This window comes from Dermacentor albipictus, chromosome 8 (assembly GCF_038994185.2).
Source record: "Dermacentor albipictus isolate Rhodes 1998 colony chromosome 8, USDA_Dalb.pri_finalv2, whole genome shotgun sequence".
NCBI lineage: Eukaryota > Metazoa > Arthropoda > Arachnida > Ixodida > Ixodidae > Dermacentor > Dermacentor albipictus.
Window position 1 is genome coordinate 79,939,410 of NC_091828.1, and position 68,939 is coordinate 80,008,348.

General features: G+C 46.8%; 1 protein-coding gene across 3 annotated transcripts; it reads left to right on the forward strand.

Moving 5' to 3' along the window:
- The first annotated feature begins 21,862 nt into the window (after positions 1-21,862).
- Positions 21,863-46,137, forward strand: LOC135898608 (uncharacterized). 3 transcript variants are annotated; one of them, XM_070522876.1, is made up of 3 exons: positions 21,924-21,989; positions 39,731-39,830; positions 43,714-46,137. In XM_070522876.1, the coding sequence occupies exon 3, from the start codon at positions 43,721-43,723 to the stop codon at positions 44,972-44,974; it is 1,254 nt and encodes a 417-aa protein (XP_070378977.1). In that variant the 5' UTR covers positions 21,924-21,989; positions 39,731-39,830; positions 43,714-43,720; the 3' UTR covers positions 44,975-46,137. The 3 variants fall into 3 exon arrangements, with proteins under 3 accessions (XP_065283729.1, XP_070378977.1, XP_070378978.1); XM_065427657.1 differs by lacking the exon at positions 39,731-39,830 and having other exon boundaries at positions 21,863-21,989; XM_070522877.1 differs by lacking the exons at positions 21,924-21,989; positions 39,731-39,830 and adding an exon at positions 32,680-32,877.
- Positions 46,138-68,939: the final 22,802 nt, after the last annotated feature.

Sequence of the window (68,939 nt, forward strand, 5' to 3'; positions counted from 1 at the left end):
CTCAGATGTTCATGGAGGCATTGTCTCGAGTATGATTTATTGACCATGCACGAAAAGTGTGGCGCCCCAAGGTCTCTATACTACTGTCCACACATCCGGCTTTGACAAAGAGTAGTATTCAGGAACAGTATCCCTCTGTACAATGCAAAAACTGCAAATCCCTGTTGCGGATTCGCAACACTGCAGAAGCACCTGAGTAGTGCTGCTCGAGGGAGAAGATAGCAAATGCGACTGCAATCTGTATGGCCCGCACACAGAAACGCTATACCAAGGTCGTTTGAGATGAAAAGAGATGCCGGGTCAGTGATCTCGCCGATGAAAAGAGCGCCAGACCCTCGAAAATTTATTTTCATGCCTTCATCCATGGTACGATTGCTGGGAAATATAACTCTTTTGCGATGGCGAATGTTTTTGTGATTATAAGCGCCAAAAGAAAAAAATTTTGAAACACACATGTGTTCAGAATTTTTCTTTTCAATGGAAAAAAAGCAGTTGAGTTGTGTTTTATCATCCCCATTCTGTTGCTTAAGTTGGGTTACATGAAGGTGTATACATTTTCTACACATAAAGCAGGATGTGGGCTGAAGTAAATACAAATGTATAAAATTACCTTTTGCACTATTGAATCTAAAGCAGGAGCTGGGATAGGTTATTATAGCCTTCCTCTCGGAACGTATGTGCATAGATGAGACCGCTTGAAAGTAACATGTTTAAAGATAGCCATCCTCAAAATGGGCCGCGTGACGAAATTCGTGATTTGTCTTGCGCTGTGCGCGGGGATCTTGTTTAAAGGAGTGCTACTCGAAACACCAATATATTCTGTGGCAGAAAGTGTTTGGGAAACGAATATCTCACAAGCTTTCTGCTGGTATTCGCTTTAGCTAATAATCTTCAACAGTATTCTACTGCCAATCTTCAAGGAAGCACCTGCAACATGCGCCCAAAAATGACCACTCAATAAATCGTCTTGTAGAAATATTATTGATGACCTACAATTTCTCATAACGCTCGTATCTAAAGTTAGCGCGTGAGAAGCGAGAAGTCCGTGAAATTGGTGCCACAAAAGTAAAAAGCGCCGTGAACCCGTACATGTCACCGCATAGATTTCTCTCAAGGACAAAATCATGAATGCCCCAATTTTTAAAAAAAATTAAGAAATAGTTTCTTTGTCTCTCCTCCCCTCACCCACTCCTCCTTCCATTGGTAGAAGGGCTTGGAGTGTCGGTTGTTTCGCTTAGTGAAGTGAGTCGATCCCGGAGACAGTGTAACAGTGAACTTGGCCGATCACCATGGTTGTGTGATGATATATGTGTCAATCGCAGAAGCTGTTTAGTCAAGGCGGTATCCTGATGAGGCTCATCCTTATACCAGCGCATGATATGTTTTCGTTATTGTGGTTTCTTTTAAGTGGTCGTAACGCGGGTCAGTCTTGGAGGCCGTGACATCAAAAGCGCGGGAGGTCAGATCGTGACAACGCTATCGCATCGGAGTCGTTAAGGGGTAGCATGTGGACCAAACTTATTGGCAACTTCTTACAGGTTTGGCGTCTAGTTTCTCTGTGTCTATGTTCTGGCGCGCTTCAAGGTCTGCTCCACTTTAATTTTAACCAACTAGCCAGAATCACCACCTTGTTACTCTCATTTTAGCCGCTTATCAACAACTAAATGTCCGAATAAATCGGGCCTGAAACGACAGGGGCCAATCGTTTAATTGAACTACGAGGACCAAGAAAATTCTAGCGTATCGCTACATTAGGTTGAAAACAAAGACATGAGTAGAGGCAAACCTTTCATTAATGTCACTGGAACAAAAGGCATGACGTGCTATCCGAAGCTATCAGCAGTAGCGGACTTTATATAGCTTACGAAAACGGCATGATGCGTCCGAAGACTTCCGCTTCTCTGTGAGCCGTTGATTTCTAATTATTTTACCCAATTAAAAAAATTTTATCTAACCTTCTGAAAAAATGCATCTGTTGACCAGACTGAGAACGCTAAGACAACAATCGCGAACACACTGAAAAGGGTCAAGAAGGTGTCTATCATCCAACGTATCTATAGTTCTCCGGTCAAACCTGGCTTGAACATTGCCTATGGTACACTTTGAGCGTGCCTGATGGCATTGTTCACATGTTCTCAAGTAACGACTACACAGAGTCATTTTCGAGTGCGCTCAAAGAGAGTCTCTCGGTTGGACATCGTTGCATCTGCGCGCCATAGGAAGATTTTCCCAAGGTACGAAAAGGAAATATTCTCACCTAAAGTAGCTGCCTAGTACGGACGTAAAAATATGTGCAAAACATGTGAAGATGTCTTGTTTCATTGTGTTCGACTGGCAGCCATCAAAACGCAGGCGAACAACTTACTGTGTGCACGCGATGTGTCCATGAAGCTCTCATGGAAACAGTTCCTCCACTCGAGTGTAGGTGGCCGCGCACGGGTGCAGGGTACTCAAAGCTGTACCCCCAACCCGAAACAATGTGCGAAAGCATCCCGAATGTTCCTGGTATCTGTTTTTACAGCTGCTTTTCCCCCCTATGTTGCACGTCCTTAAGGATGTGCACAAAAGCGTTCACAAACAGTTCAGTTTATTTTGGCAAAGACTACCTTCACGCTACCGCACCGTCACAGCATCGGTACTTTTATTTTCTTTTTTTGCGTGTGTGGTGAGTGCAGGAAGCAAGAAAGACAAAAATAGACGCCAAGTCCATTTCATTCTCGCACAGCCTCTTCGATGGCCAGCCGCGATAACCCGGCTTGTCTATCTCTGCTCACGGCTTGTTACTCTCGGCCCAACGAAGCAAGCCCAGCACTGACCCCGACCCCAGCTGTCCTCCCTTGGCAGGTCATCCCACCCAGCGCTTTCTATCCACCCCGCTCCATTTCCGGCTGCACGCCACCCCAGAGAGGCCTTGGGAAACGGCGTCGACGAGTACTCGGCGTGCCTTTGATTGACGCTGGTTACTGACTCCGGCCACGTGCGCCCGTGGGGAGGGTGGGTGACGGCCGCGCGGCCATTTTGGCTCCCGAACATGGATCCCACTTAAGCCAATCAGGGCCTCCGGTTCTCATCGCGCTTGTTCCGTTTGCCGTTCCGGATGCCCGGGCCTGTGTGCCGCGTTTTCCTTTCCCCTGTACAATCCTGTTGACTTGGTTCCGATGATATCCATGGGGAGAGGCTTCGGTTTTTCGTTCCGATGTTGCACTCGTTCGCATTGTGGTATAGTATTTGTACTACCTGTCAAGTGCTATTCGCACTTTCTTTTCGGTGGTCAGGCTCCGAGTTTGCGCTTACATGGTCAGCGCGTTCGCTTTAGGCTACAGTCTTGGTTGCTGTCTCGTCACGTTTTATGTGCTGAGAGTCGTTCACTGTCAACTTCAGTAATGTTTAGTGCACTTGAGAAAGTGATTCTAGAAATGAGATTTTTGTAAGCTCGTGGTCTTCATAAGTTCTGGGGTGGTGACGACAGCCTGCGATTTGCGAACGTGTTGTATCGGACGGTGGAGCTGTTCGATTACGTTGCGATAATTTAGATAAATAAACGATGGAAGTTTTGAAAAATGGTTACAACTTACCAAACTATCTTTTTGCTAGCATTAGATTTCTGCTACATGTAAATTAATACTTTCATTGAAGTTTTTAAGCAGCTCACCGAGACCGTGTGTAGTGAAAATGAATGTGGCAGTTTTCGATAACAACGAATCTTTAACAAGCTTTAAGATTAGAAAGCATACACTCAGCTTTGTTGCAATTACTTGCCTCAAGCGGAACGGAAAGCCTTGATAACGATCTTACGGATGTGTGGCATATCCCTCAGTCTTCGCGTAGATCTGTTGACCGGAGTGTGGGGCGAATAGAAGTGAAGTTCAGCCTGCTATTGCGCCATTGCCAAGAAGAAAGCCTCAAATTGCTCTAGTGCTTAATTTTTTTGCAGTATTCATGCATGTAACATGTGAAGTGGAATGTATTATATATAAGATTTGCAGTACCTGCTTCTAGTTTCGTACTGGGCAAACTTTGCCTTAAGCTTTGCGTACAGGAACAGCTCTAGAGCTAAGCACATTTTTATTTATTTATTTATTTATTTATTTATTTATTTTGGAAAGGGGGTGGCGCATGGAGATGCCACTTTCTGAGACCAAAAATTAAGAGGAACCACAGCTCTCGCTTAAAGTCACAAGACTGAAAGCAATAGACTAGATTTCTGCACTAGTTACGGGGCTCTGCTGTAGACCACAAGCCTGACGGCCCGATGCTCGTCAGATGTCGTTACTTTCGAGTGTAAGTGAAATTAATAAATAAATATGTGATAGCTACCAAGGCACTTCAGTGCTACGTAATAACATACATTGCTATTTGGTACTATATACAAGGGCGTTTACGAAAATATTTTCTTGAGTTAAACATACACCCCAGTTTGTGATGATGAACGTTTGCTTGGCATTGCATTGCAAAAGATGAGAATTGTTAGCCTATGTGCAATTACGCATATTTACATCAATTTATATATTTACTATGTGTCTATCGCCTGACTAATTGAGATTTCGACCACGTTTTCACCTAGTACATATCTGGTTGTTTCAAGATGTGTCACTGCTTGCGTGAATGGACACTTGTGGAAGAACCCAGGCGTGCTATGGCCAAAATGCGAGAGCGGATATGTCAATCGATAAGTGATTGTCCATTGTTTCATAGGCGTTCTATCAGGTCTGTAGGTTAGATGGATCTAGCGTTCGATAAGCGATGTGTGCTCCAAATTCTGTCCTATGTCCATGTTTGAGACGCTGTGTTAGATTGCACAGCCTTGGCGTTCGGGTGGACGAAAACTGTCAGACGCTTGGCAGGAAAATGCGGTCTGCATTCGATAAAAACGCTTTGCATAAAAAAAAGGTATCGTGCACTGAAGTTTGCGTGGAGGTCAACGAACCTGGCATTGTTTAAAACTCTTGCAGAGTCCAACAGGATGTCCTCGCGCCCAGCATTGCGGCGCGTTTCAAAGCCTCGAAAAGCACCCCCGCAACTGCAAACCCCAAGAGACCACATGACAACTTAATACCTTCACCCAGGGTTCAGAAAACAAGCCTTTTTTAAGTAAAGTTGATCTTTCTCTGCGTACCTTTGCTTCCCTATGGATCAAGCAGATGCAGCCACTCAATATGCACATCCCGCAGTGTCTATTGCTTTGAAATATCAATGTGTAGAGTCAATAAAGCGGGAAAGCTCCGCGCGCTTCCACGTGAGTTCGCATTGGCTTACTGAGATAACAAACCAGCTCATTTGTTCCTTCAATCTCTTAAATCTCCGCCTTCCGCACGGCTTACCAACACGTGACGTCACTTCTACTTGTCAGCTATCTACCGAATCTGAACTTTGTGGGTGCAACGAAACTACTGCGTACCCTCTGCGTGACTTTCTTCATTTTTGCACGAGTTCTGTATTGCTGATTACTACTGACGTAAGTCCGCTTTGCTCTAAATGAAATATACTCCATGCCACAAGTCGTTTGTAGCCTACTAGAAGCTGCATGGCTCCTTAGCCAATAAGAGGGCCGAATGTCCCTCGAGATGTATTCATCCACGCCAAGTTGCCTGCTACTACCGCGGTAATTCAGGGTATATTAGGTACATGCGCAACGGTCCTAGCATGTCGCGTATTGCTGTAGCGTATCATGTACGAAGCGAAAATCGCACTTTATAAATCCACCAATGATCAGATAGTTATGGTCGGAACTATATTCTACTGCGCAAGGACGTTACCTGTGTACGCCACGTACCTTCGGCAGTGCTGCAAACGAGTCGTGAGAGGGAGTGTAAGGTACTTTTTTTTAATGATTAAGAGTGGATTAAAAAATTGTTCTTTTGTCAGTGGTTTTCCTCTTGTGTTTTCCTGAGATGCTCCTTGTGCCTTCTTTTCTCCTTATCTTTGCTGCCCATCACTGCCGGCCGGTGAAATGTAGCCAGCTGCACAGGTACTCTGCTAACCGCACCACCTTTCATCCTTCATTTCTCTCTCTCTCTCTCTCCAAGATAGGATACACAGAGTATATGAATGAAACATGGTTTACCGACTTGGTTAAATGTTGTTGTTGAAAGGTAGGGAGCACCCCAAATAAAAGTTAGATGAAGGTGAGAAACGGTGATTTCAGCCGAAGTACAAGTTCAGCGCAGATGTTTGTAATAGCTCGAGTTACTTAACATCAGCGTTGAGGACATCGGAAAAAGAAATGTTTTTGCGAGGGGTTCGATTGAGTAGTACCGTTCTTCTATACTTCGAAGTAATGACTGTTTTGTTTGGTATTCAAAAAAGAAAAGGGAGAGGGTGAAAGATAGCAAGACGCGCAGCCCATATGTGCGAATCATGTTGCGTTGACTGACAAGCGCAGAAGTCTTGAAGCCCGTAATTTCCGAAGTCTTATGCCAGAAAGATAGGCTCGGCAGCCATGATTTCGTGCACTTCGAATAATTACATTACTACCGCTCATATTGCTCACTGAAGTCGCCAAGCGCCAAAGTAAACGCTCTCCATGTCCCTCGCCTCCGCCGCCGGGTCTGACAGGAATGCAACAGCGGTGACGTAATACGTAAAGGAAATCGCAAAGAGAAAACAAACGCGAATTCGCCGAGTCACTCTCCGTCACAACGCAGCTGCCGCCTCCGGTCCGGTACACGAAAGGAACCGACGGCGCATGTCACGAACTCGAAGCTATAAATAAAAGGGAAAAAAAAGGTCGTTCTGTGCCTCTCCCATAGCCGTACCTGATCAATGGGTCTCTCCCCCCCCCCCGCCACCACACGCCCCCTCCCCCTGTACACAATAAGATCGATGAGTCGCGGGCCACCGAATCACAATGGCCGACTACCCTACCCTCTCCCCTCCTCCCGTTCCCTCATTTCCTTCGGGCACGACGGCGCACTACTCGGCCCGTATCTCGGCTGTCGAGACGGGGAGCTCGGACAGGGGAGGGGGTGGGGAAATGGAGAGGGGGGGTTGTGGGGAGGTGGGGGAGGAGGTTATCCCACCGCGGTTCTCGGCGCGGCCATTCAAAAACGAGCCCCGGGAGCTCCGCGATGCCCTCTACGTTGAGTGGGCTAACTCGCAACTCCGGATGTGACAGTTCACTGGATCTATTATACCTCGAGACGCTCTAATTCCACTCAACACTGGCGAACTCCGTGGGCGCGCGCTGGCAAGGCTGCCTATGCAGCGTGCTTTCGGAAAGAGTTAAAGGGATAATAAAGAGAAATAGTAAACTAGTTTACACTGCTAAGGCATCGTTCCCAAACTATTTTCGCATTTATTTGACGGGGTAAGTTCGATTACTTGCGCAGCAACGTATCGGAGACTGCAAAGACAAACAAACGAACGAACGAGAAAGGAACCACGGAACGCCGATCAATTGCACATGTGTCGTGAAAGGTTGTCGAGGTTTGGCTTTCACGCGGAAGCTGTTATGACTGTATGAACACCACTTTGGTCAGCGTTCCATTTACTTTCTTTCTTCTGTTTCCCAATATGAATCTATTCGCCGACAAACGCGGCGTCGAACAACTATTTATTTCGCTTGTGGAAAAACGTAAGAAGAAACTTCTCTTTCTTGTATCTCACGCTGCAACTACAGCGCCGGTACGTCGTCGTGAAGGCACTAATTTTAAAAGTATTTTCGCTTGCTCTCTCTCTCTCGTTCCTCTTATTTTTCCGTTTACGTTCTGTGATGCCTTTTCTAAGGCATGGTATAGCAAACAGGGTGCACGCATCCCTGTGCTTGCCTTTTCTTGCTTCTCTCTCCCCCTCGAGTGTTCGGCAGGTTTTGGCGCACGAGTTCAACCCCAAACTTGCCAGGTCGTGTGCTTGGGTCCGTAAGAATGCAGTCTTCTATGCAAACAAACGATTAACGATAACCGAAAGGGCGCGGTCAAAATTCATGACCTCACGACTAGCTGGTTGCGGGAAATTCGGGACTGCCTCATCACCTTTCTTTTTTGTTCCCGCGTTTTTATTTTCAGTTGAATCAAGTGACCTTTTGCGATTAGAACGGCCACTTCGCTATTGCAGAACTGTAGTTTACTAATACAACCTATCGTAATTGTAACTTTGCTTTACCTCGAACTCTGTGAAGCAAAAGCAGAGTTTCACGACAAAGGAAATCAGGAAAAATTGGCCACCTTTATTTCTGACACCCCGGAGAGTGCCTTGTAAAAAAAAAAGGAATTGTGATTGAGTAAGAACCTAATTAAAAGTGTCATAACTAGTTGAATTTCTGAACTATATACAATTGAAAGAAAAAAAAAGGTTGACATTGGGCATGCCCTACACTTATTTATTTATCTGATTGACAATACATGATTCTCGGAATGCTGGCGAGGAAAGGCGAAGCCAACGATAACCCGACTAAATCACGATGATAGTTCCCAATGCGTGACTGCAAGTTAAGCGCATGGTCTTTTTATACTTATAGTTAAGTGCATGAGTTTTTGTGGTTTTCAGAAGTGCTTTGTCACAAATAGAGCAATATAGGTACGCCCACTGCTTATTAGCATAAAAAACAACTGTCCAGTCACGCATAAAACGCTTTTATGCTTGAGCGATGGGTATTTAATAATGAAAACGATGACGATAATGAGGTCAAGTTTTTAACTAGTTATGGGAATGTAGTTTAGGTGACACCTTATTTAGTGAATTGACTAATGCGAGTATGCTTATATATGAGCCATGCAGCATGGACAGCAGGAAGAAGACGTTGAACGCATTGATGACTTGTAAACTGTGAATATATTGATTCATCACTGAAGTATTTTTTAAAATTTTCTTGGAAGTAAAAGTTATGGATGGTTATTTTCGGCCACAAGTTACATGTAACTTGACAGAGCACGAAAGTTGTTATACCACGGGGAATATAGAAAAACATCTAACAAACAGTCTGGGGCAAAAACTATTACTCAACGGGTATTGGACAGCAATAGCACAACAAGGCAGTGTACCGAATTGGGCCGTATATACGCGAAAAGTCAAGCCATACGTGCTAGAAATATATGCCCAGAATACCCAACACATAAGAAAAAAGATAACGTGAAAAATTGTTACATTGCAATACACAATAAGTATGACACATCATAGAGCAGTAGTGAAAAAGAAACTCCGAAATACTGCAGATTGTTTTCAGCACTATAATGCGTGTACAGCATAATGGGGTACACATTCAATTGAAAGAGGTCAAATGAAGACGGAGAGAAAGAAACAAAGACGGAGAAACGTTTATTGAACGCATCGAATGATTAGAAAGCGAAGACGAGCTCATGCGCTAGATTTTATAGGCACTAGCGAGGGCTGATACTAAAGAAATTGTCTCGATACGTCACCAGTCATACTAACAAGGAAATGATTCCTCAAGGAGGAAGGATTGTCCAAACAACGACATCTCAGTTATTGACTTTACAAGAAGGCGCAACCGGTAATATTGTGTGCAGCTCACGTATATTTCGGTCAATGAATGTCAACACGCTCAATAAAATTGTGCTTTCTGGCAGCAGTGTGTTTTCTAAGCTCTTTACGTTGTGCCTGCTTCTGTTGTTTACCAATTCATCGCGCCATGAGCCACGAATTGTGTACCGTTGTGATCGGAGCAGTAGCGAACTTTATCGTTTGCCGATTGAGGATCGAAGTCTGTACTGCCCAACGGTCTTCGTTCGAAAGAGCACGTAGAATTATTGTGGTTGACTGAGTGCCACCGTTACGAGGCCTAATAACGAAAGAAGCGTAGATTTGACGACAGGCTGCGTTCTTTGTATTACAGTTAGGCGGACTCCGTAAACGTCAGATTTCACTGCAGCCAAGGATAAAATTGTATAAGGCCACAAAAGAGAGAGAGGGAGAGAGTCCGATGAGTGCAACGATGTTTGAACGACTGATGCAAGACCAGTTCAGTTTCCTACTACAAACAAAAGAATTTTTTTTAATATATTTATGGTATATGTTGTTATCTGACCGGAATTTCATCATCCAATCGTTGATGCTGCAGCAACGACCATGCGATTGAACTCGTATTACTACTCACACTAGCTACGTGCACTCGGCATTATGTGTCATTGTGCATAACGTGAAAATATATTTGCCCAGGCTTCCCCCGGTCCCATATTTATAGAGACAACGAAATGCTCGCTGCTCTTATTCCAAACATAGCACTCCTGTCCGCAGCACTGTCTCGCCAAGGGCGCTGTAACGGTGACCCCATTATCATCCCATCGCAGGTGGCATTCCGTCATGGCGTTCCAGCCCGTGGATCATGACGCTGGGTACGCTGGAATTGCCTTGACACTCCACGGAGCTTCGGCAGCGGTCGCGCTCCGTTAGCTTGTCGGCGACACAGCTTAAACCCCGGGCGCGGGGTTGGCGGAAGTCGAGGACGGGGACACGGGTGGGAAAAGTGACGCAGGGTCCGGAGAAAAGACACGTGCGGCCCCAGCGCAACTACACAGATGACCAGCGGTGGTGGAGATTGAACGGAACCGAGAAACAGCTACTACGGGTGGGCGGAGGGGGGGGGAGGCAAGGGGGAATAAGTGACTGCGGCTGTAACGCCGGACCGGCAGGCAGGCAGGCATGCTCCCTCGAAAGCGATAACCTCAGTCGCCGCCTGCTAGTTTTGTTCTTTTACTTCTCCTCGATCCGCGCAGTACGACGAGCGTCGGCTGTGGCGCCCATTGTGTGACCTGCCACTTGCGATTACAAGACGGGCATTCATCTCATCGCCGGATGGCGCGTGGCTTGGCGCTGTTGTCGCCGGTCCCTATGGCTATGCCATTGTGCGCGCACTCCCACGCCCCTGTGTATCCCCCCCTTCCCCCCTTAACGTTCTCCCTCGCATTCGCGTAGAAGGTGATAGGGGCAGACGACAGGTTTTCGCGAGCAGACGACCAGGGCTTTGCGCAACCAGACGATGCCGACAACAGCCTGCGCGAGGGGGTCCATACACGTTGCCGGCGGGTGGACCTGAACTATTGCTCCGGCGAGCAACGTTTACGAAATGTGATATACAGCTAGTAAGGAACGTATATGAAGCGCTTGAGCACTGAGCATGTCAGCTTTGCCAGAGGAATGAACTACTTGCTTGCCAGTTATGCGTCACAATGCCGAACAGTTATTGCAGCAGAAGTGGCTTGGACAAAAGGCGTGCTTGCGCAAAGCAATCGACAGCTAAACGCCGTCTTGCGAAACGAGGCAGCAGGCGACGCTGGGTGCAGCAGCGTCTGATTATACTTCACGCAACGACTACTAGAGGGCCGCAGCGAATAACGATATTGAGCAGTAAGCTGTAGCTGTACATGACCTGCCTCGGGCCTTTATTCGCAAGTGAGCCCTTGCGTCTGGGGAGAATAACGGTTCGTGACAAGTTTTGTTTGTATTGCACAGCGGCCATATGCCGCGTTATTAGTCGGCCACCTCCGACCGTCGCGTTAAACGTTTAACCTCAGTTATGGTGTCGATGTGCACTTGTGGCAGCAATAAAAACAATAACTTTCAATATTTTAGGATCGTCACAATGCATCACCTGTGGAAGTGGCCATTAAGAACACTTATACGTTTCGGTGAATAACCACACAGAGAGGCACACTCTTTTCTGGAATCGATAAATGACGTCGTGCTATAGTCTTGCAAAAACGAAATCAAGATGAATAAATTGTTGAACAAACAAATAAGTAAAGTAGCAGATCCAATCAGCTTGTCAGAATCAAGGTACAGCAAAGCTTTCTCAAAGCATTTTAATTAAATGCAATGCAATGAGAGACACATGACGCCTGCCACCTTTGCCAACGCAACGCACATGTTGGAAGCCACACTTTACATGAACTAAAACGCTCGTGAAGCTGTTATCCAAACACTATATAACTTTATTCGATGCGTACGACTGCGTTTGACTGCAATGTATAATCTTATACACTGTCCACCGCAGGGGTCCTGACTTTCATGTCGTGTAATGTGTATGTTTATCCGCTACATTGTTCGTAAGCTATCACGAAGTGTAGGCACCAGTTCATACGAGTGCACAAGGACATACGACGCAGAAGTGTCACAAGGACGAAGGCTTCGAGAGAAGAATGGTGAGAAGATGAATAAGAGGAGAGAAGTGGCGAAACGTGTGAAAAACGCATTGGCTGCGTGCTTCACAGTGGCCTTCGAATGGGGGAAGCTAAATACAAGAAATGTGATAAAAAAACAAGGAATTCGTTGCAAATGTTGCACTATTACTAAAGAAACATGACGTTAAAGATACCGACCGGACATTGCATATAATTGCATGTTTTTAATAGTACGCACCGTGAAAATGCAGAACTTAGGTGTGTTCACGGACGCCAATTTGTTAATTAAAAGAAAAGTAGGCGCTGTAATATAGGCCGTAACATTTGATGTCACACACGCAGTTTTAATGCGATTAACGTTCTTAGCCTATTCGCGCACTTTGCGTGCCAGTGTTATCGGCTATCAAATCCACGACATGTACTTTTTACTTGCTAAACAAAAAATGACGTAAGCGATAACGCGTGCCCTCTTACATAGTTGACAACGAAAGCTAAAATTCTACACCCGTAAAAGGACGCCCATGTAGTCTTGCTGTGGTTCATTCGAAATCAGATACGCTGAACCCTATAATTATACTGTAGTGTGGCCCAACTGACTGCGGTTGCGAAGCCGCGTTTGGTGAAGCTTTATCTGCACTGTCAGATACAGTGCATACGCTGTGGGTACGCTGTGGCGCCTGGGTTTGTTCATGCGATTGGCATTCGTGGCCTTCTTGTAGGTGTAGCTCTTCCAGATGTAACCCATGACCTTTGCGCTACCTAAATTGGACTGCGCATAGACTACGTCTATATAGACACCATTACAAAGATTATATACAGATTAACGTGACCTCCTGCACTCGACGGTCTAGGCAAAGCATGGGCTTGAAACCCAAACGAGCATGTTGCGCTTATATATATGCAACATATTCATGTTGCATATAAATACATACTCATACTCAGTATGTAGACATACTCATGTTGCGTACATATATACGCACATACTCATGTGGCGTATATGTATATATAGGCAACATACTCGAGTTGCGTTGATATATACGCAACATACTCATTCGGCTTTCATCTCTGCGAAGGGGAGTAATCTGTATAGCGTCACATGCTCATCGCTTATCACCACCAGCCATCATCGCACCGCACATCTCGCAGAGCTTTAGTAACGAGTAGAACGGGCTCTTGATTTGGACTAGGGCGTGGTCGTCGCAGTCGCCGCTTCGCTCTACGCCATTACGAGTGCACAGCTCAAGCCCCATGTGAGCGATCTTGTGCGCGACTGCGACGAGTGAATGCCTCCGCGGGAAAGGTCGCTCGCTCTTTTCGTCGAGCGAGCGACCTTTTAAATTCGTCGCCCAGAAGTGCTCTGAGCGACTAGCTAATAGCGCGAAGCCGGAACAGGATGCATATCAGTTACATACTACCCACTGTCGCACGAAAGCAGCAAACCGCATTTCGATACGTGTAAAGGTAACAAAAATATTAAGAAAAGAAAAACTACCGAGAGACCTTCAGAAATATTCTGCGATGCTCCGTACTGCAAAACAAATCAACTTAAGTTATTAAAGCACTCGTCGTGCCAGTTGCGGTGCGAATTTTCTACCTCCATACCAGAAACACCGGGTAGACGTCGTTTGAAGTCGTCGCTCACGTGGGCAACGTGTTACAGCGGGCGCAATCGCCATCTCCGTCGCGTCGCTTGTTCCCGTCGCGCGACAGATCGCTTTCATGCGGTTCATACTTCGATGTAGGTACGACGGCACACCTCGTAGGCTGCCTTCGCGTCGTCTTCCTACACGCTGCGTCGCTAAAGTGTTCACCATATATATATATATATATATATATATATATATATATATATATATATATATATATATATATATATATATATATATATATATATATATATATATATATATATATATATATATATCCTCCGAGAAACGACAGCCTGTGAGATACAGACCAACCAATGAACGCGGAAGATTGGTCAGCTAGGCAGAGAACTCTTTGCCTTAACAAAGCATGCAGACGAAGCAGGACGAAACAGACATGCACCGTATTAACAATTGTACATCCAGGTGTCTTAATCCGACTAGCACCGATACATAATTGAATCGACTGATGGGTTACCTTAAGTTACATTCGTGCACGAGATCGACACACGCAAATTTGCGGCATGATTTGTGCTCACCAGTTGTAACCACGCCGTCGGAAGGACTACCATAACTTGTCGAAGATGTCCACATTGCCCGCACGGAGTCGTGAAACATCGGTTGACGCAAGGCACATGGTGCAAAGAATGCGAAGAACGTAAATTTTTATTGCCATGGCAATTATGCGGTCAGTCGAGGTGAATTGGGCCGTCGTAATCGCCGGTGAAGCCGCCGCAATGCAGTCCCAGCCCGTGCTTTGTACAGCCCGCCGAGCGTAGGTGGTCACGTGATCTGTATCAGGCGCCAGGGCGAGCGTACGAGGGCCTGGACTCGCGTTGTTGTTGTTTTTTTTTTTGCTCCGCACATCCACTGTTGGGGCTCACGTGATGTGCCGTGTTTCGGAGGTGCTACACACTGGAAACGGGCAAGGGAGCGGCAGCAGGGAACGTTCGCATTGGGACGAGCTCGTCTTTGCGGGTGCTCCGTCACTGCGACAGCGTTCCTAGCGCGAGTGTTCGATGTCATCGAGTTAACTATGCTCGTGAGTAGACGCGTGACACGATGCGTGTTCGGAGTCCGCAAGCGAATGCTTACGGCCATTTATGCCCCCCGTAAAACTGCGACCCTCACTTCCTGTATGTTCTAATGCCTTTCCATCGCTGCGAAAATTTACACCTTACAACGAAAACTGCCAATTCTTTTCGCGCTTCACTATTGTACCAAGAAAGGCTAGACCTGCTTGGGTAAAAAGAAGAAGACTCACTAAACATCAAAAGGGCCACTAAACACTTTCAAATAGCCTGTCTACGGGCACGACTTCGATTCCGCGAGTCGCTGTAACGGCCACAGCTATATGGCAATGCAGTGACAAAGCTCTTCCGTATACAGAGGGCCTTCGCAAAAAAAAAAAAGAAGAAGAAGAAGAAAGAACAGAAGCGTGCCGAGGCGACAGTTATCCGCCTCAATTCACGCCTCGCGCTGGTACATACGGGGGCAGCGGGAAAATAAGTGGCCACCCACGTAGGTTCCTTCTGTCTCGCCATTATTGCTACCGGACTTCTCGCGAGAATTGGATTTCGCTTTTCTCCTCCTTGAGGCTGGAGGAGAACAGCTCAGCCGACCGAACCCTCCCCCCGACCCAAGATTGAGGGGGCTATACACTATATATACACTGCTCGAGATTGCGAGGAAATGGGTAATTGAGGAACGCCCGAGTTATTTTCTCCTTTTTAACGACCGCCTAAGTGCCTTCGCGAGCTTTACTTCTGCTCGGCGCTTTCATCGATTCTACTCGACAACCGCTCGCGTCGTTTCTAGCGCTTTTCCCACCGCGATTGTTCCGTAAGCTTTTTCAGTCCTTTGTTCATTGTCACCTTCATTCCTCGTTTGTTTCCTTCTTTCTTTTGGTTGTTGCCTTCCTGACGGGTCAGAAATTCACAGCGCTTAGTCCGGAGAACTGTCGCGACGTAAAGGTTCGAGAAACCTAAACAAAAGATCGACAAGGACGAGCTCGCAAAGCTGCGCTGACACAACCGACGTTATCTGTGGCTGTTCGGCGAAAATGTGTGCGTTATTTCGTTCAGGAAAAAAACGTGCGATGTTTTTTAAGTCTGCGGGGGCCGTCGGAAATCGTTCTTAAGTCCGGAAGCCCCTTTAATACTCCGTAAGAGATTCGTGGAACGTGGGTCCATCCAAAGTCCGTTAACGCGGTGATTCAGCCAATTCGGGAAAGCGGCCTCAGGAGGACACGTTCGACAGTATTGCTACATTAGTGAACTAGAGGGCTGCTGCATTAGCATTAAAGAGGAGAAACGAAAGTGCGAAAACTCAGATGTGGAAATTTATTGAAACTGAAGCCAGGTTTCGTGCGTCGAACGTTGTCTACTGTGTGATATGAACGCGGCTAACTACTAGGCTCGCCGTGTTGGCTCTCAGCGTATGGCTTTCATGACTGCGATCGGTTTGGTGTAAAACGAACCTGGCACCGCAGCGGCTGTTTGGTGGCACTGCTGAACTCGAAGTCGTCCGTTCGATCCCCGCCGCGGCAGTCGCATTTTAATTGGATGTGAACTGCAGGAAAGCTCGTGTGCTTAGATTTAGGTTCACTTTAAGGAACCCCAGGTGACGTAAGTTATTTCTGAGGCCCCGACTAGGACGTGCCTCATACTCATGACGTGGATATGCCACGTCTTCGTGTGAATTTCCGCGCCATGTAAGGCAGTGTTATCTTGAAATTATTTTTGCTTGTTTCTGTCTTTGTCTCGTGACTATGAACCAAATATGGCTTGTAACTACGCGTCGCGATGTTCATTTTTTATTTTAGCATGAGCTTTCTACAAGAATGTGAAGAAAGAATAACGCTTAGACCCTCTGTAAATACGCAAGTTGAGACAGACTTATAACATTATTAATTCATTTATTCTTACTGATTCTATATTTGATTGTCGGCTTTCGATTTCCAGAATTCACTTATACTTTGGGAATTTTCGCTAAATTTAATTGCTTATTCAGTGTTCTGTCATTTCTATAGTCACTTATAACATCACAAAATGCCGGTGGAAATACACCGTATTTCAATTCGAACAGAATTTGCACAGGATCGCTAGCTAATTTTTTTTTTGCGCTCATTTTCGTAACGTCGCAGCGCAGGTGTGAACTTCTTTCAATGCCGGCGAAATCAGGAACACCTTTTTTTGGAACGCAGTGGCGCCGATTACTAACGCACTGCGGTATTGTGGGCAGCGCTTGTAACGAAGTCGTTGATTGCTACCTTTTATAGGAGCCGAGGTATTTGCCCTCTGTGGTGTGAACTCCCCCAACGCCTGCTGCTTAGATCAGCTGGTTGAGTTACAGTTCCCACATTATGTGGTGGGGGTGCCGGTTTCGGTTCCCCAGCCAGGGAAAATATTCCTTGAACGCCGAAGCGTTTTCTTTTTCTTCTAGGAACATGTATGGGCTACCTACACTGTAAAAAAAATTGGAAATTTATGAACGATTTGTTCATAAAGAAGTACAATAATTCTGCGTAAAAAGATAGAGAAAAATGTTCTGTTAAAATATGAGAGGTGCCCAGTCGTTTTAAGTCTCAAATAAATTTCACACGTAATGAAACGGTGCCTGCTGTGTTCAGGACGTATTAGACAGAACAACATACTTCTTTTCTGAGGCCATCCCTATAATTATTTCCAGTGAGATAGATACGTGCGGGCGTCATAATCGATGGACGGATACATTAATATTTTGGTTATTTTCAAACTCCAAAAAAGTTCCCTGGGCGGTTCTGTGAAAACGAGAACGTGCAATAAGTCTGCCTTATAGAGTCCACTGATGACGGAGTTCTCATATAAATATGTGTACACACATTCGTAACTCCTTTTATATCTTCATGGATGAACGACATTCATATTCGTGGCAACATTCTGGCTTGTTGTTTTACCATCGTCACCATCATCATTGCCATCGTCCACGTCATAATCAGTGTAGTCTACATCCACTGCAGAATGGACGCCTCTCCTACAGGGTTCTGCTACAGGTACATCTGTCTGGGATCAGCCGACTATACTATCTTACGTAAGAAACTGTCCTAATTTTATGACACTACCTAATTCTCTGCCTGTCCAAGTCTATACTTCCGTTATCTTGGAGTCCATTCCGCAACTGTAATGTAATGTAATATAATGCTGCTCATTCTGAAACCCTAACAGCCAACCTGTTATCGGCTTTACGCTGTGCTCAACCTGACCAGCTCCATTTTATCCCACTGATGTGAGGCTGTGTGATGTGATGCAGGCTATCCCGTGTTTGCTCTCTAATCCAGTACACTGTCTCGCTCTCTCTGAACACAACGCCTATCATTTTTTCGTTCCATCGCTCGTTGGGTGGTCCTTAGCTCCTTCACAATCTTGTTCGTCAACCTCCGAGATTGCGTGTCGCGTGCTAGTACAGCCGTAGACTTGAACTGCTGCACGCATTTCGTTTCTAGGACAGCGGTAAGCAGCCTGTCGTCACTCGGAAGTTCCCGCCATTCGTGCACCAACCGTTTTTTGATCATCAGCAGAGTTGAGATAGATAAAAAACAAAGTGACAACCAAATATCTACGCTAAAAAATAGACAACGTTTACGCACGTGGTTGTTCTAGTGATTCGATTAATAAATGTTGGCTATCTGTCTCTGTTCTGTCTCTCCTTTGCTGTTTATTCATTCATTTAATTCTTAACTTATTCGTATCGTACTTCACGCGCAATTACGATGCTGCCTGTTGAATCTCCTCGGCCGCCCTGCAACGTCGGAGACGCTCGTTGTATTCTGTGGTGTATGCCAGCAACCTAACGTGGTTGCTTTTTCGCTACCTGAAGGCAACAGACTTGAGTGCCCGACTATAGACATCCTACACTTAAGTTCTCTCTCTTCCTCTTTCACTCCCCATCCCCTCCCCACGTGTAGGGTAGCAAACTGGACTCAGTCTGGTTAACCTTCCTGCCTTTCCGTCTTCCCTTCTCTCTCTCTCTCTCTCGTTGTATTCAAAAGCAGTCTGGGCAGCTACGCTTCTGTGACGGGCAAACGTCTTTCGCTTGGACCCCCAACGTCCTGGGGGCTCCTGGCGCGCGCGATGCGAACGACACATTAGGGCGAGATGGGCCTCGCTTATCTCGAGCCGTTTTCTGGACGTGGCTAGCGCGAGCTGGGCGCGCCTCGGATCAGTCTTCAGACAGTTTTGAGTTGCGCGTCCGCAACCGCGCACGTGGGCAGCACGCGAGAGCGGGCCTAAGTTAGCGAATCGCGCGCGGGAACGAAGCGGCCACACTTCGCCGGACGCAAAAGATTGACAGGTGGACCGGTCGTATTGCGACACGTGCGACATCTGGTCACGTGATGCACATCGGCGCCATACGCCAGCTTCAGAAATTTTTACAGCCAGCTCACGCACCTTACGCGCCAAATACCAGCTCACGCACCATATACGCGAAGATGTAACGCATAGAGTTACGGTTTACAGTAACTTTGTGCGTTACAGTAACTCTATGCGTTAAATAGTAAGTGTATAGATAACGCATAGAGTTACTTTATACATTAACCTTATGCGTTACAGTAACTCTGTGCGTTATGCAGTAAATGTATACACTGACTCTGTGCCTTATACAGTAACTCTAGTAACGCACAGCCCGCAGCGACCCCTACTCAGTGCCTGGAAAGCTGCGGGCGCGCACGAGACGCCAGGCGTGCTTCCACGTGCTGGCTACAGCGCATGCGCACTGCTGGACCACCGAAATCACCCCTGCGTACGCAGAGCTGTCGCGGACGCGAATCTTAGCTCCTTATTATTAACCCGTCGATCGCTCGGAACACCGGCGAGCTTGAATTTTCCCTTTTAAGCGTCGACAGCTGTCATTCAACGCGGAGTTATGTTGCCGTAACGGCTCATCCAGGGCCGTCTCATAGTCTGACGTTTTTGTGCCAGGCAGTGGCCGGCGAAGTCGGATACGTCCCGCCGGAGACGCAAGAATCAGCCAGGTCGCAGAAACAGCCCGACTGCAGCACCCACGTTCTCTGAACCCGGCGAGGTTCGCAAAGAGAAGCTTTGCTTTTTGGGAGCACGAAATGCGGGACCATAAGGGAGGACAGGAATAGGCGCTGACTGTAGCAACGAGTTCGTTTATTTTGCAACCGCTACATATATATACGCTGAAATGAATCACGACTGCGAATGAAAAGGGAAGCTTACTTGCAATTCTTGACCGACAAGGCTTTCTGCGAGATTCTGCGCGAAAAGCGAATCGCACCTCTTGCAAGCAGGTTATTTTTAAATTTATTTCCTTCAAAATTGTCTCCCCGAAAAGAACGACACATCGAGCGTTCACGCGTTCGCCTTCTTCCGGCAATATAACGTCCCCACGGAAGCGGGCCCGGCCGTTTTCGTTTGCGGTCGTTCTTCTCAATCCTGTTGAGCACTCCGCCGTTCAAAGTACGAAAAACCTTAAGCCCCCCCGAAAAATCAAAGTGAGAAGCGAAGGGAAAGAGGGGCAGAACGAAAGCGGTGAGCTGCACGCTCGAAAACTCCACACGCGGCGGGCAAGCTCCCGAGCGATGCCCCAATAGCGGAAATCACAATGCATCTCGCAACCTCGTCACGTTCGCGCCGAATCTCGCGGTGCGCTGCTGGGACTGCTAGACAGCCGCGTGCGTTCGAGCCATCATCAGCTCTCTTTTTTTTTTGGTTCAAATTTTTTGTCACGTTGAACAACGACGCGTCGATGCGATTCGGATTTCGCTAAAGTGGGGTTGCCCTCTATAGTGTTCCTGGTTTCACTGTAAGGTGGTTCCTTGAATGTTATTTTGTTTGCTGTACTTCGCAGAGGTCGACGGGGGGCGTTCGAGAAAGTAGAAAGAAGCAATCATAACAGCGTTCCCCCTTCTGAAATATATCATGGAGGCATGAAACGAGATCTGATACATCACTAGCCTGTTTTATTTATTTCTATTTTTTTAAGCTCCGCATGTCGCGGTGTGTGTGCAGTGGTGGTACCTAATAGTTTGAAACCAGCTTGCGCCAAGTTCTTTGAAGCGATGGCACAGATATCTAGTCTTTCTGGCAGCGTGTCGCGGCTTACAGAATACCTAACTACCGGAGAAACCGACGTGCGTGCCAGTGCTGGTGACGTCATTCGTGATATTGACGTCAACTACAATTGGAACAACTTGCAAAGAGCATGTTCTGCCTGTTCGCTGGTGAAACACGCCAGGAGCGAACCTGATTATTATAAAGGAAGTTTCATTCTCCTTCTTTTCTCTTTCCTTTCAGAGAAAATAAAAACTCGGACAAGCTTGTCTTCATATCATCATGCTTGAAGAAAGTCTCGCGAGATGCCGCTTGCGAGATGCGTTTGCAGAGATTGTTAGTTTATCGTGTCCTCGATATATGACGATCGGGATTTCGCTTTCAGTACACGGCCATTGGCTAATCCAGCTGCAGCGTACGTGAAGCAGTGAATAGCGCACTTGCTCTCAGCGCGATATTCAGGTCCTCCAGTGTTGCAAGCCCAGTCGGGTTGGTTGGTCGTTATGGCGAAATCCCTGGCTAGGTTGCGAAAACCTTAAAGTGGCCATAGCGCTACGGAGTGCGCGACCCGGCGTATCAGCGTAACAGACTAGCGAGCGAGTCAGTACAGCACCATGTCCTGCGTCCACGTGACCACCTTCTGTGTCGTGACCTTTTACACGTATAGAAGGGTTTAGCAAAGCTCTAGAAAGGCCTCAGAGATGTCGAAGCTCACCTAGAGTTTCCACGTCCTGTACCTTAATATAACGAAAAAACAATAGAAATAAAGACATTAGCGGCAGTTGATATTACTCGCGTGTTGCTTTGGGACAACAGACCCCATAATTTCGCTTTTTAATATTTTTTTTTGTCAGCCCCAACGGAAGTGCCGCACCTCGATAAGGTCAGCCGCTACGTGTTCTCAATTAGAAACCGCAAGTGGGTGTGGCTGTGCGTTCCTAACTCAGCTGTCTTTTTAGCTAACGATGACGTAGAGCTGTGCTAAGTTCGAGACAGCGAAAGTCCGATTTAATCGATGTACCTGCAGCTATGTTTTGGCGTCAGAAGAGCGCGTACAAAACCCTTGCACTCGGTTATCGAAACAACGAACACCCGGTTTCAGAAAATGCGCTGCAGCTCCGACGAACGTGCGTGTGTGGAATTTGCCAAGATCGAGCTCTATTCGTTATATGTACGCGTCGCCCCGTACACCAAGCTCCTGGCCAGCGAAGGTGAGACGACTCGTTCCCTCTCCAGACGTGCTTGAAGCGTGCCTCCGAGAACCGCGTCTCGAAATAAAACTCGCTAAGCCCAAAACAAAAGCTTAGCCAGGCGATGCCGCAGGGTGCGCGAAGCAGGGCGATCCCCGGTTCGACGCATACACGGGCAACTGCGGTCTCGAGACGCGTTTTATATCGAATGGGAATCGACGGGGGCCCCTGCACTTTCTGCGGTGTCGTTTACTTTTCCAGTCAATCCCACTGAACCCGTCCTCGTCACTTGAATGCCCCGATAGAAGAAGGCGAGACACGCCTGTCTTGCTTTTGCGAAACAAAAGAAGCATGCGATTTGCGAGGGGAAGGAGGAATGGGGGGGGGGTGACGAGGATGGCCCCGCGGCAGCAGAGGTGGAAGTGAGAGCGGCGCGTTATGGGAGGCACCGCCGCGGCCGGGTAAATCCAGCTCCCCCGCGCTTCGGATTGGACTTTGGCTATAGGCTTGGATTCGTTCGAGCGAGGTCGGGAAGACCAGAGGATTCCTTCTCCCCTGGGGGAGTGCGCGTGGTCGAAAGGGAACAAACGCCGGGACGGAAGATCGGCGCTTGCTTCTGGGAAGGGAGGAAAGCCGAGCCGTCCCGATATTGGCCGCGCTAAGGCAACATTGAAACTCTCGACAATCCCCCGGGGATTTCTTCAGGAAACGAGAAAACCCACCAAGTCTAGACGCATGTGGTCCCTCTGTTTCTTTTTTTTCTTTTTCTTTGTTTTGCAGCTACTCGTGGACCTCAGCTCACGTCCCGAGCTGCGGGCGCAAACGCGAGGCACGCGATGTTATGTTCTGAATCCAAAAGTCGGTGCGCATTTTCGCTGCGGGTTCCACAGCCCGGCTTGGTTTGTTTTTCGTCTGCTACACCACGAGCCCGAATCGTCTTCGTGCAGCCAGCCCTTCCATCCTCTTTAGCTGCGCCGCGCATCTTTTCGATACGGCCTTCTGCTTGCATAAGCCAAGCTAGTGGCCGGCTACGAAGCCTGCTTCCGTGGCGTGGCAGACGATAAGTAGGTGTTTATGAAAGCAGGACACGAGCCGAGTTCAACGGCTGACCCGTGTTTGAACGCGTTTGCGGAGACGGCGGCAGATTTTCGGGGAAACAAGAACAAAATGAGCCCTTCCCCCCCCCCCCCCCTTCGCGCACGTTGTAACCTTAGCTGCGCTGCTACGAAATACAAAAGCCACATAGAACAAACCTTGTGTGACTGTGAGGTATTCGCATTTTGTAGGTCGCAGTCGTCCTATATATAGCTACAGTTGCCGTTCATTTCTATGCGAAAACTAGCGTTTGCTGAACACCCGAGTAAGGGTGCTTTTCTTAGAAGTATTTCTGTCACGTTCCAGCTATCGGATTTCGGGTGAGAAAAAAAAATATATTGTGGTACCCCGAAAGTCAATATCGCCGTGTCGTGAGATTCTGTCGCAGACAGAAAAAGACAAATAAATAAAAAGTAAACGATACCGCTTGGTTTTCAGTTCTGGCAAAGCTCTGCGGGGATATTTGAGCACAACGGAGATTCTGGACGCTGCTTGAAGTAACAGCTTATCCCCGAAAGCCAAAGACCACCGCAGCTCGATTTTAAATTAGTTTAGTTCAGTTCGCTAAAATTTGTGTTCATCCGATACGTGGTTTGGAATGCAGAAAAGAATTTCCGCAAACACCAAAGTGTTGCTGGTTATCTTTAAGAGCTTCTCTTCTGATAGCCGAGCGACATTTTAAATGAGGCTCGTTGCACGAGATTAGATAGTTTCGGTACTGGGTCCATGACGACACGGATGTTTCACGTAAGCTCTTTAAGAAACCCCACTGCGTTGGTGACGACAACGCTTTTAGTGTGTGACATGGCCCGCGTACGCATATGGTGCGTGAGTAAGCAGAAATGTAGAGTGGCACGCTGCTGGTGGGCAATGACGCCGCCATTTGGCGAAAACTGGCAGTCTCGCGCTGTGCCGAACAAAACGAGAACAACGAGAGCATGTAACGTCCCTGTTTATACGGGGACGCTAAACAAAAGCGGCACGCGATGTCATTAGGCGGATGCACGCAAGAATAAAATACGCGCTTACAAATTGCGTTTGGTTCCCGCAGCATTTGCGCATGCGCAGTGGGTCTTCGTGCATGTGAGTGGTTCGTACGTGCGTGAACGTGTGTGTCACGTGCTAGTTTTTTTTTCTGTCTAAGAAGGTAACTTTGTTTTTCTTTTGGCGTTTGAACGGATTACCTGCAAAGCGTAAGTGAAGTTGCCGTGAAATGCTAAGAGAGTGTTTTCTACAGCCTATATCTCAAACTGGGCGGAAACTGATAAATCACCCTTTGTGCCCGCGTTTTAAATTGCAAGCGACCGCCACATCTTTGGCAGAGAACAGTTAAATAAGTGCTAGTCTTCACTTTACCTGCCATCATTTTTCATTGATGCAATTTAACGCTGTGGAGAACCCGGCGAGATACCGTGCTTGTTGTAAACATTTCCAATTCATGATGATTAATTATGGTCCATCCCTCCTTCATAGATGATTGGCGACATTAATGCTATTGGCAGTCTATCCTATAGTTCGTGTGTAATCGTTGATAATATGTTTCATCTAATGTATATTACGACAGGCGGTGACGTAGGCTGTCATCAAAGCACGGGTCATTGAAACGTGGCCCAGGCTCAATGGCACAGCTTTGCGTGAAAGAGGGTCAGCGAAGAGGGAAACATACCTACTGACGCATAGCCAGTTACCCAAGTTGACATGAAAGTTTGTTTATTGAAAAGTGGTACATATACCCAGGGCCTCAAGTTTGCCTGAAAGAGGGTGATTGAAGATCGAAACGTGCCCAGTGATGGAAACCCAGTGACGCAATTTGGTCTCAAAGAGGTTTATTGATTAGTACCACGTACCCAGTGTTACATACCCGGTAACTCAACTTCGTTGGATGGTAAATTTTGAACCAGGTTCCCCCTAGCACAGCAGCTCGGTGCTCTACACATTTGACCACGGGCTGCCTAGCGAACGAAGTTCGCATTACAGAGTTTAGGAACGAACGTAGACATATCGATCCTTAGAGATGTAGAGACATACCGCAAGCTGAAGTAAGCTTCGAAAGAGTGGTGACGGCGTGAACAAATTTGTAAAATTCCTGCGAAACGTACAGCGTGCGAAACGTACGGAGTAATAAATCTCTAAATCGTTGTACTCGTGAAGAGGGTGATCTGTAATCCCTTTAAAAAGAAGAGAGAGGGCGAAAGTGAGAAATAACAAAATAGCACGATGAACACGGAGCGGTACATACACGTGCGTATAGCAGGACGGACGCCACGTTTTTTTTTTTTTTGGTCTCTTTACATGAAGTCGAGTAATCCAGTTTCACAATCACCGCAGCCGGGGATTCACACGCGAAATCGGTTTATAGCGTAAGGCAAAAAGAAAAGAAAGGGAAAAGAACAAGGAAAGGTTAAATTAAATTTTGCATGCGGCTAGCTTGGAAGGGAGGATTTGTGCGCCGTCTCCTGAAACGTGTGCGAGGCGTGTGTCGTTTCCACTCGAGTGGTTTTCAATGGCTCCCAGGGGACAGTTCCACACCCCGCGATTGCCTAATGGGCCAACGAGATCTCAGCGACGATGTGGTGCCCCGATGTAACTTCGTTGGACCCATGATAAAAAAAATGAATGATGTTACGTATTTTCTTGCCTTTATCTGTGCTGCACGTGTTCAAGGAGCACGAGCAAGCGTCAGTTCGTTGATTGATGTGACACATGCCATTGTGGTGGCGGTGGAAGAAAAATGTAATAAAAAAATGAGAGGCAGGAAAAAACGCGAGGGAAGAGCAAGCCTGTGATTTGTGTCGTCGATTCAGAGGTCATTCGAATTCTTTGCATTAGACTCTGATTGAGTTGAAGAAAATGCGACGCTAGGATGAAGGCCGACATCATCTCTCCGAGGGAGAAAGAAAATCGAATCTGAGATCCTCAAGAGTGACTTTGCTGTCTGGCAACAGAATGATTAGAGCTTGAAGCCGGAGGTGGCTGTCATGAAACATCACAGTGTCTTTGTGCGCTGCTCTCAATACGTCTATGTGTGGCACAAAAGAAGAAAAAGAATAGAGCGTCGCCATTTCGAAAAGCCTCAGCTCGATTTAGTCCTGCACTATGAGCCCAAGCTCAATTTACAATGTTGAGTCGAGAAACGTCGAATATCTAGGAACATTTCAACAGCTTTAACCAACAAAGCGATCGAAGATTGGTTATGCAAGACTAATATTGCTTGTATTATCCACTTTTCTATTTGTTTCCCTGGTGCGGCACGCTCAGTAGAACCACATGAAAGCGCTCCCGACATTCCGATTTTTTCGTGGCCGCCAGAACTCGGAAAGTTCCGATTGCGGCCGAACTCGGCCCTTTCTGCATAACCTACTGAAATTCGTTCGACTAAAGTTCAGTCTGCGCCCGTTTCTTTGCGCCTGTGGCACAAGAAGTCTTAACGATGAGGGATTTTCCCATAAATGTGATCGATCGATTCCAAATGCGATCGATCGATGCACGTAACTCCTCCAGGCGCTAGTTTGTCCAGGGAGTCCGTGGTGCTGTTTTGCTTATTCTCTTCAAGCGCTACTGAGGGCGCGATGGATTTCCCATTCATTGAAATCGATACGACTGTGAACGACGCGTGTCGGCATGTATTCGAAGCGCCATGAAAATCTTGAAGCGGAAACCACACGAAACACTTTTTCGGCTTGTTTTCTACGTCGTACCAGCGCAGCTTGTAGCTTTCATTTCTGTATTTATCAACACGAATAAGTAAAGGGATGTTGCCATCAAGAGATTAGTCACAGCAGCGTAACCTGCCTCAGAGCACGTTACGATGAATTCTCCGACAAGCAAGGTGAGAGAGAAACAAAGCCTAAAATGTCACAAACACTACAGATTCACCGCAGATAGACGAAATGTCACAGGAGATCAAACATTTCCCACAAATCACGGTTTCAAAAACAAGAAGTCTGCGCAGTGTCACACACGCGTCGGTGATTGATTACCTTTCGTGCTTTACTTAATGACATGATAACAAGTTAATCGAAATTAACCAGTTAACCAAATAACACGTGACACGTCGTTACGGTGTACGCAGCGTCATAATGCCGCAAGAGTCGAAACGACGCAACAGCGCTACAGTGAAACTCAATTTTGGGGACTCTGGTCCCGGAGTGCTATATCGAGGTGTTGAGCTGCGAAGCACGAGGTCGCAGGATCGTATCCCAGCTATGGCGGCCGAAAACACCCGGACACCCGGACACTCAGAGGACACTCAGAGGACACGCGAAAACACCCGGACACTCAGAGTTAGGTGCGCGTTAAAAAGCACCTCGTGGTCCAAAATATTCAGGAGTACACCACTACGGCGTGCCTCATAATAAAATCGTGGTTTTGGCACGTGAAACCCCACAATTTGTTTTTTAGTACTACAAAGTAAAACTGTTCCATTTTGATTTACTTGCAATCTCTTGACGTAAAATTTGCGTAAGCGCCAGAGTGAGCACGGGGGGTGACCCACAAGGTTGTTTTGAGGACCCAATTACTCTTCCCGTTTACCGGCGATGATCTTGTTTGGTTTCAAGGTGAATACCGTTGCCTACGATAGCAGGTTTTTCTTATTTAATCAGCTGGAAAGGAGCGCGCAGAAGTGGAGAGGGCTGGGGTGGGGCCGAGCTAGTGCACCTAAAGCAGATAACCGGACGTTTCCGATTGGTCCACTTCCTCTGGCTTATAGGCTTGCGATAGCTCGTAGATTACCGTGGCGGCATGCGACGAAGCTTTAAAAATAGCTTTAGGGTGGATTGTCAGTGAAGAAGAGTTGGCGCAGCGATGTCGTATACGTGCCGAAAGGGCTCAACAATGCTATGATGATGCGCAAATGTTTTATCATGCGCAAAAAAATTCATTCATGCCCACAGCTTCGAGTAGCCTGTGACAGAGCGATCGGGGGGCAGCCGATATATATTCCTTTAGAAACGGTGCACTCTCCAGCTATTAAAGAGATATCTCATTTGCATGCGCAGCAGCATGCGCTTTCGCTGTGACACACCAGGCGTCGCACCGTCAAGAGAAATGTAGCGCCCACGACCGCGTTCATGTCCTGTTCTACCCGCCGTGGTTGCTCAGTGGCTATGGTGCTATAGGCTGCTGAGCACGAGGTCGCGGGATCGAATCCCGGCCGCGGCGGCCGCATTTCGATGGGGGCAAAATGCGAAAACACCCGTGTACTTAGATTTAGGTGCACGTTAAAGAACCCCAGGTGGTCTAAATTTCCGGAGTCCTCCACTATGGCGTGCCTCATAATCAGAAAGTGGTTTTGGCACGTAAAACCCCATATATTATTATTATTATTATGTCCTTTTCGTTTGTGTGCATGTTCGCGGCGTCTGGGCACCTTCCACGCCACGCGATTATCTTCTCCAATTCCATGCGGCCTCCACCTCCGGCGCTCGCTACCCTTGCGGCGACAGGCATAATATGGACGATTTCACAGACGGGCATATACGCCTGCACGTAAAAGAGAATAACATCCATACACTTGTGCGTAACCCACATTCACGAAGTGAAACGTCGCTGTAACTTTTCTAACGCGATAGCGTTAAGGGCCACGTGTAGCAGAAATTCTGGTGGCGGGCTACAGCGCCGGACGTTGTTTCGCGAAATACAAATTTCGAACCCCACATAACCAACCACGCAGGTCCTCGATGTAGCGCAGCGGAGTTACTAAACTAATTGAATTTCCCGAGGTAAAATACGTCAGAAAGATCGAAAAGTACGGCTTACGCACGACCTACGGGCATGATAGCGTCGGATTGTAATCTAAATGTACGCGAAAACATTATTTTGTTACACGGAAACTCAAAAATACACCAACCCCTTTTGCAGCAATAAAACTTCTTGGGCGAGTTAGTTAATATGTGTTGGAGTCATTGTAGCGCATAGGAACACGGACAAAAAGGAGGACAGGACACCACAGTTGCTAACTCACAACCGGGTTATTAGGTTGCATCTCGCACGATTGGAAATCATGTATACACTCAGTATAACGCATGCGTTCACGCTCTTCGTGGCAAAGAAAAGCAAAATTAAAAAAATGCGTGTCTCGCTACCGAATCAGCAGATCGGCGTGTCGATCTTTTCCAACGTTTCTACCATATATAAAGCGGCCATGGCTTCCGAGATATGTGCGCTCCAGCGCGTGCATATCTATGCGGTGGCTAGATAATCACCGGTACAACGGTCGGTTGCCGGAACTATATACGTAGAGAAGTTAGGGTATGTGTAAGTAAAAAATAAAATAAGTTTTGTCTCCAGATAACTTCGTAACAACAGATACCAGCTAATAGTGACAGCGAACACACTACGCATTGGTGAAAGCGGCTTTAATAAACACAGCTCTTATAAACGAAGATCTTTGAGAATTCGGCCCCCTGTTTGCACTTATAACGATGCTGGCTGCGGACATTTTATGTGTGCCTCATACTTTGAGGTGCGTTGAGAATTTCCATGGATTACATCTTTCGGCAGGTTGCCCAAAGAGAGAAAAAGAAAAAAAAAAGACGAGGCGTCTCTTCGATTTGTGCTTCACACAGACATACATCAACACACGCACAAATCTAAGCGAAGGGGATCGGCCAGACGCTATCTTCCTCTCAAACTTTATTCACTGCGCCCACACCGAAAGCAATAAATCACGAAGAGGCGGCGGTGTGAATTACGTTGTGGCAACAGCGCCAGCAGAAGCGTCGCATAAAGGGCGGGCTTACTTAAATAAGCCTGCGGTCAAAATGCGTATCAACATTTGCATTCATGAGTCCCCGCCCTAGGAAGCCGGTGCCCCGTTTTTAAAGGATCCCAAACCGGAAACTCGCCTATCGTTTGAGGATCACCCTTCTCCTGCGAGGCGTCCTCTCTTTCCCATTTGGTTGCTACTACTTCGCGCTCCTTGAAATGATGCATTTCCAAGCCGAGATAGAGAAAATAACAAAAAAACATACACGCACCGAATTCCCAAAGCGAAAGGCATTTAAAATGACAATGATGGGACTGCCTGAAGTATTGTCACCGATTCAAAATCAAGAGCGGGAATCTCCGTCTGTTGGCTCCAGCGTGCAATTTTCTAAAGGCAACAGAAACTAAGAAGGAAAAAATTAAACACAGTGGTAGCACGCGCAGATTGCATCGGATGTGGCTCGGCATAGCAAGGGAAACAGCCCGGCGAGCTTTGCAAAGCGAAAAAGCCACGATGAGTCAGGGTCAATGGCTAATCCATGCAAATGGCTGCCCGAGGAGATCCTATCCTTCCGCCTGCAGGCTTAATCCGCGGAGATTAGGGGAAACGTGCCAACAATGGCCAATGCGTTCCGGAAACGCCCCTCCGTATCGGAACCCATCGCGGCGTCCTCTCAGCGCACTTGGCAAGTGCACACCCAGATTGCGCTTGGTATCAAAAAGAAAAAAGACAAAAAGTTTCCCGTTCCCTCGTGATGGGACGGCGAGGGAGGCAGAAGCAGTGCAAACAATGGATGAATGTATGCGTAAAGGGAAATGACGTAGACTAATGACGGTACTGAAGCAGACGACTTGCGCTGGCGGCAGGGATTTCGCTAGAGTTTTTTTTTTTGCTTTGTTTAGCAGACGACTTTGCAGAACGACCGCGCATGCGACTTTACGTGTCGTCTGGTACCATGCCTCGTTTCTGTTATCTTTTATCTTGTATTCTAGGAGCTCCAGTTTACATAAGTTCGCTAAAAAGGAAACTTGAAGTTTGCAAGAATACGCAAGGCAAAATATTGAGCCTTCAGGCGATCAGGCTTAGAAGTCAGGTTGAATAATGACAAAGAACAGGAGACCTGACGCGTCTGGGAAGACGGCGAGGATGTGTTCTCTACAGTGTAAAGTGACATCAGAGATCGCAAGATTCAAGACGTATTTCTCAATCACAATATCATCGTGAAGTGTTTACAAATATTTGTAGAATGTATTTTATCAGTGTAGGAAATGGGCGGCAGTAAAATGGAAACACTTATTAAAAATAAAAAGAAAGAATTATCAAGAGACGTACCCCAAATGTTAAGGAGACAAAATCTTGAGCGACACTTCTTTCACGCTGTCGTCATGCGTTTGACAATCCATTTTACTCTAAACAAATCAGATTAAATGCATATGTCACGAGTTCAGCTTATTGAGACATCTGATTAATGCATGGGTGCCTTGAACACTTTGGTAATTAGAGTCCCCAACGACAAAACAACGTGAGGATGTGCGTATGAATGCTATATTTCCTGCATGAAACAAATGAGCAGAAATCAGTATTAATAAACTTAATATTTAATTCCATGAGGGTTCCAGTGAACTATAGAGGCATTACATAATAGTTTTGCACTTCTTGCGGTTCTTTAACGTGCGTTTAAGTGCACGGGCTTAATTCCAATCGAACTCCGTTCAAATGCGACTCTAGCGGGTAGAAAACGCAAGACAGAGGCAACTTCAATGACGTAAACTGGCGGTCCACGGCAAGGTGAGAAGGATATAAAATAAACCCCAAATTTTACCAGTGTGGCTGAAACATTTAAATTAAGTATTATTTTCGGTACTGAGACTCGCTTTTAGATTATTTTGGAATCTCTTATAGGTAACGGCAACAAAGCTCGCACAGCCATGTTAATTATACGGAGTGCAATAATGAATAACTAGTGGCTTCCAGAATCTGCAGCACCTTAGGCGAAAGGCGATTTTTTTTTCTGGGAGATCTCCGCTGCAACAAAAGGACCGCTAGGTGAGGCGCCAACGGACGACTGGCCGATGCATTGACTGCTACGGCAGACGGGCGTGCCGCTCCCTGCAATGAACGGCAGGAGCGGAAATGGCGCTGCAGTCGCGCTGGCTGGCTCCCTCCTCTCCCGATAGAGGGATGGGAGGAGTAAAAAAGGTGAATAGCAGACGACGCTAAACGGCGGGATCGGGAGCTCCGCCGAGTTTCGCTCCGAGGGCAGCATCTGTGCCAGTCGTCGAGCCAGCCTGCGCAGAGGATGGTCTTGGACGCTCCTTCTTCTGAGGCGGTGATGCGCTGTGTAAAACGCGCTGTTACGCGTACGGCATAGGGAAAAAAAGATAAGGCTGCCAAAATGTACTCGTCGGTGAAGAGCGTCAGAAAACGCAGGATTATCAAGCGCTCGTCTCGAACGAGGCTAGAAACGTGAACATAGAGTTGATGCGACTGCGGTCGGGCCTACCGAGGCGAGGGAGTTTGACGACACGGAAGCAGTGCCTCGCAGCGTCCGGCGTTACTAGTGAGCAAGAATCATGACAATCCTGTGACCCGAAAGAACTACGCAAATCTCTGAAGCCTCTTCTGCACGGATGGAAATGACAACGTGATTAAATTTCATTTGGAGAAAACTTTCGTTGCTGAAACTGAGATGCCGGTGACACGGGGATGTGGCGGACAGTGGTGTCGTCTGCTCTGTTACTGTCTAGTGCTCGCTCTCGCAACTGGTGCAGCTTCTTCACTGGCGATGATACGAAAGCAGACGACGCTGAACGACAGTGCAGACGACGTCGACGGCACTGACGTCGCGGCGTCGAGCTACGAAACGGCGGCCGATGATCCTGATGGTCACCGTCAGAATGGCGAGAAAAGAAACAGACAAGAGGACCGAAGCAGTGACTTTGAGAAATTGGAGAAACGGCTACCCAGCGCGCTCATTATCGGCGTGAAAAAAGCCGGCACGCGAGCGCTGTTGGAGTTCCTGAGGCTTCACCCCGACGTCAGAGCTACGGGTCCGGAAACCCACTTCTTCGATCGTCACTACAACAAAGGCATAGAGTGGTACAGGTGAGCACATGCTTTGGTGTTCCTTGTGCGCGTCGCTGGAGAGTCAGTGCAGTTCGATATGAGCTCGGCATTTGCCTGTGGAAGTTAGTTCAAGCAATATAACGCTGCGGTATAGCTTGATGTTCGGGCGGGGTTCGGAATAATTTGAGCCATTGCTACCTAGAGGTGCAGTGCCTCGTAAACTGAAAATGTTCTGTCTCAGACTGAAAGATGTAACCCAGAATTTTTCTTATGTAAGTTTAGTAAAGATTAGAGCAGCCAATTGACATTTCCAATAAATCTCTCCATTAAGACAGAGAATCGTGAGAACTTCGCAAAAGATAACGCTGGCGCTGACAGCGGAGATCACTTATATGCTATTCACCTGTGGTGTTCATCTGGAATAATCAATTGGATAACCAATTGCAGAGGTGTACACCATGTATACCTGTATTCTCTGACGGATCGTTACTTTACTTTTAAGGTGCATTAAGGGACTGCTTTCAGAAATAATGGCGTAAGCTGCGTGGAATTATTGGCGGGAAAACGTTCGGCGTGAAGTCTAAGTAGCGTGTTCACAATTTACCATTGCCATCAGTAGAGAATCAAGCTTCAGATGGAGTTGTTGCGTTCGGAAACATGTACTTCGGCTACATATCCTTATTCACCCTGACATCTTACATGCTGACGTGGAACAGAATTTAGCGTAATTTTGTATTACGTCATGCTCTTTCGGAGGGACACATTTAAAAGGCGTTCAAGAGTGGCACCACGTATGACGACATTCAACAAGCTCAGAAATTTAGTTCATAAGCCTTGCCTCCGCTGGTTTTGGTGTACGCTTTGCAGCGTTCCGTGAACAGCGTCAATACAACACTTATTGAAATCTCATACAAATTAAACCTACCGAAGCACGCATATCACGTCCGTGACCAGCCCCTTCTTTACAGGGGCTGGTAAAACTAGAGCTAGTATTCAGAAAGAGCTGTGCCATTGCATGGTGTCCACGGAGAGTTTATCAAATAAATGTTAACCACTAGGAGTATTCTAGAATCATGTGCTCGAAAATATGCAAAAATATACTTATTCGCTATGATTCTGGGTACCAGCGTGTCATGTTCAAAAGCGCGGACGTCATGGTGTGGTCATATCTTAATGGCCCTCAGCACTAACGTTTCTATAACCAGTAGGTTCTAAAAGACGCTGTTCCAGCTTAAGTTGAAGAGAAATTCTGAAGCGTCAAACAGATCCTAGTAGTATAGAATCTTAGAAGGCTAACGCATGATCTGCTGTTGAAGAACGCTGACTATCCCCTGGCACCATGTGTTCTTTCTGCCCTGCATCAGTCATTTTTCCATGGTGTCTTTAGACTGGCACTCACCACATAAATTTGATGATTTAAGCAAGCGCGGAGAGACTGTGCTTCAATAAACGCCCCCACCTAAATGGCTTTTTTGCACTACTTGACTATCTTACAGGCAAAGCACGCTTTACAGGCAACTGCGATGCGGCATATTTGCGTAGCATTTGCGTTGGTAAAACGACTGCGCCTGTTTTCGATGAAAGAGCAAATAATTATATTCAGGACTGATAATGGTCGAAAAACTTAATGAGTAGGTACAGGGGGCTATATAGATAATAGTTATGCACAAGTGAATGAAGACCTTGAACTAAGGACGTGCAAAGCGATAACATCGAGCCGAGTTCGAATCGAGTGTAATCGCAGATGTAGGCTGCTAAAGATTCACAAAAAAAAAGGCTATAATGCCACACGTGGTAGTAATTATGTAAAATAAACATGGAGTCTTCGAAGACCTAAAACACAGGAGTGCTTTAAACGCGCTGGTGTTACTAGTTTTTGTTCCAAAAGAAATTGTGTGAAAAGTGAAGGTGTAAGACGTTCGCACTAGGTGTACAGCAATAACCTTGAATATTTGTGGGCCTTGTCTGCAAATTTCTCAGTCTGACGTTATCGATACTTGCGTGTGAGAAATGCCAACGGTGCTCAATGTTTTCATGCTTTAGATTTGTTAGAGCTTTTCTAATTTTTTTTTATCCCATCACGTGCATTTGCAGGAAGTGATATAGTTAGCAGCCGAACCTAGTGCTCAAAATATTGAGCATAGTAAAAGCACGTTAACGATAAATAACAAAGGTACAGCCGCTAAAGCAAAGCTAAATAGCACCACTCCTAATGCGTTTTAGCGGGATTACATAAGTGATAACAATTTCTGTTTTACCTTGTCTAGTAGGCAAGCTAAATGAAAGACACTTCACAACAATGTAATTGGCGATAGATTTCTACCTAACGAACCTACTTTTAAAAAATAGAGGCATTAAACTTAAAAAAAAAGCAAGGAATTAACTTGAAAGTATTCTGCAACAGGCGGGCTTATTTTCTGACACATTTTATACTTCCCTCCAACTTCGTTTGTTCCGTAACAATAAGCTACCATTGGTAACAACATATGTCATCACTAAGACTTGGAGGCTCTCTTCGAATGTTCGCGGTGTGTAGCTCAATAAGGTTTCTTACGCAATACGATTCAGAAAGTGATCTTTGCTCAGTGGCTATGGTGTTGGGCTGCTGAGCACGAGGTCGCGGGATCGAATCCCGGCCACGGCGGCCACATTCCGATGGGGGCGAAATGCGAAAACACCCGTGTAATTAGATTTAGGTGCACGTTAAAGAACCCTAGGTGGTCCGAATTTCCGCAGTCCCCCACTACGGCGTGCCTCATAATCAGAAAGTGGTTTTGGCACGTAAAACCCCCTAATTCAGAAAGTGATCCATGAACCATAACGACATGGCATCAGCTCTGACTTCAATAAATATCAAATCAAAAGCTTTACCAACGTCGGGAATTCTGGCGCTGGCGGAACAGGAACCAACTGAGAGATTTTTTTTTCCTGCGATGCAACAGTAACAAAACCTCACAATCGAGGCAAGAGAGAGAAAGATATAATGGCTTGACCCCATTACCATCTAGCCGCCTAACAAGGAAATGCTTTGAAACTGACGTTAGAGACAACCGCCATGGCATGAAACCTCGCTTCTGCCTTCGTGTTACCACACGTGACTCGGGCGATGAAAAAGAAATCACGGTGTCTGATAATGCCGAGAGGGCAGTGACAGAACGCGTAGAAGCACGAAGCAAACCTAGAGCGCGCGAAATCGGGCTTCTTAAGGCAGTGCGGGCCCTGATTAAGTAGCAGGGAGGCGGGGGGGGGGGGGCAGGGGAACAAACACGGGGAATCAAATACTCGGCGACACGGCACTTTACCCTGTCGCAATGTCTACCCGTGTTAAGGAACAGCCAAGGAGGCGGGGGTGAGGGGAAGGGGGGCGAGGGGAGGTGGGTGGAAGTGGGGGAAGGGGCGGTAATCAAAAGGTGCCTTGCGTGCGGCGACCGTCAGCTTGGGAGGCGATTAATAAACAGTAAATGACACGCATTAGAGGGGAGAGCACGACAGGTCGTAAGCGGAACGGGAAGCCAGCCAGCCTGTCTGGCTGTATGACAGTCGCCACCGCCGCCACCCCGTTTCTTTCTATTGTAGGCCTTGTGGTGATTTTGTTAGGGATATTTTTTCTTCCTTTTTCTCTTTACTTTTTTGTTTTGTACTTTCATTGACCTGCGCCGTCTCCTCTATTTGCTTCTCTTTTTTCAGCCCCTACAAGCAGTCATTTAGCCGAGCCATTTACGAGGAGCGCAATGCTCCAGTGTGTGATGAAGCGTCCAAAGATTACTGTCCCCCCTTTTATTCCTTTATTTGTGCTTCGGGAGAACTTGGAAGACCGGCGGGCCACCGATGGGAAAGGAATTACGGGAAATTGTTTTCCCTTGGCCAATAAATGGCAGTTTATTTTTCTTTTTTGACATTGTTCCGCGCACGTTTGTTAACCTTAAGCTGTTGCCGGTATAGTTGATGTGAAATACGGAGCAATGAGGACGAAGCGGAGCGAATACGGAGCGAATACGGAGAAATGAGAACAAGATATCACACCGTATGCCTTTTAAATTATTGAATGTTTCTTTTAAAGCACTTATTCATCGAACTTGATGAACTCAGATTGCACAGCATACTCAATTCGACTGTGTTCGTGCTATAACCACCCTTGCCTGTAATAAGGACGCATCGCAGCACCTTACACAATTTTTATTGGCGGTTGGGTTATGATCGATTTTTATTCCTTTAAGAGTTGGCAACGTTAAGAATACTACAATGTTTGGCATAGATAAATTGCTGCAGAGATGTCGGTCCGCTTTGGCGAAAATTTCTGATTACCAAATAATTATACGGTAACTCACTTCAATATATCCCCTGATGCGCCAAGACTTTCTCTTTTGTCGCTGAGTCGACTGCTGCTTTTCCTAAGCGCGAGTTGATTTCCCGTTGTCACGATAAGATATGGAGCATGAAAACCATGTGCCCCGCCGGATCATGTTCTCAGCTATGGTGTTGTAGAAACTGGATTTCAGTTGCCGGGTCTCTCAATGAACCACACACATTTGTAGAGTGGCTCGGGCTCGAACCTAGCCCCTTTTACCTTCGAGAAAGAGTTTCTTTGTCTTATTGAGGGGTTTGCCCACGTGAAAATTTTTTTTTGCGATTTCTGTTGGCTATCAATAGAGTCCATAAACCCTCGTTGGATTCACAGTGACGCACTGTTGAGCTCCACCAGCACCTAACTGTCATTTACTATCTTGTTGCTGTTGTTGTTGTTTCTGCTGCTCATCCAGGAGGATCTAGCTTTGTGCGCAGAAGCTACCTAAGCAGCAGCCTTCCTCCTTTGAAAGAATGCCCGCACTACGCATAGGAGAGTGGCGCTCTTAAGATACATGTCGCTGGAAATTGTATGATGCACACTGCATCAAAATGGTCGGCGCGTCTCTCAAGAGTAAGCAACTTGACTTGTCTTATGCAGCCACACTTGTCTGAAAGCCGATGCTTTCTGTAGCCGATGCGCGAGGGAAATATTACATCGAGACAGGCCCTTGGGTATATAAGGTTGTCTAGAAATCACCGTTCCTAATATGACAAAAAAAAAGCTTTTGATTTAGAGAAAGGACAGATACGTACAGGTCTTTCAACAATGAGTGCATCACAAGACAACAGCAGTCGAGGTGTTGGCACGAGGTGCAGATAAAGAGACGCGTGTGTGGACCCTCGGCTCTAGCAGCTGAAAATTAGACAGCAGATCGGATAGAGTTTCGCTCCTTAAATAGAAATGCCCTAGTGTTGGAGTACCGAACACTAACGCAATAATGTATATGCAAAGCTAAGACAGACGCACACCAGTGGAAAGAAGGGCGCCCGGTTACAGCGTGCCGGTGTTACAAAAATAGTACAGATGAAACTAATATTACTGACAGAACGAACAACAAATAGACGCGTCAGCCACGAATAACGTACACTTCGGATTGAGTGGGCTTTAATAATAGGAGGGGCGTGCGCTAACAATGCCGGGGCGTTTAGTAGGAGTCAGTGAATAATGTATATGAGGGCGGACTTCTAACCTGTTTGGGCCGCCGTTCCTTCGTTCATTCTTTATTCCGTGATGCAATAAATAACAGGCAATAGAAGAGCCATTCGGGAAATTCTTCCTCTCCCCCCCATTTCTTGCCAGAGGGCGCGGTTGTTCCGCGTGGTTGCGTTGAAAAGAGAAAATGTACAATAAAGGGGCTTTGAGAAAGATGTTACGCGACAAGGGAAAGAAAGAATGCACTACAGACGACAATATCAAACTAGTAGGGAAACCCCTGGTCGTAGGTAACGCCGAAAATGTGCAGAACGAAAAGGAAAAGAAGCTACAAAGACAGGAAGCATCGCGGGTAAAAGACAAGTTCGAAGCAAGCAAACGACGTTACATTGCCGCAAGCAGTGGAGGCGGAAACATCGCCGGAAAAAAAGATTACAAGCAGGAACATGGGCAGCAGACGAAACAAAGCGAGCAGACGACAAGGAAGCGGACGAAGAGAAAACCGGTCGAAAGTAACAAAGCGATGAAATAAAAACAATATGTATAACACTAATAAAGTAACGGCAAGCCGGCTGTGGCTGAAAAGAAACAAAAGGGGATAAATCATTGCCCCCAAGCGTCGTGGGCGAAGCATTTCGCGTCTTCATGGTCGGGGCCCAGTCCGTGTTTTTTTTCTGCCTTTTATTATCAGTATTTTTTACTACCGCCAGCTACTGTAGCGAACCCTCCCCTCCCGTCTTCATCCTTTTCTCCCGCGTTGTAAGGAAAACTAAAGCACAAAGCGATGGATTTACAAACGCGTCTGCAACACGAAACGTGGCACGCCTGGAGGGATGAAGGGAATGAAGGAGGGATGTAGGGAAGGGGTGAGGGCAGGAAGTGTACGGGGGCGTGAAGGAAGGGCATTTTCAGGCACGCCACGGACACGAAACGTGAGTTCAAGCAAAAAAACGAAGCAAAGAAACGGGGGAGGTGGGCTGTGTGCCGCAATCAATGCAGAGTCACGTTTTCTAATAAAGCTGTTTCCTTGTTTCGGGAACGGAGGCGGGAGGAGCGGGGGGAGGAGGAAAAAAAAAAGAAAGCCGGGAGAAGAGGTTAGGAGGGGGGGATAGGGCAGAAACACGGCGCTTTCGACAATGACGTCACATATCATCGCCGTTGCATAACGAAAGAATGTCGCAGAAAAAGCTGAAAGATATGTATCGTAGAAAAAGGCGACGCAACGTACGAAAATGGCAAGCTGGCAATTGAGTTCTCTTGTGATGCTTGTTACTCTATTCTTAAATTACGCTTCGTCATTATTTTTTTGCTTGTGTTCTTGTGAATCGGCGTGCGCTTGCCTTTCTCTTTTGTATTCTTTTTTTATTCTTTCCTTTTGTTACTGTTTTTCAGAGCTTCCAGCCCGAGCGTCATAATACGGCTTCCCGGAGGTCGCCTCCGAACGTAGCCGTGTCGAGACCCAGAAAACAATTCTTCAAGTCGTATCTGAGCGGTGCTGTCTCAGCGTCGTCGGCGTTTCGTTTTTCGTCTGTCTGTTTGTTTTTTGTTTGTCTGTTTGTTTGTTTGTTTGTAGAGCTGCAGTTCATGCTTCAAACAAACAGACGCGCCTTTGCCGTTCTTCAGCCGTTGTTCGTGGACGAAATTATTTTGCGCCGTTGTCGTCGGTCCGCTTGTCGGTATCGTCGCAAATGGTTTCTGGTTCCACGGCTCGTTCGTTGATGCTATATACAGATATGGCAGAAGCAATTTTGGTAGGAGCGTCTCACTTTCTCTTCTTGCTTTTCTTTTTCTGTCTCGTAAAGTTGACGGCGCGGAAAATTAAAAGTGAAAGCCTATCGCAGGCCCGTTCATGCTACAAGCGAGTGTCTTGGAAGCGTTGGTTTACAAGTTTTTTAAGAATCTAAAGAACAACGACTAGTGTTGCCGCAGTGACAGATAGTATAGTTCTGCCATAGAATTCATCGCGTTCACTGTGGATTACTCAGCCTGCTCTTCTGCGCGAGAGTTGAAGACCAGAGCTGGAGATTAGTTCATGAGATTAGATTCTAGTTGTGGTAGTTTCATGACATAGCCTTTATGTATGCTATGGCCGTCGTGGAATATTGCGTTGAAGCAGGCGTCACTCCGACTACCGGTTAAGCTGAATAAATCTCGAACTAAGTAAGAGCCCGCAATATAAGGGCTGCTGTCCCCTCTTGTAAAACAAACTCGCGTCTATGAGTTATGAATGATTTTCCGTCTTACACTAACAAAAACCAAATGAAGTCAACGATGTGTGAGAGTAATTCTTGTTTCTTTCTTTTGTTGCGCAGTTCAAACATTGGCCCTCGCATTATATTCAAGTTCGTATTATACATGGTATAATACTGGGTTAGGGCTGCCAATGACGTGTTAAGCACACTTTTCAAGTGATGAAGGTGTGAAAAACCATTGTAAACATGGTCGTGAGGAACATAGGAGAAGCAGGTTTCGAACCTCCCTGTCGCGTACCGAAGAGGTTGAACACCTTTTTTAACAATTTTCGAGCAGAGGACCTACAACAAACCAACAAGGACGGTTTCAAACACGCTTACAAGGTCACTAGAAGTTGAACAAAGCATGATGTGTTGCGTTTAGAAGAAATTATAGGCCATGAAAGGATGCGCCAAAGTATCTCTCAATTTGTTTCGGTTCCAAGGCCTCTTCGCACTTCGTTTTATCCCAACCAATCCGGTTAACCCGGCTTGCCCACAACAGTCCATGTTGCCGCTCACCACGTATGTTGCATTCTGCATATTTAAGAGTTCGTTCTCGGCCACCGCAGACAGAAAGGTTTCCCATTTCGTAGATAGGCGTCGATTCAATTGCAAAGGTAACATTTATTGTTGCCGTTTACCTTGCGGGCACTTCACGCGTTTTTCAGGCAGGTTCACTCTAATCGATAGCTGTAAGGATTGCTGACATTCTAATCTACTCAAAATAAACAAAAAACCAACGTCTCCTTAGCCCGAAATGACAGCCTTGCGGGTAAAAAACGAAAACGAAAGGAAATGAGACAAACAAGTTCTTAAAGGCAGGATAGCATTCTCCCTATGCACCCCACTTCCATTATGTATTGCCCTTTTCCCCCTTTCTTCTTGTTCCTCTTTCGTCCTTCCTCTAGGTTTGTTCTCCAGCCTTCGCAGTACCGTCAATCTTCCGCATGCACAAAGTGTTTGTTTGCTACCACTGGCTTGCTTCTTCGCGACTCTCAAAACTTTCCATGCTCCTGACAGCACTCCATGTTCTCAGCCAACTGTCTAACTTTCCTGTTTCTTTTTTTTATTATTGTTATTTATCAGCAACGCCACAGCTATTCCATCTAAGCGTTCTCAAGAGGGTGTCAACTTCTTAGCCCGACTGGATGCCTTAAAAAGCCGGAAAGCCTGGCTTTTCCTTCCTCTCTCTCTCTCGTCTCGGAGCTTCCTTGCTTCGAGCCTCGCCCATATATCCATCCCGCCTTGTTAGTCGCTGACACTAGTACGTGTGGGACGCGTGCGGCTGGCGTGGCTGGTGGGCGTGCGTCCATAGAAGTGTCGCATTGATCTCCGATGCGGGAGAATCGATAACGGCCGAGCGAGATCGACTCCGCGGGTCGATCCGGCTGCCGATAAAAGGTGGAAGAACGGTTGTTTGAGAAACGAATCGATGCCTCTTTTCTGACAGGGCGGGCTCACGCCAGCCCGGTCCGTCGCTGCCTTTGGTCGGCACGCGCCCGCGTCCCGGCGAAGAAAGTCCCAACAGTGGCCGCCGAACTCTGAGGTTTCTCCGGCGAGGAACAACGGTGCCTTCGGTTCCGTCTCCGGCAGTTTCGCGTCTCGTGCCTGGGCACTTACAACTAAGTTCTTGCCGGAGCACTCTGATTTTATCAAGGGACTCCGGTCTTACCAGGAGGGCATGCGGTGTGGTATTGGGAAAAGTTAGGGCCCGTCAGAATATGCGAGAAGGCTAAGAAACATCATTTTTTAAATAAGTTTTTGTAGCGGAGAAGCGGGGAGGTGGTGGAGGAGATGCGGCATTGCTAGGTGTCATCGCATGATATGTAGATATGCCACAATATATAAGTTCAGGCACGATCCAACATCCAATCATGGAAGTGTAGAGTGGTCCTCTTTCCCCACTGTATACTACTGCTTGGAAAGCGTTGTTTTCTGCTTGGCCATCTGTGCAATACAGGTGGAAATACAACGAACTCATTTATTCGGGCGATAATACTTTCCAGTTTACTTTCTTAAAGCCATGTCTTACGGAAATCATTACGAAGTATTGCTCCATGCGTTGACTGACAGTTTAATGCGTAGAGGCGTTATTGGAATCCCTTACACGGTGCTGTGAAGATACCCGCACAACAGATAGCAGGATCGTTAATTAACGTTGAAACGTCGACGATTCCACTTGAGATATCGTGCGCCGCCTTTCTGACTTCGTTCTCTGCTGCTCATTTTCACTACGCACCCACGGAAACGACTTCACAGCGCCTCTCAATGCTCACAATTTCTTGTAATGCGTCAGACTTCTTGAAACGCTCTCGTATGCAGTACAGCAATTCCGCATTTTTAATTTGCTGTCCATAAGACAATCACGTAGATCCTGTACAGTTACACGCGACATAAAAGTTAAAGCACGGGTATCGACAAAAAAAAAAATGTCACCGGAGGGCGCTGTCGGCACAGCGCGGAGAAGACTACGCAGGACTAACGCTTATTTTCCCTTTTTTTTTTCTTCTTTGCAGCTATCATTACTGCCAATCAGATGGTCGCGTTTCCTTTCTCTGTTTGATTATTTCTTTTCTTTTTAGGCAGTACGTTTACTTCATCGTTGCCATGAAGGGAGATAACGTCTTTTTTCGAAGCGCGGAGCAGACGGTTGAATCTCGTTTATTCACGCATGCGCTAGCACCCACGGAATGGTAACGGTGTATCCAAGTCATCCGGCAGCTCGCACGAAAAATTAGGCGAAATAACATACGCTACCACACTCTCATTGTTGGCATGCAAGCACTGTATTACGTTTCAGTACCGTCATGTCACGCCAGTCGGGTGTTCTCAATAATAACAATAAACGCACGTGCACGTCACAAAAGTGCAAAGAATAAATAAAGATAGAGAATACACATATTGCGAGCGAATCTCCGAGGGAGTGGTCACCGCACCAAAGAACAGCAACGGTGAGAAAGAATAACCCATAGTCGAGTCTAGCCTCGTCTTAGCCGTGCCGTAGACGAGTTACAATGGCCCATTCATTGGGGTGGTCTAGGTTTACGCTTTCTCCTCCATATCGCTTGTGACTGTATAAATGTACGCGCCAATGCATTGTTGACAGCGAGAAACATTGGCACTTCGTTTTCCGATGCGCAGGCTCCAGATGCCCCTGACCCTGCGGGAGCAGATCACCATGGAGAAGACGCCGAGCTACTTCGTCACCGAGGAGGTGCCGGCGCGCATTCGAAGCACGCTGCCGCAAGCTCGCCTCCTGGTCGTCGTTCGGGACCCGGTCACCCGGGCGCTCTCCGACTACGCTCAGACTGCCTCCAAGCGCCCCGACACCACTCTGCCCTTCGAAGTCCTGGCGTTCCGCAGGCGCCGAAGGAGGAGAGACGGCGACGCCAATTCAAACATTCGCCACCAGTCGCCTCGCAGAAGGCGAGCCCGGTCCAGAAATGACACCTTCAGTGGCGCAAGAAACGCCATGACTCCTGGATCCAGCAAAATCGAGTTTCCAGCAGCTCCTAGCTATAAGAAGCGTGAAGGCGTTAAAGAAGGATTTCTTGGGAGGCTGAATGGCCGCGACAGTTCTCAGCGGGGGCACATAACCGCTGACATGTACCACGGGAAAAACACAGAAGACCGCGAAGTCACTATCAGGAGAAGCGAGGCTACTCGCAACGATGAGCAAAACTACGTGTCGTACAAACCGAACGACACGCCTACACATGAGTACGCAAGTCTGAATACGACAACAGACTACAACCGGGTGAAACTCGTTGCCTCTGACCCCCACCAGGAGAACAGTCGTAGCAGTGGGAATGAAATTCCTGACGACATTGCGTACGCCAAAACCAAGAAGAAAGGTGCATCTTCATCATCTAGAGGCCGATGGACTGACGCAGCAAGTGAAGACGATAAGAGGGCCTACAAAGAAGACACTGACCAGAAGTCCACTGGCAGGGACTGCGGTCAGGTCAGTTACAGCGTCAACAGTACGTGCACGAACGGAAGCAGCGACGTCGACGAGTCGTGGTCCGGCATCCGCATCGGCCTCTACGCCAATCACCTCACCCATTGGCTCAGGCACTTCCCGCAATCCCAAATCCACGTGGTTAGCGGCGAGGAGCTCGTCAGGAACCCAGCCCGCGAGATGGCCATGGTCCAGGACTTCCTGGGCCTGCGGCGGCTGGTGTCCGAGGACCACTTCTACTTCAACAGAACCAAGGGATTTCCCTGCTTGAAGAAGAGCGAAGGCAGCGGCAGTCCTCATTGTCTCGGCAAGACCAAGGGGCGCACGCACCCCAGGCTAAGCGAAGAGAGCGTCAGGAGGCTGCGGAAGTTTTTTGAGCCGCACAACAGAGAGTTCTACAAACTGGTAGGACGGGACTTTGAGTGGGAGCGCCCGAGGTGAACGTTGAAAATACTAGGTGACGTTTGTTTTGAAAAAAAAGGGCGGGGGGTGGACATTGAGAAGTTCTCAGCGTCTGGCCGCACGCACTGGCCGTTCTGACTGCCGGCTGCGACGAACACCCAGATAGGACTGGCTTCGTTTAGTGGCGCTTCCTGATCTCGCTGTCCCCCCACAAAGTGTTGTAATTAATTTGGAAGAACCGCAATGGCCCTTCATGTTTTGATGTCTTCGGCCTCTCGTAAAGCAACAGCAATGGTACTGTGCAACAACTCAGCTGGCAAATTATAATGCTGTGTTAAAGGGTGTGAACGATGCACTTTTTAGAATTAACCAAACATTCTGAAACTTCAGAAGACACATCGACCCTGCCAACATATCGTACTTTTCTGCGTCAACGTACAGCGATCAAGCCGTGGAATACGACTTTTTTGTATAACATCAAATACGGGCTAGGTTTTACTGAGCGATCGAAGCAGAAACAAAAGCCAGTACAACGTATCACTAATCCGGTGATGCGGCACAGCTGAAATCCGTAGGCCCAGTGTGTTCATTTAGAAAGAGCCCCTGACTCGGAGCCCAGCTAACGCTCAAAGACTGCCTGATATGTTTTCAGAACTCCAATCTCGAATTGAGAAGCATTCCGAGTTCAGAATCGCCTGCAATTTTGAGTTTGACTTTCTAAAGAGCCGCTAAGGATGCATAGAAAGGTGACAGAATAAATTGAATGGCCAGTATTTCACTTCATGGCAGAATTTCGCGCTGAAGCAACAAGTATTTCCCACTGTAGAGTATAGTGAGCCAAGTGTGACTTCAAATAATGACAAGCCCAACAGCAGTCGGCCGTACAATATATACCGCGGAGCAGTTACTGTATGGAGTATGAATTCAGCACCAACTACACTTGCAGCCCTTGTCCGTGGTCATTCACACTTCAAGGCGATGTTCGTCCCAAATCCTTAACAGCAATATTGACATCTTTGCACTGTTACTCCGGGTGGCACAACGTGGTCGTTTCAAACTGTGTAGTTAGGACAAGTACGTGTATTAGTAGTAGTAGTCAAACCAGACGATGTTTGTCTTTATTGGTGGGAAATTTAGCATGTGGTGTCGTTGTTCCAATTCCGCAAGGAGAGAAGCGCAGACACGTAGTTGGTCATTCAGTCTGGTCCTCACCCACTATAGCTTGGCAATTAGATGAAGCTAGTACACTCCCCAGATTTCTCCTACCTTCTGACCCGCCGTGGTTGCTCAGTGGCTATGGTGTTGGGCTGCTGAGCACGAGGTGCGGGATCGAATCCCGGCCACGGCGGCCGCATTTCGATGGGGGCGAAATGCGAAAACACCCGTGTGCTTAGATTTAGGTGCACGTTAAAGAACCCCAGGTGGTCAAAATTTCCGGAGTCCTCCACTACGGCGTGCCTCATAATCAGAAAGTGGTTTTGGCACGTAAAACCCCAAATATTATTATTATTATTATCCTACCTTCTATAGACCAACTGACAGGTCCCAATATCTGCGTGGCGGTGACACAATTTTCGTTTTTTTTTTCAACGGCACCGCGCTCTCTCTCCTGCTACGACTGAACTAGTGCAGTCGCCATCATGTCGTTGTTACATCAGCATCAGTATTTGTGCGAGCTTTCGGAGGAAGGCGCCTTAGATAAATCTACATAGCCGGTGGCTTATTACAATAATTGAGTGGGTACCAGCGGAAAAAAACACAGCTGATGGTGGTACAGGATTAGATCGAGTAATCAGATTTCGAAATGTTCTCGCATGAGATGAGCTTGGGTGATGGAGGACAACTATATCGTGAGCAGCACAAGCAGTGGCTCACACTAGAAAGATCATTGCCATCAGCAACACCTTCGCTACCCACAGTGTACTTAAAGGCGAACTTCGTCGAAATTTCACTGTGACTAAATTTGTTATAAATGAATAGTGTACACCAGTGAACCAATCTTGGCCAAGCCGCGGGACTGGTAACAGTGTAGTTTTATTGTTAGCAGCGTTTAGGCGGCACCTAAACCGTTGACGCATGCACCCGATCTTCGTCGCTATGAAAAGACCCAGCACCTCGCATATGAGATTTTTTTTTTTCAGAGAACCACGCGCCGCCGCGGGCGCCACCTTATCTGTTAAGTCATGCCCAGAAGCCGCGCATTGTAGGTCGTGCATCACTTCTGGCGAACGGGAGTGGCGGCGGTTTTTACAACTAAGCTGTATAGGACTAGGATCCCTGGATTGATTCGTCTCCGCAGCCAAAAACTCAACCAGTAGCAGCTGAAGGCAAGCGCCGTTTGCTCGGTTGGCTTCCTCGCAGCACGACCAGATGGCGCGCGTCTTCTCGGCAGCGGTGGCACCGGTAGTGCGGAGGAAAGAAAAAAAATAGCCAGAAAGCTCGCCTGCGCGCATACCGTTCGCCGCAAGTCTTTCCCGCTAAAGGTTATGGTTCCATAAGCTGCAGTTGTCGGAAAGCAGAAACTGAAGTATACGAAGCAGTGAGCGACGCCCCTAAGCTTTCATATGTACAAAAAAGAAACCGCCTAGCAACTGATTGCATCTGTCTTGTGACAGCGCTTTGGAAAGGCCGCGCATAGTTAGGACTCCCGGAGAGCCACGTGAACACAATGAGTGGTGATGGGAACAGCAACGTCAATATGCAGAACGGCGTCGTGCCCAGGCTCGGCCGGACCCAGTTCAAGGCAACGTCACATTTGTCTATCGGATGAGGTGATACCGCAGCTTCACTGGCCAAGCACCTTCACAGCGTGGATTGGGGTCCATTTTTTAACGTTACGATATCGAAGGCGGGTAAAATTGTGAAGTTTTCGTGACGCTAGCACTTGTATTTGAAATGTCAAATTTTGCGCGGATGCCTGTTCGACACCTACACCATCGTAACTTAGGTGTTTTACTTGGCCCAATATTTCGTTGCAGTCGGCCTTTAAGTGTGCAGCGAGTGGAAGGCGTATGTTCAGCGACCTTAAATTGCCCGTGTCATACGTCAACTAACTTTAGACCTTTGCATAACCCTTGGTTTCCTAATATTAGACTTCATGATCGTTCTCGGTCCGTGCCCTTGACAGTGTTAGCCTTTCCTTGTCGCTCATTCGGTTAATCTAATTGGGCCACTGGTTATCTGCTCTGCGACGTTACATGCTGCACTGCGGGTTATACGATACTCCTTACTGACCATTTTGGTACATGCAAGGTCACGTTTTTACACTTCAAGCAAGCTCCTACAGCTTTCTGTGAGCATCACGCAGCTTAACATCCTAAAGAAGCCGGTCGCGTCTTTCCGTGGATGCAGTCGACAAGCCGTTTGGGCTGGTAAGGTACACGTGAAGTGCAGTACCATTCCCCAGACCGTGGACATTACACCGACCACCCATGCCAGCGCGCATGCAACTGAGCTCAGTGTCAGTCCACCGTGCTTTGTAAAATGAAGCTTAATCTATACCTGGTCCCATTTGGCTGAGGGCAACTATACACAAATGCTGCCACTGAAGCCATACATTATTTTTATTTGTAGGTCAACTAATCGTGCGTGGTATTTTTTTATTACATCAGTCTTAGTGGTTCTGGCGTGGGCGTGCTGGAAAGAGGCATCCCGAAGAAAACAATTCTGAGCAAAACTTTAGCGTTGAAGAAATTTTGTGGGAGTTCAAGGTAAATTAGAACAACCGATTTGGCACTGTAACTGGGTTCGGAATATTTAGCACTGCAAGTTCGACAGGTGGGTTAAAAACACACACACAAGGACAAAAAAGTTATACGATTCCACGCAACCAGAACAGTTGACGAATGCAGTAAAGATTGCAGTAAGAATGCAGTAAATGCAGTAAAGTGGCTGTTCACTTCATTTGTGACTCTAATTGCAATTTCTGCAAGGCCACACACGTAGGCGAACTCACGGCAATTTCCTTCTTTCCTTCCCTCCGCTCTCTCCCTGTTATTTTTGTTTTCCCCCTTTCCCGTTCCCCCGGTGTAGGGTAGCCAACCGGACGTGATTCTGGTTAACCTCCCTACCTTCTTCTTATCTCTTTCCCTCCTCCTCCTCCGCAGTAAAGATTGGGATTTCCCGTCAGATGTTGTCAGTTTGTGAATAATGATTTGCGTAGGCAAAATGCTACGATAACTTTTTATTATATCGGCTGTCACAAGAGCAGCTCATCGCGGGAAATAGCACAGTGTTGAAGTGGGCAATATTTTCTACCGACGGTCACTCGTTCGATCGTTTCAGATGCTACATGAATCTTCAGCGATGCCCTGCTCACAACAGGTCAGCGTCGGGTGTTTTCTGCTGACAAGGCTTTTAATAAATTGACAGTTCTCAGTGCAGAGGGTCCGTTCAGTAAGAGCGACATATACGCAAAGACGGCACAGTTTTCCAGCATCCCGGGATCCTTGACTTCAGGCTAGTGGCAGATACTAAAAAGTGTGCTCGAGATAAAAGGTTTCATTGTGCGGTTTCTCTTTTTCCGTGTTTCTTCGCCAAGTGCTGATGAATTTATCGTCGTGACTGAAGACAATCTGTTCTTACCATGGTAATAAAACATCTGTGTCCGTTTAAGCCTTCGTATTGTTCTGTGATGCATCGTGAGTGGCTGAGTCAATGTTGTCAATCTCACTATAGACGGCGTAAGAAAAACATAGAATAATACGAAGACACCATAAAGCGCCGATTACCTTTCTTCCAGCCCCGGGATGGTAAGCAAGCTCTTTCTTCCAAATGCTAGGTAACTTTAGGAGGAACCTTTACCTAAAGGCCAACTCTTAGTTACCCTTTCAAATACATGTAAAACGCATAAATACCCTTTTCACATAACTGCTCAGCGGATTTTAGCAAATTTTGTAGGATTTAGGAGAGCCAGAATCTAAATTCGAATCACCGTAGGAGGCCAAATACTGATTTAGGACTTCAAACTTCTTACAAGAATTGCCCAAAATGGGTGTGTTCACTAAGATCTCAAGCGCGTAACTTACACATCCGCAAAGCTGCACCAAAAACCGATATCACAGTTTTGTGGGCCTAATGTTTTAGAGCGTCAGAACCGGACAAATGTTATGCACGCATAAGTAAAGCAACGAAAGGGGACGAGTTGTCGCATGTTCATGATTGCGCTTCATCCGTTCGTGCCCCTGTTGCATTCTTTGTTATTGTTCTTTTGCCCAGTGCACATCTCAGCGCTACGTAATCGTGTCTTATGTTTAGGTATGACAACTTACGCGAAATTTTTCCAACATTTGCAAGGGCTTTCAAAAGTTAAGTTTTCAAATTTGTGGAACGTTTATCAAGCGTTGCGTAGTACTATTTCGCACGCCCTAGATGACTCGATAAACGCAGTTGACAAAAGTATAACATAGACATTATTTCATAGATACACAGTTGTAAGCTTGAGTATTCTGTTTTGCTGATATTTCGCTATTTTCAGAAATCTTGTTTATATATTTACGACGTACGCCAACAAAACGCTTCTAGAGCGCTGTAACTGTGACTTTTAAAAGCAACAAAAGTAATTAATTTGACAAAGGGGTTGAAAAAAAAGTGATGTCATCATTTCATGTATCCATATTGGAGCTTATGAGGTGAGTCTTCCTCTTACCTGAATATACTATTGTCGATGGAAGCTGACATTTATTTCTCTACATCCAGAACTTCATAGATAACGAAAGAACACACAGCCCCCCTGAGAATTTCAATGTGTTTTCAAGGTAAGACGGTTCCCGTGGCCTAAAAGATTTCTCATATTATCCGACAAAATGTCAGATCGGGTGGTACCTTATGTTCGCTTTATTGCTTGGAGGTTTTGGACGCAATGAGCTCGTCCATTGGGAGTGCGAGAATCGGAATTACTTCAGGAAATCGAGAATTTCATAAAAGCTATTTTTCTCATTTAGCGTTTTGTACGTATGTTTTGTTTACTTGTACGTAGTTTATGTGTATAGTGCTATGTATGTTTTAAATTTACCGGAGCTCAAGTTCTCGGTGGCGCCGTTGGCCTTAGGTTCTGCGCATCGAAATACAGCGCAAATTTGGTTGTTTTCAACACCAAGATATACGAGAGACCACGCGTGATCTGTCTTCCTAAATGAACAAAAGTGAATGTTGCGTCGAGCTACAGCAGCACATTTATGACCGCATAAAGCCCACAGACAAGGAAGCCAAGGAACGCATTTGGGAAATTAACTGCGTGCTGAAAAAGTTTGCGCGGAGACCCGGGGACAGGTCCAGAGAAGACAAGGACGAGTGCTATTCTTGGCCTTGTCCTTTCACGGCTTGTCCTCGTGTCTCAACGCAAACTTTTTCAGTATGCATTTCTACCAACTAGCCCAACTATCGGCTCTCCTAAATTAACTGTGGTTTAAATTGGAACGTAGAAAATAACGAAGAATAGGGAAATGCAAGTGGAAGAAGAGATAAGCTGCCGCCTGTGGGAGCTTAACCTACAACTTCCGCATTACGCATGCGTTGCACTACCAATTGTACTAGACTCTAAAAAAAAGTTTACATCGCTTGGGATGTATCTCTGCCACACAACAATAATCGTCGTCTGCCTCGCTTGCGTTTCCTTTCTTGAGAAGGCCGTGCCTGCTACTTTCCGGTCGGCAATGCTATGTCATGCTGATAACGCGCATGCCGTTCGTTACTGGGAGGTAACGGGCTCGCAGCGTTAGAGAAAGGAAATGCGGACAAGACAGATGACGTTTATTGTTGTGGGGCAAGATACGACTCGAAGGCAGTAAGCTTTTCTTAGAGGGTACAGTGACGACTACCAATTCGTCCACTAACTTGGTTATCTATGTTTACTAGATCAATCCCTAGGAGTGTTAGCTAGCGCCACTCAGAGCCAAGGTGTGCGGATGTGGAACATCCTTTTTTGCCTGATGGCGTCACGTAACACGTGATCCTAGGAGAGCAAGCATGTGGCTAATAAATCCTCGCATGCTAGGGTTTACTAGCCTTTGATCATGTTTCTTTTCTTGTTTTTTTTGTTTTTGCTTCTGTGTTCTGTGTTCTTTTTTTTTGCATTTCTTCTACACAATTCTAAGCATAATCAAGGAGATTGGCCAATGATTAGATAAAGAGGGCAAGGTATGGCGTTCATTGCGAACTGATTTTTTCAAGGATCCTTATTGTAGTTATCATCGTACCTTCCCGTAAAGTTGTTGTGAGAGAAGGCTGTTAAGGAAACGGCAAAAAAAGAGAAAATTTGAAGTCCACAAAGAAATTTTCGAGCAAACGCGGCTTTGGTTTTCGTGGACAAGTATTGTCTATCGGTCGTGAACTAGCCTAGTGCTGCTTGCTGGACGATGCCTGCGGGCAACTAAGCATATACTGTAAAGAACGGCGGGTTGCACAACAAGATTGTCACCTTGCCACCCGATTACGACAAGGGGTGCAAGACGCGCACCTCCCGCTCTCCACCTCTCCGTGCTGCAGCTGCGAGGCGTTCAAAGAAGCGACCTTTGCGCTGGAACCCGCCGCCTTCCTCCAGCCCCTTCGACATGGTGACGGGACGAATTCGGTGTGTGGACAATGATTCTAGAGTTCCCCAATGCGGAGCTGATTTGACACGCCTGAAGAAGCTACCGCGGGAACGTCTTATTTTTGTGCTTCTCACGGTTTGGAGTGGCTCGGAACAATGAGCGACGCGCGATCGACAACGTCGATTTTCCGGAACGGCACCACCTTCAACGCCGTCGCTTGGGCTTCGGAATGTGTGTGCCTTTGTGTCTGTAAACTGGTCTTCAGAGCAGCTGCGAGTTGGTGGTGTGTAAACGAACAGCCGCCGCGTCGTAGGACCAGCGGATCGAGTGTATAAAAACTGTGGTTGTGCGATTGTTGGACGCACTTCTCTTGAGCAGTCATGTTAGACTGGTTCACTTCTCTCATGCAGTCCTGTTGGACTAATACTATTTTTCTCAAACAGTCATGTTAGACTGAGTTAATTTTCTGTAAATAAACCCCTTTTTCCTCGTTCTCGTTGAGAAGCAGTTCTTCACTTCATCAACGATCTCAGCGTAAATAAGTTGGACGACGGCATGGGCCAGCTACCTTCGAATTCATGCCGTACTCCAATCTTGGCAAAGGACCACGGACGAAGGGATTGAGCCCCCAATCCTGACAACTGGCTGACAGCGGTGAGATGGACTTTGCGACATGGTGCTGTATCTGTGGTGAGTGCTTGGTTTTTGCTTTGACTCTCTAGGCTTCATTTTGTGGTTGTTCTGTTTAGAACAGTAGGGAAGCTAGATTGTTGTGTGTTAGCTAGGTTGTGTTTTCCTAGCTAGATTTAGAGAGCAGAATCAAGGCAGTAAAGCAGCAGTCATGGAGTTAAGGACATTGCTGAGAGACGAGTTGTTGATTGTTGGTGAGGAACTGGGCCTAAATGTACGCAAGGAAATGCTCAAATCGGAATTATTGGAGCTAATTTCCAATCAGGCCAGTGAGCAAGATATTGAAATGGGATTGGAACTTCTCAAAAAGAGAGAGAAACGGGAAAAAGAAAGAGAAGAACGGGACAGAGAAAAACGAGAGAGAGAGGAACGGGATAGAGAGAGAGAGGAACGCGATAAAGATCGCGAGATAACAAAAATGCAACTTGAACTTGAAAACAGACGTTTGGAGTTGTCTCAAGGAAGTGAAGGAGCTCTGGGTCGATCAAGTGAGGCAGAATCGTACCGCATGGACAGGCTATTAAAGCCATATGAGGTCGGGACCGACATAGGCTTGTTCCTAAGCAATTTTGAAAGGACTTGCGAAAAGATGAACTTCGGTCCGAGTACATGGCCACAGCGGTTGCTGTCTATGTTGCCGTGTGAGTCGGCGGAAGTAATCGCCAGATTGAGTGTGCAGGATGCATATGATTATGCGAAAGTTAAGGCTAGTCTCCTGAAGAAATACCGCCTTTCAGCCGAAGCTTTTCGGCAAAGGTTTAGGAGCACAGGCAAGAAAGATAGCGAGGGCTATCCGGAGTTTGCATATAGCTTAAAGGCCAACCTAGTCGAGTGGCTTAAAAGCGCGGAAGCGTACGACAGCAGAGACATGATCATTGAATGCATGTGTCTAGAGCAGTTTTACAAAACCATTCCCCAAGCTGTGAAACTGTGGGTGCAAGATAGAGGTAATGTAAACACTGTGGAAAGGGCGGCTGAATTAGCCGAAGAGTACGCAACCCGTAGAAAGTTGAACGCCGAGGAGGGAAACTGGGACGGTCGAAATGGACCGCGGAAGCCATTTCCGTTCAAAAAGGGTGCGCAAGCTAGACGATCCGAGCCTGTAGACATGGCGGAAAAGCCCGCAGAAAAGAGCGAGGAGAAAGTTAACGGAGAAACCGCACAAAAAGAACAGAAAAGAAAATTCGAATCTGTCAGACCAATTCGCTGTTACAAATGCCACAAACTGGGACATATAGCTGTAAACTGCGAGAAGCCAAGCGTAGTTTTTTCCTACGTGGAGGAAAAGGATGAGAATATGGAACTTTTAAGTCCATATCTCCACGACCTGCAAGTTAATGGAAAACCATGCCGAGTGCTAAGAGACAGTGCCGCCACGCTGGACATTGTCCATCCGTCTTACGTGATGGTAGAGGACTTCACCGGAGAAGTAGCATGGATAAAACAGGTTGTAGAAGAACACAGCGTGTGTCTGCCCATGGCCAAAGTCAAAATCAGTGGACCATTCGGGGAGCTAGAGACTGAGGCTGCAGTTTCCAAATTTTTGTCACTGCAGTATCCCTACATCTTTTCGAATCGTTCGAATCAGTTACTGCGTGACAGAGGGCTCAAACTGGGAGAGGGCATAGTACAGGCATTGACCCGAGGCCAAGCTCGTAAGATCGCGGCGCTTTCGGCTGAAAATGCTCAAGCTCCTCCAGCTGAAGCAGAAAAGGGGATAGCTTCAATACCCGAATCCGAGCTAGGCCCGAGGGACAAAAGAACAGTTGAGGAGAGCCTGCCAGTTGACCAGCTCAATGAGAGCGTAGCACTAGAGTGTCAGAGTTCTAGCCTGCAGGAAGAGCATGCAGACGCGCTCCCAAGCGAGACAGGGTCGTTGTTATCACCGGCCTCAAAGAACTTTGATCAACTCTTACGCGTGGATAGAGAGTCACTGGCAGCTGAGCAAAAGAATGATGAGAGCTTAGCTAAATTACGTGACACAGCTAAAGAAGGCATTGCTAGGCGCAACGTAACGATACATGAGAGAGGAGGATTGTTGTATCGGCATTACAGAGATCGAAAGGGTAAGATTTTAGATCAGTTAGTCATACCTACTAAGTATAGGGAGGACCTTTTGAGTCTTTGTCATGGAAATGGGTGGTCCGGCCACCTAGGCATAAACAAATCAAAGGAAAGATTGCTTATGGAATACTACTGGCCTGGCTGTTTCAAAGATGTAGAAAACTTTGTAAGATCATGCGACGCCTGCCAACGTTCTGGTAAACCAGGAGAGACTTGGAAAGCTCCACTGAAGGTAGTGCCCTTAATAACAGAGCCTTTCAGACGACTTGTAATAGACACGGTAGGGCCTCTTCCAAAAACAAAATCAGGCTACAGGTACTTGTTTACCATGCTGTGTCCGGCCACCAAGTTTCCAGAAGCAATCCCTTTGAAAGAGCTCAGCTCCACTGAAGTAGTAGACGCGCTTTTGACAGTGTTTGCACGAGTTGGGTTTCCAGCCGAAATTCAGGCAGATCAAGGGTCAGTATTCACGAGCGCACTGACTTCCACATTCTTGCAAAAGTGCGGGGTAAAGTTAATACACAGTTCTGTCTATCACCCTCAGTCGAACAGTGTAGAGAGGTGGCATTCGGTGCTTAAGCGAGTTTTGCGTGCGCTCTGTTACGAGCACAAGGAGGACTGGGAGAACTGTCTGCCGGCAACTTTGTTTGCTTTGCGAACGGTTCCACATGAAGCGACAGGGTTCTCACCAGCAGAACTAGTGTATGGGAGGACACTCCGGTCTCCACTGAGAATGTTAAGAGAGATGTGGGAGGAAAGAGGGGAGAGTCCAACCGTGGTTGAATACGTGCTAAATTTACTGGAGCGGCTAAGCGCAACCCAAGAACTAGTCGGAAAGAACATGGCACTAGCTCAAAAGAACGCCAAATTCTATTATGACAAGAATGCGAGGCTTCGTACGTTTAACGCCGGAGACCAGGTAATGATCCTCAAACCTTCAAGAAAGAACAAGCTTGAAGTTCACTGGGACGGGCCCATTAAAGTGTTGCACAAACTTTCAGAAACTAACTATGCTTTGAGAATGCCCGGTCGCAGGAAGGAAGTGAGGATATATCACTGTAATTTGATGAAGCCGTATGTAGAGCGGAGCGGAGTCGTTAACTATACTGTCAAAGAGCCGGATGACATCGGTACCAAGTTTAAGGAGTATAGGGCAACCTCCAACTCTGAAATCGGCCTAGAAGAAGTAGTAGAACACTCGGTAAGCTCGCATGCTCTAAGACCCGAGCAGCTAGATGAGCTAAAAGGGGTGTTAGGGGAATATCTCGACAGATTCAGCGATCGGCCGGGTAGAACCGAACTGATAACGCATGAAATTGAGCTGACCTCTACCGAACCAGTAAGATCAAAACCTTACAGGGTGTCTCCAAGACAGAGAGAGATTATGGAGGCAGAGATACAGCGCATGCTAGAGTTGGGAGTTATTGAGCCCGCTGAGAGTGACTACACGTCACCGCTAATACTCGTAGAAACCCCTAACAAGGACCCTCGTCCGTGTGTTGACTACAGGAAGTTAAATGCGATCACTAGGGATCAGCTGTACCCGATACCCAACATTGAGGAACGAATTGAAAGAGTTAGCGCTGCTAAATACATTTCAACTATAGATCTCGTGCGGGGGTACTGGCAAGTTCCCCTTTCAGAAAGTGCCAGCCGCTATGCTGCATTCATCTCGCCTGTGGGCACTTTTCGCCCTCTCGCACTCAGCTTCGGGCTGAAGAACGCGCCGTTTAGCTTCTCTAAGTTAATGGATATTGTCCTAAAAGACTTGCAGGAGTTCGCCTTACCTTATCTTGATGATGTAGCCATTTTTTCGGACAGCTGGGAACAACACGTATCGCACCTCAAACAGGTGTTCTCACGGTTGAGGGAAGCCGGCTTAACGATGAAAGCGGAAAAGTGTAGGTTTGGTTGTTCGCAGGTTACTTATCTGGGCCATGTTGTTGGTCAGGGCATGAGACGGCCGGCTGAGCTGAAAATAGCTACGATTAGAGATTTTTCTCAGCCGCGCACGAAAACGGACGTTCGTTCATTTTTGGGACTTGTGGGGTACTATCAACGGTACATTCCGAATTACTCGCAATTGGCAAGTCCATTAACAGACGCCCTCCGGAAGGGAGCACCGAGTAACGTACTCTGGGATAAGGACAAAGAGAACGCTTTCCAAAGTTTGAAAACGCTATTGGTTTCTCGCCCTGTGCTTCGCGCGCCAGACTACACTAAGGAATTCATAGTTCAATGCGACGCAAGCGACAGAGGTATGGGCGTGGTACTTAGTCAAGTCGGCGACGATAACGAGGAGCATCCTATCCTCTACGCCAGCCGTAAACTAAATGTAAGAGAGGAAGCCTACAGCGCTTCAGAGAAGGAATGCGCTTGTTTGGTTTGGGCCGCCCAGAAGTTGTCGTGTTATTTGTACGGAGCGAAGTTCATCTTCGAGACCGACCACTGTCCTCTGACGTGGCTCAATCAAATGTCACACAAAAACGGCCGCTTGCTCCGATGGAGCCTCACTCTCCAAGAGTACAACTTCTCCGTTAGATATAAGAAGGGAAAGTTGCATAGCAATGCGGATGGTTTGAGCAGGCTAATTTGAATTCTGCGTTTGAGGGTACCGCCTAAATTTTAGGGTTACTAGTGTTAATTTTATTAAGCGAAGAAGATCCCCTCTCATTTAGCAGGATTCCCTCCATGATTGCTGAATTTGTCAGCAGGAATTTGCTTTAGAAATTGGCATAGTGAAATGCAGCATTTTTTTTTTGTTTCTGCACTTATGTTGTTGTTGTTTTTTTTGAAGCCTAGCGAGTCTAAAGTGGGAGCCAATGCACGTCATCTCGGCGCAGAGCCGTGTTGTGGGGTTCATTTTGCAGTTGCCTGTCCTTGTTGGATGTTTTGGGGCGGTGACATCAATGCACAAGTGGTCGCTGCGAGCCAAGACATCAATCCCCCCCTGACCAGCAGCCGTTCTCTTCCTGCCTAGCGGTTGTCAGCGCTAGACAGTCGAGACTTTTGGGGCCATGGAGGCGCTGTAAAGAACGGCGGGTTGCACAACAAGATTGTCACCTTGCCACCCGATTACGACAAGGGGTGCAAGACGCGCACCTCCCGCTCTCCACCTCTCCGTGCTGCAGCTGCGAGGCGTTCAAAGAAGCGACCTTTGCGCTGGAACCCGCCGCCTTCCTCCAGCCCCTTCGACATGGTGACGGGACGAATTCGGTGTGTGGACAATGATTCTAGAGTTCCCCAATGCGGAGCTGATTTGACACGCCTGAAGAAGCTACCGCGGGAACGTCTTATTTTTGTGCTTCTCACGGTTTGGAGTGGCTCGGAACAATGAGCGACGCGCGATCGACAACGTCGATTTTCCGGAACGGCACCACCTTCAACGCCGTCGCTTGGGCTTCGGAATGTGTGTGCCTTTGTGTCTGTAAACTGGTCTTCAGAGCAGCTGCGAGTTGGTGGTGTGTAAACGAACAGCCGCCGCGTCGTAGGACCAGCGGATCGAGTGTATAAAAACTGTGGTTGTGCGATTGTTGGACGCACTTCTCTTGAGCAGTCATGTTAGACTGGTTCACTTCTCTCATGCAGTCCTGTTGGACTAATACTATTTTTCTCAAACAGTCATGTTAGACTGAGTTAATTTTCTGTAAATAAACCCCTTTTTCCTCGTTCTCGTTGAGAAGCAGTTCTTCACTTCATCAACGATCTCAGCGTAAATAAGTTGGACGACGGCATGGGCCAGCTACCTTCGAATTCATGCCGTACTCCAATCTTGGCAAAGGACCACGGACGAAGGGATTGAGCCCCCAATCCTGACAATACCTGGAGCGTGCGTCACATGAATCAATCACTAACAAAAAAAACTTTACATGGAATCTAAAAAGACAATAATGGTTTTCGATGACGAAATTAAAAACTCACGCACCTACCTCAAGAACAATCCATCCACTCGCTTGTTCCTAACCACCCGCTAGTTCCCCGGCCCTCTTCCTGTTGGCGAACGCAAATACGCTATGAATGAGGGTGGTATGACTGTTACGAGGACTTTACGAAGTTGTAAACAAACGGATATTTGTTGAGGTAAATGTTAAGTGTGTACCTCATACTTCTATCTTGAACAGCGATAACTTTAATACTAAAATCACGGTTGTTAAAACGCCAACGAACAACCATTCAGGGCTCCAATATGAATGCGGGCGCTATTAAAATACAGGGCAAGTTGGCAACATTATTACTGTGACACTCCTAGGAGGCTCAGGCGAAACAATTGCAGGCTATGTATGCCAGGCTAACCCCACCTGTTGCGACATCACCACCACCGCCACCATCACCACCACCACATTATTACACTCGATTTCATGAACTGCTCATTCTGATGCGAAACCTGTGCGAAATCACGAGAGAATCCTTGTCTTTTTTATTCGCGATTTAGGACGCGTACTCAATTTATAAGTGCCTCGCCAACTACGCCCGGTGCTCACAGTAATGGCTATAGCCAAACGGAGAACACTAGAACTAAGTGCTTGCGCCCATACAGTCGCCAAAGGTTGGCTTAAAATCTCATCTAAATGCTAATGTAGCAGTAAGGTACCCACGGGGCATACGCGAATGGAAGCAATCGTGATTGTAGCCGAAGTTATAAAAAGTTTCTATGGTTAATTTCAGGCAATGTCTCGAAAGTTATGTGAAAGTCACAGCATTATCGGCCGGTTGCAGAGCGTGTACCAATTTTTTTAGGCGTACGGGATCTAATTTCGGGTTCATAAATTTCGCCCCACTCAGCTGTAACACACGCCTTTCCTCGATTTTACGCCGGCCGACCTCCTCTCCAGTTCCAAAAAAGAAAAAGGCGGAAGAACCATTTGCTACAGAAGTGCCTAGATGCACCAATGTATACGTTTTCCTGCATACCAGCGAAACGTAATGGCGTGCTTCAAGGTATATTGTTTTTCCATTCACTGGTATGAATTGCCCGTGGTGGAAACAAGCCTACACATCCTTAGAATAGCCCATAAGAATACAAACATTCGCCGAAAATGCAGGCGCAATTACCCTGGCCAAACAACGTTGACTGGCATGTGCTAATACGCTCCTTGTTTACGCTTCATTATAGGTGAATAAGTTTGAAAGCCAGCCTTGAAAAGAGCATCCGCCTAGAATTATTAGGGATAATAGGGCACCGGATTCTGCCAATGAGAATTTCTGAACGTGCTGATCGATTCGTGCAGTTTTAAGCCCCGAGGCAACAACACGGTGATGAGAAACAACGTGTAGTGGAGGGCTATGCAGCGACATTTTGGCTACGTGAGCTTCTTTCAATTGTTCACCCAACCCACGTCAAACGAGGGTATTGAACGCAAGAGCTTTCTTTGCGAATCATGCCAGACTGCGCGCTCCGCCATCCCAAATGAAAGAATTAATGAGCTTTTGCAAAAGCAAAGCGTGTTACAACAGTTCTTCACGAGGAGCGAAACCACGTAAAAGTTGCATCGACTCACGTATTGGCTCATTGAGTGCAGTCGCGACTTCGTGAAATACGCTGAACCTCTAATGCTATATCGTAACATGGTAACAGTGCGGGCAAGGACGCTAGGGTACCGGGCTGCGTCTGTTTTCGGCAATGTAACCTCAGCGCGCGCGGCGCCTCCAACATCTGTGCTGCAGTAAACTTCAGCACTTTGACACGGCCGACGATAAAGCGCTGCTCGCTGGTCACTGGAATGTTAATGCTTGCGCCTGTTCCATGCGCACGTGCACTTAATGATGGCTTCGTGCTTTATGCCGACTGTTCAAACAACTAAATGCTTTTGTTTTACGTGCCGAATGCATGATTTGGATTTGAGGCACGGTATGGTCCGAGATTCCAAAATACTTTTGGCTGTCTGGGGCTCATTGAGATGCGCCCAATGCACGGCATACGGGCTTTCTAAATTTCTTTATTTATTTTAAATTTCGCCCACATCGAAATGCGGCCGCCGCTACAGGGATTCCATCCCACGACCTCGTGCTTAGCTGCGCAACGCCAAAGCCACTGCGCCAACACGGCGGGTTCTTCGCTGTTGTCCGTTTATCTACCGAAGGCAAGTTTCTCTGAAAACAGAGAAATACGAGGGGCAGTCTCATGTTCCTGCAGGCTATTTACTGCGAGAAAGATTGTGTTGTCGCCAGCCTTTCGTAATAATCTTACGGTCGCGTTAAAAAGTGCGCGCGTGTACGGTGAAATAGAACGTGGCATGCTTCGAGATGAAGGATTGCATGACTTATGAAAACACGCATGGCGAACAATAATACTATGAAACAATAATACATCGGCTTCCTAGTGTACATGGGAGTGCGACGCATTTAGACGCGCGCCGAACCAGCAGCAGCAGCAGAGAGCAAACGGATTTCGCTAAAATTGCAATACACAAGGTAAGCGCATATGGGGTTCCAGGAAGTACAGACGCAAGCACAAGTAAAAGGAACGGACAGGACAACGCTGGTGGTGCGATAAGATTCGATAAGATTTGATATTCGGGAGGCCTTCGAAATTATATATATATATATATATATATATATATATATATATATATATATATATATATATATATATATATATATATATATATATATATATATATATATATATATATATATATATTAATTGCTGCTCATTGCGTTACGCTGGTGCACTGAGGTGCAATTCAACGGATGGCAGCAGGGGCAATGCGCACAACTTCTTGACACGATTGAGGGGCCTTAATTCGTCCCCGTAATCAAATAGATTTTAGAATGAAGTATTTCTATTTGTAAGCGGTTATGTTTCTTCTTCTGTAACGTGTACACGCCTGGCTGCGGGATAGCTCAGGAATTGGCGTTTCGCGGCACCAAGTTTATATTGTTACAGCCCAGCACCAGTTCGATACCTTGCTGAGGTGTTAGGCGAAATTACGCCCTTATTCCCAGCATGGCGAGGGTGAGGTGAGGGAGTTAGTTCCCCTTACTGTGACGACGATTGGATGATGAAGAAGACGAGATGATAAATAAAGAAAGCGGTCATGAGGATGCAGCGAAGCCACCTTCCAGCTATTAGCTACTGTCTGAGAAATTTTAATTTTAGTAACTACGGTTTAGAAAAATTTTCAAATTTTGATTTAAAGAAAATAAAAAAATATATTGTTAATGTTTATTTTTTCGCGCACTTCAAAAGCTGCACGTATTAAAACGAAGTGTTTTGAACCAGTGCTGAGATTGTTTTCGAACCGAGACTCAACACCGAAGACTGCAGGCGAGGTGAGGTCTCTCTGGTTGACGAAAAAGAAAAAAAAGAAAAGCTTTGCTGTTTGCTTTTCTGGAATCAACTTGCAGCAACTTCAGAGTTTAATCCCAGGGTAGAAAATCGATGAACTCAATATCGCCCGCTTGAGTAGACGTTACGGTGTACTGTTGGAAAGAAAAAAAAAACGAAGTGGAGATACTTCCATGCGTACAGCTATGGAAGTCTCGCGTACCTTCCTTGAAAGATTAGGAGGCATTAACGAGCTAAATACTCACAGGCGCCGGCGCGATCGAATGTAAATGATGAAGCGAGGCAGCGCTACAGCTGGATCTTTCACACCGGCCCTGATACCGCGCTAACGGATAGGGAAAAAAAAGAAGCGTTCCCAGCGTTAATGAAAGTGATCCCGGAATAACAGTTCATTACGGCCGCACTCGTGATTGAATCCCTGGCATTTAATTGGAAACCGCCGGCGAAACTCTTTCGTCCGAGAGCGGCTTTCGAAAATTACAGCTCAACATGAAGAAAAAAAACAGACTATTTGAGACGTTCTTACGTTTCCTTCTCATTTAGCTATGAGTTAAAGAAAATATTTGAACCACTCGGTAACGTAAGAGAGAGAAGGATTCCCGCACTAATATCCTTCCTATTCATCTCCAAAGAGGGCAGCAGAAGTAGGAAAAGAAGATTGGTTTCAACCTGTTTTCTTTTTATTTTTCGTTCGTCAATCAGACTACCTATATGTGGATTGTACGTTTTAAGCGTGTGCTGCACCAAGGTTGTATGTCTCTCTGGTTAGGGTACTCTTTTGTCCTTTTCTTTATGGCAATAAATATTGAGCGTACACAAAGCCACGTGACAGAGTTTTCAAACTCCGCTTGCCTCTCCAAAACAACTTGAATCCCGGGACCTCAAATAACGCTAAAAAGACAAGGATAACCATAAGAACGACCACATAGGGCACTATGTCTGTTCTTGTCTCTTCAGCGCTATTTAGTATTCCACTGTGACAAGCCAAATAACCCGAGGTACCACTTCGGTTACCCTTGTCTCTGCTATACCCAAGGGAAAGGGAGCCTCTCAGTTGGTTTTAAATATACGCCGTTCCGCGAAATCAATTGTCTATTCAGTGCAAGCCATCCGATGCGATATATTTAGTGGGCTTAACGTTTCCCAAATGCACAGTGTGTTGTGAAAGGCATCGTAGTGGCGGGGCTATGGATTGATTTCGAACGTGCACTAAAACCAAGTTCCACGAACGTTATTTTTTTTCCTTCCGCCGCCGCAGGAATGCGGCAGCCGGGGCAGGGAATCGAACATTCGTGCTCAGGCTCACCAGCACAACGCCGCAGCCACTGAACCTCCGTGGTGGGACCATGGTGTGTAAGCAGTAAAAAAAAATTGCAGAGGTAGATTGAACGGGAAGCGTCACTGCGACGTTTAAATGCGCGCATGCGTTTCCTAAAATACGCGTTTGTTCTTCGAGGCTTCCAGTGTACTCGTATGTACATGCACGTGTGTTTGCATGTGCGCGTGAGCATGTGTGCGTGTGGTATGTGCGCGTGTGGTATGTGCGTGTTTGTGTGCGTGCTTAAGTGCCTAAAGATGAGATGCACTACGAGTGTGTGTTCAAGTGCGTAAGTGAAAATCACGGGATACGCGAGTGCGTTTTGGTTCGGACCCTTTATCGCATGGGCTTAAATTTTTCACCCGTTGCCGTGTCTCACCGTTCCGTCATTGCCGCACCGTGGTGATTCAATGGCTATGGAGTCGTAGTGCTGAGCGCGAGCTAGCGACTTCAAACTGACTTGCTCCAGGACTTGCTGCGTCCTGATGGAAGCGGAAGGCAAGAATGCCGAAGTAGCGTATTTCGGGTGAGCACGCATGATCTCCAGGGGGTGAAAACAATCCAGAGCTCTCGCCTACGGTCTGTTTGCTCTTCCAGATGTGAAAAAGGTATGTTTGCTCTTCCAGATGAAAAAAGGCATTTTTTTCTTTGCTTTTAATTGCACTGAACGAGTCCCACAGGAACGCGTAATCTGGTACACGATTCCAGAACGAAAAATTTCGCATGCGTTTACCCGCAAGGAAAAGGCCCTCGCCCGGTTCCTCGGCAAGAAAGCATTGCAAGAGATATAAAAATACTCACATCACGCCAAGTTTTTCTTTAACTTATTATTAACTCTTATTATTAACTCATATTCAATCACTTCAACTGATTCAAAACAGTGCCGCGCGTTTCATTCATAGCACTTATAGCCGCACATGAAGCGTAACTGCCATGAAAAATGGTTTGCTACTTGCTCCACTCTGCCCTATGTTAGCGCTTTCGCCTTGCTTTATTTCGTAAACTATATTTCCACAATTTATACCTGCGGGATAATCTTATATGATCTGCTACCTGCGTTTTCTTTCGCATTGACCAAATCGATAAGGTTGGAATAGTTCAATGCCACATCAGAACCTGTCACGAATAACTTATTCCTAGGACAAGTCAGGAATGGAGCCCCCTTCCCGGCGCAGTTGTCGCAATCAAGGACAACACAAAGTTTCATACGCCCTTTAAGACATCATCACTCCCGGATACAATGATCAAATCAATTTTACTGTAATAATTAAGCACCTTTTGCTGCTTTGTTATTTACTTATGCATATGTTTCTTAGCCACTCTCCTCTGTAAAACTTCGGTCTTGAGGGTACAATAAAATAAAATAAAATAAAACTGCCGAGATTTCTTTCTGGCGAACCCGTATGCTTTTCTTCGTAGCTTCCCCCTCTATACGTTGAAGTGAATATCAGCTTGGTTTTCATTAATGAACATGTATTTTCTCGCCTTTTTATGTCTCATCTATTTGCATGGCATAAGCCGGGCTATTACCTAGAAAGAAAATAAACACGATCGCTCAAGCGCAACCTTGCAGTTCGGCGTAGTTCAGCCTCGCCTGGGCTAGTGAGGGGAGTGAGCTACACTTTAACGAAGGACTCCAAACCAGCCCCGGGCGGTGACTTCCAACAGCAGCGGCTCCAGGCCGCGTCTAATCAGATTTCGCATGTGTTGAGTGGCATACCGCATGACAGCGAGCTTTGCAAGAACGTAATAGGATCAGGTTTCAAAGCAGCGTGCCCCCATACACGAAGAAATGTGCGTAGAGAAGCATGTTTTGGCGTTGCATATTTTTTTTTCGTTTATTAGGTGAACTAGAAGCAGGCCTTGCATCTCTCTTCAAGCACCATCGTGAGGTGCTGACGACGCAGCTGTATCGATAAATAGCATTAGTAAGTGGATTTTAAAAAAAGATATCGGTGGGAAAACAGGGACAAGAATTTCGTCTGAAGACTTCTTGAGTGTTGTTACCTTTGCAAGAAGTAGCGGGCCCGTTACGGAGGGCAGGAGTCGAAAGAAGACTTGGGATGCTGAAAGTTTGCTAAAGAGGACGAGCTAGGCTTGAGAGCGAAACGTAGTTTATTCGTAGCTCTTCTCGCATGACTGCTTTCCATGACTCAGCAGCTATTTCGCCTTTTGGTATGTTTTGTAGCCTATGGGAAACAAAACCGAAACTTCGGCCCTAACGATGGCAAGTCGCCTTGTTAGAACATTGCCTCCAAGCTGTGTGTGTGTGTGTGTGTGTGTGTTTGTGTGTGTGTTTGTGTGTGGGTGTGCGTGTGCGTGCGCGTGTGCGTGTGCGTGTGCGTGTGTGTGTGTGCGTGTGTGTGTGTGTGTGTGTGCGTGCGTGTGTGTTTGTGTGTGCGTGTGTGTTTTGTCGAGCGGCTGCTGCTTATCGCTATACATCTATATTTCACTCAGTCCTGCCTTTCTTAAAAACAGTTGCATATAGCATAACGAAGAAACGTGAATAACGAAACACAAGAAAAAAGAACTACCGAATGGAGCAACTGAACGGTAAATGATAAGCGCGGCGTTAGGTGAACCAGAGGCGGCAGTGCATCGGTGCCTTAGTGAGCCAATGTTTGTCGCTGATTTCTTTGTTCAGACCATGGTGTAGTCGCGTTGGGCAAATCGGGCAACGAGTAGACAAGGTAAGCAGTGGTCTTTTGGAGTAGCAGAATCGCAATATATGTTCGCAGGAGATCGTATGTTTGAGGTTAGGACATTTGAAAACGTAGGATGGAGCGGGTTGACTCAACGCAAGGGGGTCTACAGGTCGCTCACAGAGGCTTTCGTACAGCAATGAACTTAGGCGGGCTGATGATGAAATATGCGCGGTATGGTTCGCTATTTCATTGATACAAAAACAAGTAGAGGAGTCTTTCTTACTGTAAGGGGGCAGCATGATGTATAGACCTCGTGGACGGATGCTCAGTGTCATGACGCTTACAGCAAATCTGTTAGTGCCACTAAAAGCGGTTGAAAACGTTATAGATTCTTTTTTAAAGAAATGCCTTCGAATTTCCTGAGCATAGGGAAGCAGAGATAAATAATCAATTTGGTTTGGGTTACTTTTAGCATCGAGGTGAACACTTGAAAATTTTTCAGTGCACTGTTTGTACAGCTAATTATCACCATTCTATTAATTATCGTTCAAAGCAACAAAGTCGTTTGATTGATACCAATGAAAGACTTGAAGACCGCTATTCGGGGAGCTCATGGGCGTTTCCTGAAATAAAAAAAAGTTGAGGTTGCACGAAGCTGAGCGAGACTGAGCAGCTGGAGAGTACAGCAGTCGCGCCTTTAGTAAACACCCATCCACGAGCGACGCAAGTTCGATTTACTGTCGGACGAGCATGGGGCTACAGCGTGATCGCTGCCTGACAAGGGCGGTCACCAGATAGACGAGGCTCGAAGTTCGTTTCCCCGAAAATGCTGTACGCGGACAGTGTTTCAAGCGGGTGAATCATATGCACTGCAACGTTTAAAAGTGTGTCGTGTAATTTCAGACAAATTTAAATTCTCGATGCGACTGCTTCGAAGAAACGGGGTCGCTGGAGAGTGGGTTGGGGTTTTTCGAGGTCGCACAAATGTGCAGTTTCTTGCTTTTTATCGTGACTAAAGAATCGCCAGCTGACCCCGCAGAAAACGTCGCAAGTAAGTCAGCTGAAATATATGCACGTTGAACCGGTAAAGCACATTAGGTATTTGCGAACACGCAAAAGACGCTATGACAGCCTTGTTGGTTTATGGCTCTGCACTACGATTAAAACTGAAGGTTACGACAAAACTCTCAACATGCCACTGCTATACCTACCGCAGCACATCACTGCTAAGCGTAGGGCACGGCTGTGTATACTTGCGAATAGTTAAACCCTCGTTACTGTAACCTCGTTGGCTTAATACATTAGGGCTGGCTCGTGAAATCGGAACGAAAGTTTAGGTCATTCGTGCATGTCGAGATAACGAAACGCAGCTTCCACACCTCAAATCCCTCCTAAATGCAAGGTGTGAAAGGCCTGCTGCGTAGCAGCAGGCCTTTCAGACGACGCATTTGCATTCGCAGACGATGTAACCCACGCGGACCGGCATCCGCAGACGACGTTCAGCATGCGGGTATGCGATAAATAGTCACACAATATGTTGTTGTTTCAGTGTCATTGATTTACATGACAAGGATTTCGAGGAACCTACCGGGATCTCAGCAATCACAGGTGGTTATAGGCCACGGCGCTCTGGAGAACACATTGCGTAAGTTCCAAGGAAATGTCGCCTTGTCGATAGCCCTTCCACACGGAATGCTGAAGACAGTACTAGAAGGTAAGTCAGCCTATTTAGGAGCTGTTTGAAATAAACTTCTTATGTACCTTTGCATAGACTCAATCATCCTCCACCTTATACTTGAGTGTCCCGCTTTCAGTGCGCAGCGCATGTCACTAGTGAGAAACTATCATCTCCTTGGCCTGCGGTGTGCGACACTCGAGGGATGTTTATACCCCAGTGGCTGTGCATCTAAACGTGATCAGGCCCATCGCGCCCTACTAACCTTTATAGACCTAACTAACTTAGGTTCACGTTTGTAGCATGAACATTCGACATTCAGTTGTAGCGTGACCTTTAGTGACCGGCCCTACTGTGTGTGATCAGTACTCTACCCTAACGCTTCTTCCTTCGAAGATGGGAGGTGGCGGGTTCAAACACCTTGTAGTGTATATTGTGAACCGGTGATTATGTGCAGGTGATTACGTGAAACGGTGATTACGTGCAGCTTCACTTGGCGTCTCATCGTGGAGAACACAATCAGCCGCATAGCGAACTAGCCATGGACGTGGTTGATAATTGTGGAGGCTGTTCGACGCGGCGTCACTTTAATTCCGGCTGCAGGGTTCTACTTTAGTCTTTAGATTTGTCCTGTTGCAGTGTTCTACTTTGGTCTTTAGATTTGTCCTGTTTCTCTCCTTTCCTTTTTCCTTTTTCCTCCCCTCCTTCCTATCTTCCATATCTGTGTTGCTGTCGCCTCCCTTCAGAAGAGTAGGCAGGCGTTGTGCCCCTTCCGGTGGCAGTTGCCAGCCT

Excerpts from the sequence above, each read along its gene's own strand:
- LOC135898608 (XM_065427657.1), top strand. The coding sequence starts at position 43,721 with ATGCCCCTGACCCTGCGGGAGCAGATCACCATGGAGAAGACGCCGAGC.